Below are 60973 nucleotides of genomic sequence, written 5' to 3'. Positions count from 1 at the left end.
CATCCCTGGTATAGGTAGCGGAATGCGTACAGATAGTTAACGGCTAAATTTGAATACACGCCAAGAAAATTTTGAAAAGAAAATGAGCTATTCCGAGAAGAGTGAGGTTATCACCTTCCACGTACATATTTCAGTAGGAGAATACTTAAACCAATATACTCTTGGGTCTTCCAGTTGGAGGATAATAAGTTTTTCCAAGAAAACATTAATGCGCTAATGTGTCCTGAACTAACTCTGTGAGGTGCAACCTGACCAGAGATCCAAGATATGAGAGTAACTACCTGGGTAGAGCAGTTGTCTTTCCTGCAATGGTATGGAATGCTTCTCACAACATGTGTCTACGTAAAACATTCCTTATCATACATTATCGTACATTAAATTTACGAATTTTTAGGATATGCATTAATCAGTATTTATAGCGAAATTCTTTTATAAAACCTTTGTATTCAAAGGTTGGTAAGAGGTTATTAAAAATAGTTGCTGTAATTTTGGCTCACGACAAAGAACTGAGAGAATCATATTTTATTACATTACGAGGGCTTTTTTTCATAGAAGTTAAATCGAATATTCTATCGAATTTCACCGCAAATGTACATCTAGAATGTAGCTAACAAAATAACGTATTTTTTTAGATGTAAATCATTACAATATCGCTCCTACAAACTTGCTAGTGAGTTGTAATAATAACAATTAGACATCTAACCTTAGCGTCTCCAAAAATTGTTCTAGGTGATGATCAACTCCGTTAATATGAACGCTAGAATTCCGTTTAAAATTTGGAACCAATCAGCAGAACATACAGAATGTAATTCCTCGCATTGATTTTCAATAAATGCAACATGAACGTTTTTAGTTATTTTAACTTATAAACAAATAAGTGACCATGAGCACCTTCCTTGAGTGGGTCACTAAGTTCCGGGATGGGCCGAGATAATCCCCACGCGGACAATAGGAAAGGGTCGGACCTCTCGCCCGAGAGACCCTAATGGCGGTTGGGACCCACTTGGCATGCTTGACCGCGAAATCGTGAAAACACGGCCTTTGGCCTTTTGCTTCGAAAACGTCAAGCCGTGATAATCCGGCCTTCCTTCTTTAGCATCAGAAAATTCAGGCCGTGAAATCACGCCCTGCGTAAGGAAGAGGTTAAAATCCTCTCGCGGTGATTCATGTATCACATTCTTCTCTGTCAACGTCGCAGAAATATTTAAACCCTCACAATTTAAGCCTTAAAATCTTACTATATTTTTACCTATTGGCTTTGTGTGGTATTTGGGAAAAGTAGCGAAAATATGAAATTCTAAACTGGAAACCTCCAACTTCAGCAAATATAATTGATTAGAGGCGTAGTTCTCTATGAGAAGTTTCAAATCTGATTCTTTTTTTATAACATAGAGGTTTGTAAGTACGTAGGATCTGCTTTGGGATGTGACATCCAAGAATATGAAATGTAATTCGAGTTTGTTTTGAATGTTGATATCTGTTTCTCCGAACATTTGGCTTTAACCTCGACAGTTTTATGAGTGACATGTTTTAGGACGACTTAGTACTTAAGTCTGGGTATCATTCATTGAGATGTAAGATTTATATATTCGGTTTAATGTATCAAGATGCTTTATATGGAGAGCATTTGGGTTCCGTAGCGTATCCCGTTTAAAAGTATCTGCTGACTTCATATCAAATAACAAGCGAACAGAGATGACGTAATTGGTGAGGGCATAAGTTCGTTTATCAAATAAAATTTATGGCTGACTTGAATTTACGTTTCATGGATTAGGATGCCTGTTTATTCGTGGCAAATTATTAGGGAGTGTCTTTTCAATTTTCATCATTGAGTGCCTATTTACAATTGTTAATATTGCTTCTTTTAATGTTGAGTTTTCTGGTATCACCATGACATTTGCTTTTAAGCTGCCCATTATTATTTTGTGCTTGTGACTTTGCTTTTTCGAGTGGTGGTAGATGCTCTTTCTAATTCCCATCATGAAGTATCTATTCCCATTTGTTCATAATGCAGTATTAGTGTTGAGTATTGGATATACTAATGACATTTTCTTTTGGACTGTCTCATGATTGTGTTCTAGTGAACATGCTTTCGGACTGCTGATAGACGTTCCTTTTATTGCCATTATAGAGATACTATTTTCGTTTGATCTTAATATTTATTTTAGTGCTTATTTTTAGGGGATGCTCATGGCATTGCTTTAAACCTGCATGATCATTTTGTAAAATTGAACGTGCCTTATTAGTATTAATGGATACTCATTTTAAATGTCATCATAATATCAATGCTGTATTCGTTTTTATTGCTCTATTTAGTGCAAAGCTTATGAGGTTTCCAGTTACAATGGCTTCATAAACGAATTTTACAAAACAAGATCTTCTAATTTTGTCATTATCATATTATATTATCATTGCCATTATCATTAACAGTACTCTGCATTTTGTTAGTAAAGATAGGTTGAAGACATACATAACTCACTCACAGAATGCTTACAGTTTCTCCAGGTCATCAGAGGATTTCAGAGTGATTACTTGATCATTCTCCTTCTTCCTCATGAGTATTGTCCCATGCCTTAGCCATAAATATTTGTATCCCTTTTCTTTCTTCGCAAGACGCGCAGCAGCGAAGAGTCTCCTCCTACCTGGACTCAGGCTCTCGTTTATGTACACCGGAGTATCGGTCGCCAAGCCCAGGTGCCGTGTGGAGAAGGTCCTTTTCACTCGCCTCTTTTGAAGAATTTCTTCTTTTGTATACCTACGGACGAATTTGACTATGATACCTCTCGTTCCGCCTTCGTGTCCCTTCTTTCCCAATCGGTGGCATGTGTTCACCATATCGTCGGTTATTTTAACACCAAGGGCGTCCCCCACACTTTTCACGATTTCTAAGGTATTTTCATTTGGTTGCTGGGGAATGCCGTGTATTTCAAGGTCATTAACGCGAGAATATTGCTCTTGGTCGTCTAACCTCTTTTCTAATTCACTCACTCGAGATTTTAAGCCAACATTTTCTTGCCTAAGTAAGTCTATTGTCGCTAAATATTCAGCAATCTGCGTTGAGTTTTCTTGAAGCACTTTAGTATTTTCATCTAATCTATAGTGCACAAACTCAATAGCCTTGTTCAAGTCCAATTCCATGCGTTTCCTGTCCTCTTTAGCTTCTTCTAGAAGGTTTATAATATGAGAGATACTAGCAGTGTCCGTATCCGTCAGTGGAACTACTGACATGCTCTTACGTTTTTCCGCAGCACAGGTAGGACAACGCCAACTTTGCTTTTCAGCGCCAATATACTCGATATCCTCTTTGGACAAGTGAACACAAGTAGCGTGACACTGAGTTTGACATTCACTGCAGGTAATCCTTAGCTGGCGCTTAAGAACATTCACATTACATACACTGCAATTAGCCATTTTAAACTGCGGTTTCCACTTAATATTAGTAACTCGAGCTTCTAAATTGAGTAGGAAGTTATCCTCGTATTTGAATGCACTTATACTCTGGACGCAACTGAACACATCACTAAGGCACCTGCCTGTCTCGAGCGAAGCACCAGCCCACGTCTGTCTCGCGTGGAAGCTCAACCATGACTATCTTTACTAACAAAATGCAGAGTACTGTTAATGAGAATGGATTTAATGGTGGCAGGTTCCTTGTCTTGCATCAAAATATAAAAAGTCTAAGAGCTAATTTTGATAAATTTGTATTTCAACTAATTAATCTCGATATAAAACCCGCTGTAATTGTTTTGACAGAAATTTGGGTCAATGACACTGAAGTATCTATGTATCAAATAACTGGCTATCGGAGTTTTGATGTGTGTAACAATAACTATAGGGCTGGAGGAGTTATTGCATATGTAGCAGATACTTATGAGTGTTCTTCTATTGATCTGGGTGAATTAAAAACTGCTGATATGGTTAAAATATCAGTAGGGATAAATGATTCTTCTTGGATAAGCATTATTGGTGTATATAGACTTAATTTTAATCCTGTTGAACATTTTTTGAGTGAATTGGAGAATGTATTAACCATCTCTAGTGAGAGGAATTTAATTGTAATTGGTGATATTAATTTATGTATATTACAACCCAACGATATTTCCTTTGAATATCAAACCCTTATGGCTAGTCATGGACTGGACCAGCTTATTCGAGTACCAACTAGAATTAGCAAAACGGGCAGTACATGTATAGATCACATTTTTTGCAGAAGTAGAGATAACTATAAGTATGAGGGAAGAGCGGACGATTGGGGTTTAACAGACCATCATGCTGTATCATGTTCTTTAAATATTAATGTACCCATTAATATATACGAACGAGTTTATCGAAGCCATTGCCGTATAAACTTTAACCATCTAAATAATAGTTTGCTAAGATGTGACTGGAATGATATTTATTCACAACAAAATGTCAATGAAGCCTATGAAATATTTATAAATAAACTGAAATGCTGCATTGAAAATGCTGAATACGTGTCAGACAGTAACAGATCGGGAGGAATGAAGAGGCCATGGATGACTTACGCTTTGTGCGGGAGAATTTCTAGGCGAAATTTTCTGTATAAAAAAATGAGGAAACACCCTGAAAATGAAAAGCTAAATAGGTACTACGTATCGTACACGCAAAGATTAGAATATGATATTAAAAAGCGCAAAGAAAAGTATTACAGGGACCTATTTGATAGTAATGTCAATAATACCGCTGCTCAATGGCGCATTTTAGATTCACTCACGGGAGGAAAGCAAGGAAATGAGAATTGTGTAAAAATTAGAACTAGTAATGGTATCGTTGTCACTAAGTGCCAGGACATTGTAAACGAATTTAGTTCACATTATGGTAAAGTAATTCAAGAATTGACCCAGAACAATTATTTTGAAAGTAATACGGATAAATACAAAGAAATATTCCCAACCTCCAATTCAATTGACTCACTGTTTTTTGTTCCTACTGATGCGAAAGAAATTAGCAGCATTATTAAGGAATTAAAGTCTAAAAAATCTAAAGGTGTTGATAATATTTCCACACAAGTTATAAAAGAAGTAAATGCAAATATTTCGGAGGTCCTTGCCCATATTGCTAATCTAAGTATGTATACTGGAATATTTCCTAAACAATTAAAAACTGCAATAGTGATACCAATTTTTAAAAAAGGTGATAAAATGAACGTAAATAATTACAGACCAATATCCCTATTATCTGTATTTGCTAAAATAATAGAAAAAGTTGTTAAAGTCAGACTTCTTAAATTTCTAAATCAGCATAGTTTTTTCAATAAAAACCAATTTGGATTTATGAGTGGTAAGAGTACAGAGGATGCATTATTAAAATTCTGTTCAGAGCTGAACGACGGACTGAATAAGAACTGTAGAGTTGCTGGCTTATTTGTAGACATTACCTAAGCCTTTGACTCCATTAATCATAACATACTAATGAATCGATTATGGGAAGCGGGTATACGTGGAACCGCATATGATTGGTTTCAAAGTTATCTTTGTGATCGAGATCAATGTGTGCGTCTCAAAAATTGCTATAGTGAAAAGATTCGACTCACCTGTGGTGTCCCACAGGGTTCTGTGTTGGGACCCATACTGTTTTTAATATATGTAAACAATTTATGTGCTGGCAGGTTTAAAGGTCAATTAACGTCATTCGCAGATGACACTGCACTAAGTTACTCTGTTAATAGTGTTGATGATCTATATGAACACATACAAAGTGATCTATTAACACTCAATATGTGGTTTTCGGCTAATTATATGTTGTTAAGTGAAAAAACGAAATATATTATGTTTAGCATGAGTAAATCTACCTCAAACAAAAGTAAACTATACTATCAATGTGCAAATTGTATAAAAGATAATGTTACTTCCTGTGATAAATGTATTTTGATCGAACAGGTTAGTCACATAAAATATTTAGGTATATATTTTGACCAAAATTGTAAATGGAAGTCTCACATAAATAAATTAAAATCAGAAATGATTACTATTGTAAGAAAATTCTACTTCCTCAGATACATATGCCCTGAATCAGTGTTAAAAATGGTATATTATGCTCTCGTTAATTCAAGATTGCAATACGGAATAGCCTGCTGGGGTGGAGCATATTTTATCAACATTAAACCATTGATAGTGGCGCAAAAAAGGGTTATCACGGTTATAACACGATCGTATAGGAAAAGCCACTCATTTCCTCTATTCAAAAAATTAGATGTCCTCCCACTAAGGCATTTATTCATTTATAAAGTCCTTAGAATATTCTATAACCGTAGTGGTGAAAAGGCCCGACCACAAAACTATGACATTAGAGCTTGGAGAAACTTCCATATACCTAGGCCGACGACCGAAATTTATCGACAGTCATACAATTACTTAGGGCCTAAATTGTTTAGCATGTTGCCGAGTAATGTAGCAAACTCGGAAAAAAGATGGGGATTTAAATCCGCCGTTAAAAAATGGCTTATGATGTGTGAGGAAGTAGAGTTTCTACTAAGAAAGGTGGGTTAAAAAGTTTACAATAAAAGGTATATTGTATATTCTATGTATGTAATTATGCGTTTATATAAGAAAAATAAGAAAAATAGTTATCCTTGTCCAAATATTTGAAATACGTTTTGTAATAATGAATGCAATCGGCAATAGAACAAATAACTGAATACAAAGAAATTTTACTTCTCATGTGTGCTAGCACCAGACCTATGTAAAAATTTTATGATGGTAGCCCCAAAACTACTAAAAGGGGTACCTATATATTCCAAAATATTCAAGGATGTTCTAAAATGTAATATTTGATTGTAAATGGAATAAATTATATATTATTATTATTTAAACGAGTTTTCACCCACCATGCGTTTAAATGGGGTTACAAGTCTCCAATCACGTCGGTGACGAACTAATTGATGTAAGTGTCATGGGTAAATGAGGCGTAATGAGGGGTGTAACCAAAATTTGCATTCAGGATGATGTTATTTATCAAATTCATATATCTTCAATACTGTTCCTTGCATTTGCTATTTCCATTGAGCAAAATATTGGGAAAAATCGGATTGCTATGCAATCATCACAGCGGTCATTTTTGAAAGTGATCAATAGCCTTAATCACTATATTCTACTGTGGGTTAGAGTCATTAAATTAAATCCTATCTCCAATTTTTTACTCTGGACAAAAATATTTGACATTTTCAAATTTGACCATGACCAAGCATTCACCTGCTTTGCACTCTATTGTCGCGTTATATTTCTCTAATTTTTATCTCAAACTTTGAAGCCTGCTTGAGATTATTTTATCAATATCCCCAATCATTATATTCTACACTGGTATATAGTCAGTACATACCAGTAGCACAGCGAGGGGTTTTTAAGGGGATAACACCCCCCCAGAGCTCAGACAATTTTGGAAGTTTGATATATTTTATTTATTTGGATTAATATTACTTATAGAATAGTACAAGGATTAATAAAAAATCCCTCAGAGGCCTTAAAACTCACAATTTTTAACCTTTTATCTTAATTTTTCTGGCAGAGGGCCTTCGCATCTGCCTATAACCCTGTCAGGTATGCCATACACCCAGGCACCTCAGTAATAGTTGCGCCTGATACCCCCCAGCCGTTATTCCTGGCAGTGCCCCTGGTACATATTACAAATGGATGTCCATGTATCATGTTGAGAAACTTGTTAATGCAGTTCTCCACACTTACAAATTTTTTTCCACATGTGTATTCTCCTGTTCAGTCATAGTTAAGCCCTTGGATATAAATGACAAAAGTTTGTTGTCTGTTATCTTAGTAACCATAGTGATATAAAGGGTCAGAGATCGTTTTGAAATGAATATTCTTCTTTGTAGCTAAATATGAAATTATTAACAGATGAACTTCTGAAATGTGGCTGATTTTTCATTTGTTAGCCTAAACCCTGGGATTGTAGTCTCCATTTCTGAAAATGAGTGTTTGAATGCAGAAAACTCAAACAAATTAAAAATGGCATTTTTGGAAATTAAAAGGACTGAGACTTATTAATTGGATAATCCAAATGAATATGTCACGAATATTGAAGTGTTCAAAATTCACTTACAACTTATGTTTCTCAATGTTTTCACGGTGTTTTATAGAAGGAAGGTTTTAAACAGACAAAGTAATAGAGTTAAAGTTAATACATCAATACGGTTAAGAAACATGAATTGGGGAAAAAGTCAAATATTTTGTTGAATATGTTATAATATGAGGAGTCCTAACTTTAAAATAATTGTTGATATTAAGTTATTTTTAGTACTTTTAAAATTGACTTACCAACTGAAAATAATTCATTTTGTATAATGTCAGCAAGTACTAAAATGTAATGAAAGACACAACACCTTCTTGTTAGATCAAATGAAAAATGAACATATAATAAAAAGGGCGGCCCATCTTGATACTTTGAGGACGGTATATTGCTTTCTATCAAATAGCTTTAGTTATCAACTAAAGGGATTTTATAAATAAGACCAGTATAGCTTTCTTTTGTGATTAAAATATTAAAATTCTTTTCTATGGCTTCCAGGTGGTGAAAGGAAGTTTAGGGAAACATCTAAGTGGTGACTATTCCTTCCTCAGCCTCACTGACTGTCATTTAATCTACGAATGGAGCATCTCATGCAGGGGAATGAAGGAATGTGATTAATGAAGACTTGGAAAAATGTGGAGCTGTTCTTGCCGATAAGTCAACATCTTGCTGAATTCCATATGATGGACAAGCAGGCATCGAAAATCAGTGGAGGGAGAGTCAAAATGGGTGAGGTGAGGGGTGGAAATGGTTGTGATGCACCAATTATCCCTAATGCCCTCAAGATGATCAGAATTACTAGAAAGACGAGTTGCGCAGAGCCAGTCTTGGGGAACAAAGATGAGTTCAGTAATTGTGAGGCGAAAAATGCTGTAAAGGGACAAATGTCAAACGAAACTTCATATAATTGCTACCACTGCACAGGTGGATTCAGCACCAAAGGTGATCTTAAAAAACACATTGAAACTCATTTTGGTGCCAGCAATATAGCCGTGGATGATGAATCATCCATGGTGCTAGATATAACAGGGCCAAACAGTAAAAGACAAGGGCCGAGGCGAAAAGGAAATGGTTCTCTAAAGGAAGTATCCGGAGGGACTCTGGAGAAAGGAAACGATAGAAAAGGGAGACGGTTTGCTGTACGAGCTGACACATGTGTAGAAAGTGATTTCTTAAATTCCTCCTCTTGCACTAGAGACATCAAAAAGGGAAAGTGTTCAAGCGCAAGAGGGAGGCCTTATTCCTGTAGTGTGTGCTATAAGTGTTTCACTAAATCTTCTACTCTCAAGAATCACATGCGTGTACACACAGGAGAGAAGAATTATTCCTGTAGTGTCTGCAATAAGTCATTCTCTGTGAGGAGCAACCTCACCAAACACATGCGTACCCACACGGCAGAAAAACCTTATACATGCAGCATCTGCAATAAGTCTTTCTCTCTGAGTTGTAACCTCAACACCCATATCCGTACTCACACAGGAGAGAGGTCTTATTCATGTAAAATATGCTGTAAATCATTCAGTCGCAGTGATGTCCTTACCAAGCACATGCGTATACACACGGGGGATAAGCCTTATTCCTGTAGTGTCTGCATAAAGTCATTCTCTGTGAGGAGCAACCTCTGCACACACATGGGTACCCACACAGGAGAGAGGTCTTATTCATGTGAAATATGCTGTAAATCATTCAGTCGCAGTGATTCCCTTGCCGAGCACATCCGTATTCACACTGGGGATAAGCCTTATTCCTGTAGTGTCTGCAGTAGGTCTTTCTCTCAAAGGAGCAACCTCAACAAGCATATGGCTACACACACTGGGGATAAGCCTTATTCCTGTAGCGTCTGCAATAAGTCATTCTCTCAGAGGAGCAACCTCAGCACACACAAGCGTATACACACAGGGGAGAAGAATTATTCCTGTAGCGTCTGCAATAAGTCATTCTCTCTGAGTTGCAGCCTCAGCACACACATGCGTACCCACACGGCAGAGAAACCTTATACATGCAGCATCTGCAATAAGTCTTTCTCTCTGAGTTGTAACCTCAACACCCATATCCGTACTCACACAGGAGAGAGGTCTTATTCATGTAAAATATGCTGTAAATCATTCAGTCGCAGTGATGTCCTTACCAAGCACATGCGTATACACACGGGGGATAAGCCTTATTCCTGTAGTGTCTGCAATAAGTCATTCTCTGTGAGGAGCAACCTCAGCACACACATGCGTACCCACACAGGAGAGAGGTCTTATTCATGTGAAATATGCTGTAAATCATTCAGTCGCAGTGATTCCCTTGCCGAGCACATCCGTATTCACACTGGGGATAAGCCTTATTCCTGTAGTGTCTGCAATAAGTCTTTCCCTCAGAGGAGCAAACTCAACAAGCATATGGATACACACAAGAGTGGGGCCTGATTCATGTAAAAATGCTGTAAATCATTCAGTCGTAATGATCACCTCACCGAGCATATGCGTATACACCCAAGAAATAAACCTTATTCCTGCATTGTCTGCAGGAAATCCTTCACTCAGGGAAGCACCTTCTACAACCATATGTTTAAGCACACAGGAGAAAAAACTTTTTCATGTAGAATACACTGTAAATCATTCAGTCATATTTATAACCTTACCAAGCACATACGTATACACACACACACGGAAGAAACACTATTTCTGCAGTGTCTGCAGGAAGTCCTTCACGCATACTAGTCCCCTTAAAAGCCATATACATATGCACACAGGAGACTGACATTATTCATGTAACATTTCCTGCAAATATTTCTATCGCAGTAGCCAGCTAACCACACACAAACATACGCACACAGGAGACAAACCTTATGCATTTAGCATTTGCTTGAAATCCTTCTCTCTTAGAATCTCCATGCACCGTACATAAGCTCACGCGCACAGGAGTCAGACCTTGTTCATGCAATGCCTGCAGCAAGGCTTTTGCTCACAAGTCCACCCTCGACCATCACCCATATAGGAGGGGGACCCTATTCTTGCAGGGAATGTGGGAAAAGTTTCTCTGGGAAGAGCGACTTAGTGAGGCATTTCCATCCCCACATCTAAGAGGCATTATTGTTCTAGTTGAGGGCATGAAGGGTTTACTCAAATTGGTTACTGAAATGCACCTGGCATGCATACTCGCTGGAATGATACATCATTAAGATTGCATTTGTTGACATTTTTCCTTAAGCAAAAAGTTCAGGAGACACGTAATTCATTACGTTTACACAAGTAGTGTTTAATAATGATGAGCAAATACCCAATAGGGATTGTGAGATGTAGTAGTGACTGCATGAAGAAGTCATGGATTTTTTATTTCTATTTTGAAGGAGCTGGGTAGCAAAAAAGGGCAAGGCCACCCACTTAGCTCACTCTGCATTAAGATAATATGCCACTAACTTTCACTCGAATTTGTCTGCTCAAGGGCTAATATCTTTCGATATGGTCCTCTCATTCCTTGGTATGTCTCAATGTGAATTAATAATGAAATCAATGATATTTTCTGGGTTGAAATAGTACAAATTGTGCCATTAGCCTAAAAATATTGTTACACTTGTATCATGTTTGTTCTCATTTTACCGTTAACTAATCTATTCATAGGCGCATAATTCTTTGTCGTTTACACAAGTATTGTTAAAAATGATGAGGAAATACCCAGTTGGGAATGGTAGTAATGATAATTTTTCATTGGTAAAATATTGTCTTTTTATATTTTAAAATATTGTCATACAACTGTCACAACTCTTTCTTACTGAAAATGTTTCCTTTCGCATATCGTAGTTATTTTAATGTAATCAATCCTTTGTTAGTCTATTATTTGATTTTTGTGGACTGTATCTTAAGAATACATTTCTCTTTATAGATAAACTAGATGGTAAAGTAGGATGGACATGGAAAGCGTCTAACCTAAGGCATCTGACTTAGGGGTCTGTGTTATGGTTGCTGCTACCATGTGCTTCCCAATATCATCGTGATTGTTGTGTTTTAGGGCAACCTGTTTCTTACTGTAATTATGCACCTATATGTGTTAAACAAATGACAATAAACTGCATCTGTATACAAAACATTGCCGGCCAGTATTAGTACTTAACAGTGAATCCACTAAGAAATGTAGGGAATTTTATTTCCATTAGAATTACCAACAATTCCATGGTATCTATGTCTCATCGGTCCCTGGGGTATTTAAAAATTTGTTACTGCAGATTTTTTCTTATATATGGCTAGGACTATATCCAGGGATGATATTTTCTAGAGTATAATACTTTAAATATAATATGTCATCTATAAACACTCAATTGCAAATTATTAAAAGTCCCAGTTTCTATAAGTCATGATGGTATGGCTGCTACATAGGGTTTTTACAGATATTTAGGAATGGACTTTAGAAAAGTCTTTTAATAACCACTGTAAGTATATGAAATAAACAAAGAAATTTAGGATTTCCAATTTCACCCTTTTTAACCCAGAGCTTCCTCAGGGAATAATTATATTTTAGACTTTTTATTTAAAAAATTTTCTTATCATTCATAATTATTGTGGCAGCTATTTGTTTCACCCTTAAACTTAACAGTACAACATTAAGGGTAGTTTAAATTTTTTCTAAACTGAGCTGAAATGTTTGTTTTTTTTTATGTAATTTTTGTAGTTGTTATTCTGTTTTTGTATCCCAATGTGAAGCAACATCGGGTTACAGCGGGTTAAGATTGGAACCATAGCTCATCTTTTGGCATATTTACTACAATTTGTACGTCATAGGACCTTAAAATCCCAAATACCAATGGCTGAGGTAAAGGATGCTAGTAAGTCAACTATTGAGATAAAGTTTTGATTCGCCCATTATTCTTTCATAATGAAATGTTCACCTTCTTTACCCTTATCGAAGTAATACAAATCAAAGACAAGATTGATTGGTAATCAGGACGAAAAACTAGGAAGGATAACACGTTCGACCCAACACCACTGTTTCAATAATATGATCCCCTTTTGCCTTGTTTTAGCTGTAAAAATAAAATTTGTGATCCATTAATATATATTTCCTATGTTTTTTCTCACATTGTCCCGGAAAATATGGCATTAGCTGTAAATGTCTATATTTCACAGAAACTGTTTATGTGCCTAACCATTTTCTTGAAAAAGACATCGAAACTTTGATAATGCAACCAAAAAATATGGTGGTTTTCTTTAATTTTTTTATTGCCTGTATGGAAGGACTCCTGGAGTACGTATTTCACGCATGTTTTAGTTTTTTAAATGACAATTTGTATTTTTCGCCATTAAATGTAGGGGGAAAAATTTAAAGTGCGCGAAAACGCGACGGCTAACTATGAATGATGGGAAAACTCCGCGTGACGTCATTCTGGTTCCCGCTGTTGCCGTGTGAGGTGACCCTGGGGTGACAATATGTGCGCTGCTGATATGCAGGCTGCTAGCAGGTAGCGCTCGGCTTAAATAAGTATTATTAATACCCTATCAAACGAAGGAAACTTTCCGACCTTAGGCAGTTTTAATAGGTGATTGTCAAGACATGGTTCCCTGAGCTCTGTTCCTCATGAATGCATTCGTAATCTCAGACGACGTAAAACTCCTATCTACTCGTATGGGGTGAGGTCCAATGAATGATACTTTCGCTACAGACGGAAGTGCTCCGGAGCACTACGTTTGCTGCGAGAATTTCTTTTCGGACCGGTCAGAGGCGAAGTTAATGACGGAAATGAACGAGGGCGGGGAAACTGGGATTATGAAATCGAAGAGATGGTTTTAAATGCGAATTGAGGCGATTATGGTCAATGAATATTAATAAATAATTTCGAATATCATTAAGATGTATTTTATTTTTTAATAGCGAGGTTCCACAAAGTAAAGCAAGAAACTTTGGACCGTATTTCTCACACCTACCATCGCCTACCCCTTCTAATTGAAATTCATTACCCTAGTAAAGGAAAAATAGGTGCTCTACCGTTGTCTCAGTTTAAACATATTAACTTATTATGGCTAACGACTATTAAAAAACATTGATCCATTTCATGTATATCATATTTTTCTTCAGGTTTTAATTTTTGGCATGAGTTGATTTGTCGATATACGTTCTTACAATCCTTTCTTGTATTACATGCCCGTTTTAATAATTTTTTGTTGGCTTTTGAATGTAGAGGCTGCTTCCAGAGAAATTTGAGTTCATTTTGGGGGAAATACGAGAATGTTTGCGGATACATAGTATTTGCTTTATATTTATTTAAATCACAATTAAATTTACATCTATTTACTATGTGCGCCTACTACGTTACTTCGTAGTCACATTTATAGAAAGAGGGCGTCCACGTTCAGCGTCCAACAACTGCAACGTTAGTAAGCTCTCCACTGCCTCAGTGAATTCCCTTCGAATTTCCGCCAAAAAATGACTCGCTCCTCCGCGACCCAAGTTTTCAGGGAGAGTCTGGAGCGAGGCGTGAAACGGGTGTGTGACGTTTTCCGTGACGTCACACCTTAACCTGTATTGCTCCGTAGCAAATAACGGACCGCCTGGGAGCTCGTCGTGGCGCTAAGAAGCATTGGTTAACTACGGACCGCACCCTCTGAAACACCCTGTTGGAGTGGCATTACATGGAGCCAATCTGGCGTTTTTCAAATGCGGTTAAAATTGACCATTGCCATCGTCTGAACTGGGATTTATAAAATCAAATAATTTGTATATTGTGAATACAATAATGGTGGGCAACGAATCACTATCAATTCCTTTAGTTTTTCCTATGACGGAAACTACACTATTGTGTAACCATAGTCTTTTATTTCTACAATCAAAGCCCAAACACCTTCGAGTGTAACCTTATGTCATGTTCGGTCGAATGCATGAATAGGATAGTTCATCAAAGAAAACGAATGGCATAGAATGCGATTCGTTACTCACCATTTTTGTATTCATAATATACAAATTATTTGGTTTTAGAAATCCCAGTTTAGACGAATGGCAATGGTCAATTTTATCCAAATTTAAAATACGCCAGATTGCTGCCCATACGATGCCACTCCACGTGACGTCACAGGGACTTAGTTTCTATACGAATAGATAGGAGTTTTACATCATCTGAGATTACCAATGCATGAATGAGGCACAGAACTCAGGGAAACATGTCTTGATAATCACATAATGAAATTGCCTATGGTCAGAAAGTTTCCTTAGTTTGATAAAATATAATAATCCTCATTTAAGCCAAGCGCTACCTACTACCAGGGTACTCTGCTACCAGCTAGCAGCATGCATCTTAGCGGCGCTAATATTCTCACCCCAAGGTCACCTCACTCGCCGACAGCGGGAACCAAGATGACGTCACTTGGGTTTTTCCCATCATTCATACTTAACCGTCGCGTTTTCGCGAGCTTGAAATTTTTCACTTTTGATTTAATTACGAAAAATAGGTATCGTCATTTAAAAATCTAAAAGTGTGAAATACGCACTCCAGGAGTAATAATCTTTCGGTGTAGGATATAAAAAATAATAAGAAACCCCCATATTCTCGTATTATTATTCGTCGCATCAATTCTCCTTCCTGTTCATTTTTTAACCCTTTCACTGCTGTGAACGTGCCTGATGCATTCGCACGGAAACTGCTGTGAACGAAGTTTTTCTTCGTCCCTGCCATGCGGTCAGCACTTTCGCCGAAGCGCTCCAAAGGGACGCTAATCCGGGACCCTTTCCTCGACCAGCTCACCCTCGCTGGCTTCTCTCGTCGACCCTCCGAGCGGGGGAGCCTCCCTCCCGGAAAGTGACCGCTCCGACTGCAATTTGAAAATCTCTTTATCAATCACTGCGTTCGTCAAAAAATAATTGTTTGCGTCGCACTTCCGCTAAACAAGTACGTCTTTGAATCGTGTTTCCGCGATGAAAGGTGACGCTTTCGTTTACTTTGCAAAAATGGCCAAGTTAATAAAATTGTCATTTTTCATCGCAGAAACACGGTTCAAAGATGTACTTCATTTCGTCCACTAAAATCTCAAATTGCTGGAAATCGGCCGGATTCCCTTTGATAGCGCATCATGAGGATGTTCTCGAGGTTGGTAATTGATACAACTAGCCTACTAGTAATCCTACTGCTATAATATCACGGCTATGGTTGATCCGTTACGTTATACCTTCGGGAAGCTGCAGCGGATAAAATCGTCGAGGAGATTAGAGGCTTAAAAGATGATTTTGAAAAATTCTTGGAAAAAGCAGGAAAGGCAAAGCGCGCAACATCAAACGATTATATTGCCCTTTTGCATTTTCCGGTGGTCCGCAGGCTCGTTTTTGTCATAGAATCGTTACTTTTCATCGCAGAAACACGGTTCAAAGGCGTATTTGATTGCTTGATTGGCAGGAGTTCGAGGCAAACAATCATTTTTTGATGATCGGATCGATTGATTGCTAAAGATGTTCAAAATGCGGTCAATGCGGACACTTTTGGGGAGGGAGGCCCCTCGCTTGGATGGTCGAGGAGATGGACCAGCGAGGGTGAGCTCGGAGAATGATCATGTTGCACCCTTCCGAGGGTGTACCATGCCCATCCTGGTAGTACCTTCTCCATGGCTCTACGAAACGCATTTTAACCTTTTCGCCACATGAGAGGAGAACATTTTTGGAGATCGAACAGCAGTGAAAGGGTTAACCAGCACTGTGAATATGTCGCGTTACACATTCATACTGCTCCAATGCAAAAATTATGGTATGTTTTCAACTTCAGCCGACTCCCGATTATCCGGCTGCACCATATCCGTGTTGCTGATTATCCGAGTTGCGGATAATTCGTGCTCAGGATTATCCATGCATGATATACACTCTCGCTTACCATTTTTCGCGCTATTAAAAAAATGAAATTGTACGCAAATTCATCGGAATTACTTCATTAATGCTAGGACACATCGTGCTTATTATTTCCGTTAGAATCCATTTCGTAAAACAGAAGCGATATCACGTTACCTGCGTTCACGGAAGATCCGTGATCCTGTTTTTTAAGCCTCGCAGTGCGCGACCATGCTCTGTGATCACTGATACACGTCCCGCAGAAAGTGCAACCCGGGAAACTTGTGCGAGACGTGACTACACAGCGTGGTGCCTGACTGTGTGGTTTTCGACGACGAGCAGTGGTTTTGAAGCATTCGTGCAAACCACTTTTCTGTGTCCGTGAACACAGCCACTGATGTGTGGTTTTCGAAACCAGGCCTTGCATGGAGCATTGATAATACGAGTACAATCATGTTGTCGTCGCTTAAAAGATCACGAACTGGCGAAGAAAGCTGTCAATGAGTCCGGGAAGCAGTCTTAAATAAAAATAACGGCATACATGGTAACATCATATTTCCGTTTTTGGTAAATTATGAGCATTAAAAGACATTAAAGTGAAACTTTGGGTTATCCGTGTTTTCTCTCCCCCATCATTTGCCCAGATAATTGAGAGTGTACTGTAGTTCCATTTCTGTTCCTTCTTGGCCATCTCTTCACTTCAAACTAATATAAATACATTTCATATACATATAGTCATGACACTTTTTACCCACAACAGTTATTTACCCTCTCTTTACACCTCAAAATATTTGTTTTTGCATTTTGTTTTGCTATCTACCATAAACCGCTTACGTCAGCGATCACCTGTCTCATCTGATGACATTTTTGCGTATGTTCCTCTCTTTTCCGATGAAAGGGAGTGTCCAGGATATAAGTGGGGAGGGGGCAAGCCATGGTTGTTCAAGTAGTAAAGTTTAAGCATGAAACCAATATTTTAACAAAATAGAACAGTGCCTAAATAGTTTCAAAAAAGGAGGGGGCAGCTCTCGCCTCCTACTCCTTGCTGGGTACGCCCATGTTTGTCGGATCTCCCACTCGCCTTCTAGAACATTCCCAGGCCATCTTGTATATCCTTTAAACTCTCTTATATCTCCCCTACTGTCCCATCCCCCTGTGCTTGTTCTTCTCTCAGCTGCCTATCTCACCTCTCATGTTCTTCTGTGAATGTTTTAGTAGTACCTGTATTTCAATTTCTCTCCTCTGTTCAGTCTCAATCATAAATTCATGCATTTTTATATCGAGGCCTTCTTTCACCAGTTTCTATTAATTGGAAATTTACCCCTGAATCACTGATCCTCGTTCCCTCAGCATATTTTTCAAATCTAATCATTTGTTTTTCTCGTAAAATCTCTAGTCACACCTGCTATTATGAAAGTTCCACAATCTACGCAACTATAATTCAGCTTTCCAATGGCATTTGTCTGAAGGAGTAGTCGTACCCTACATGTTGTGGTGCCAATAGTAAACGTTTTAATTAATTACACAAATCAAATAAATAGAATGGATAAATTTTCTGGACGAATTATCTGGAGCGACAATGCATTTGACCTAACACCACAATTTCCATTCCTTGACTCCATTTTTGTTAATTTTGTAGTGGACAACAAGAATTGTAGTCAATGACATTTGACTCTTGTTTTTTTCTTCCGTTTGACAAGGAGAACTTTAACAATGTTCTTCTTCAATCAAAAACAACTTCAAAGATCATTGCATAAGTTGAAATGAAAGCATCGATTTCTAGAACTTTCTTTCAAATTTTCACGCAATGTGTCAATGACATTCTTTTCTCGTATTTATTAATTGAACTATTATGAATGATTTAAATAGACAGTCCTTCACTTAAGCCACCATTTACTGACCAGCTTCAATCTTGCTTCACTCAAATGTCTCTAATAATTCTATCATTGTGTGGTAGTTTAATATGTCGTACTATCAGCATGCAACAATTTGCTTGTCAATTGAATGTGCTCACTTGTTTTATATTCTTCTGTGTTGGCCACGGTCTCAGAAATAGAGTGGTATTGGTGCATGTGGTTTATTAGCTGCATGTATATATTGGGTCTCAAGGTGATGACACACAAGCAAAAGACAAAGAGAGAGCAGTGAGCTAATAACAAAGACATCTAATGCTAAAGGAGTTGACACCTTTTGACGTCTCACTAGCAGAGTAGGCAGCAGTTTTCAAGATACTACAGTTGAAGGAAGGCGTTTACTTTTCAGACCAAATTCGCCAACTCACCAGTGTGAAACCAAAAGTCATGGAAAACTACAAAATAAAATTTTTATAAATGAAATCACAATGAAAATTTATTGGAAAGCAAAAAACGTTCCTTCAAAAAGCACAGTGTTTAAATTCAAAATAAAAAATATCAATGAGAAAAATTTTGGCATGAAGAAGATCAGTAGGCGTACTGGGTGCACATCACAGTGTTGAGGGGTCAAATATGCCGTATGTGTGACATTTTAATTGAAAAAATAATTGAACAATCAAGTATGCATTTTCCAGCCATAAGTTGTTATCCTTATAATATGCAACACTCGTAAATTCGTAGGAAAGGCTTGAGTGCATAAGATTCAGGATATCCTTGATGTTTCATCAATGGTTTTTTGTTGTGTAGCACATCAGCGGTTTATTTTTACAGACATAACGATAAAAATGAAAAAATGCAACATAAAAATACAAAATACCGCTCCTATGACTTGGGGGTCAGAAAATCAAACTACGAATTACTGTGTAAATACCTTTTAAAATATAAAAAACATTTCTATGGAAACTAAAGAATCTTAAAAAAATATAACCTCCGTGGCAAGTTATGTATAGTTGGAAACATGAAGAAAACTATTATTACAAAAAAGAAGTATTCTTTGAATCATAATGTTACGGAAGTGTTATCAGAGCTACTCCAAAAATATTTTAAAGATGTATTTTTTAAATTTTAGAATGGGTAAATACCGAAACTCTGTACATATTTGAAATGCAAAATAAAATATACACTGTAAGTGCTAAGCTTAATAGGAAGGGCCAGGTTCGTAGAAGGCAGAATGAGATGACAAGTCAGACGTCTGATTCCGCATGTTTAATTCACAGAGCAAAGGTACAATCTCCCGTTCCAACATACAGCCACTAGTTGTCACCCTTATAATATGCAACACTCCTACATTCATAGGATAGGCTTGAGTGCATAAGATTCAGGATATGCTTGATGTTTTATCAAGGGTTTTTGTAATTTGTAGAACATCGGCTGTTTATTTTTTACAGGCATAACGAGAAAAATGCTACAAAAAATACAAATTACCGCTCCAAATGTATTCGAAATGAAAAATACCAAATACTTTAGACTTGGGGGTCAGCAAAACGAAGTATGAATTACTATTTAAATACCTTCAAAAAAACACAGATTTTGTTTAAATTCAAAATAAAAAATATCTCAATGAGAAAAATGTTTGCATGAAGAAGATCAGTAAGCGTACTGGGTACAAATCACAGCGTTGAGGGGTCAAATATGCCGTATGTGTAACATTTTGTTGAAAAAAATACATCTACAATCGGGCCTGCAATTTCCAGCCACGAGTGGTCATTCTTAAAATATGCAACACTGTTAAATTCGTAGGCCAGACTGAACTGCATAGCATTCAGGATATGCTAGGTATTTTGTCATGGGTTTTTGTAATGCGCAGAAAATCAGTGGTTTATTTTTTAGTCGCAATGAGAAAAATGTATGTACAGTCGAAAACATTGATAAATAGGAGGTCAAAGGATCGGCCTTATTTTCTCGCTTCTGGAGGTTTCTTTCTTACCCAGATTTTCACATAAAAAGGTTCTGGTGAGACACCTCTAATTTACAGAGGTACAAATAAGGGAGTAGGGGGTAAGAGCATGGAATCTGCACTTATTAACTTATTATGTAGGCAATCATATACACACTATAAATTATTCACAATGTTTACAAAGGAAGCTATATAAATAACATAAAATATAATCTATAAATATCTTTTAGATAGTCCTATGGCATTATTAATTAGTTCTTTCGATCCCATAAATCTCATTAATTTTTTTTCCTTTTTGAAACAACTCTACAACACATCTCGATTCACTGGATTCAAAGATGCAACAATTTTAACCTTTGAAATTTTCTTCTCATCCCAGCGGTGCCAAACCATTTTTCCTTAAGATCAAAACCGTGTAACTCCCTTCAGAATGGATGTAAGTTAATGATTGCTTCACTAAAAATAACTTTGCAGTCTTATGCTAATTGGAAACATCACCATTTACCCAGGTCTCCGTTGATGGGGATTCGAAGAAATGCATTTCAGTACACCATAATCATTCATGCTGAGTGGTGTTCTTTCAGGTTGTGATGTAATTCTCCTTGGGTGTACTCTCTGTGTGGGGTTATTTTTAGGCTTGGGGATCGCTATGATGACTTCAACAGGCACAAAAAGATTAGAATTATCAGGTGTCAACAAAATATTGAAGAATTAATTATTTGCAAGTTATTCTGATGAAAGTGCATCTTTGACAAGCAAGGATGTGTCACACAAGGGTGAGAGAAATCACAAGCATGATTTTAAGTACTCAACCACCAAAACCATTGCATTAGTCTGCACAACAGATTGTGAATGCAAGAGGAAAACTCACCTCATTCCCTTCCTTCTCAACTACCAGTTCACCATGCAAATGTATCTCAACTTTCTCAGATTCCAACGTATCCTCCTTCAAGGAATGCATCATGAATGAATCATTAGAAAAGAAAAAATTGGAACGATGTCAGAAGGAAACAGTGAAATTTGAATAATACTTTATCTCATTAGGGTACAAATACTTTTGGGTATATTCACTAAAGGGAGAATTTCCCTGCAGCATCCGAAATTCTCTGCAATAAAATCTTCTACCTTCTCATGGAATTTGAAATGTGTTCCTCCATATTCTGTCAAGCAAATAAAGTTACGCATTCCAAAGTTGTCTTTACCCTTTGCAGTCCACAGAAGAGGAACACACGACACTCACCTTACCACTGCACAATGAAACACTTGCACTCTTTCACAAACTTAATCACTTTTTCCTACATACATATTAGTCTCTTGCCAAAACCTAATTTTACTGACAGATCCATCACAGAATAGTCTTATATTGCTTTTGCTTGACCTGAAAGGAAGATTTGGTACCAGGATGATGGTAAAAAATATCCTACACTTCAGCAGATAAATCTTTCTAATTTAGAAGTTCACCATTGAGATATCCCATGCTTGACACATTCCACATTCCCTAAACATGATTATGGCTTCAAATGGACTGAATCTCAAGATAGCTAACTAACTATGCATTTGTTCCTGCAATATTCCTTCCTTAAATCAACTAAAGAAATAACCAAAACTCATTTCACCTGTTTCTAATCATGTTACCTAATTATTATTTACAGTGTTATATCTTATGTGAAATGTTTTAGAAAAACTTCTGTTAAGCTCTCAAATGTCCTGAAGGCAAACCCCACAAAGTGGCACTGCTGTAGCCTGTGTCGCCTCTTGTCAGAGACTGGATCACAAGATTATTTTGGTCGTCTCAAGAAAACTCTCCTATTGGGAAGTTAGGATTTAAATTCAACTACAGTTGCATCAAAATTCATTAGTTTTCTCTCTGTATTGTGTTTGCGCTCACATACTATCTTACTTATGAGGTAAAGATAGTAACTACTATGTACCATTCATTTAAAGTCAGTTTACCTACTATGTGCATTTCATGTGGCTCATCATGACGTACTTCCACATACATGTAGTGCTTCTCCTTATTATTTAATTTTCTCTTAATTATTTCATATCTTCCAGATTTTTTTCTTCTATGAATTGATGCCCAAACTTCATGCTCATTGTGTACTAAATGGTTTATTGATCCAACATTGCTTCAACTTCCTGTCCCATAGCTGTAGTGAGACATATCTCACCTCATATCCTGTAACCCTGTCTCAACGTGTGGCATGTTTACTTAGTGATCGTATTGGTCTCCTATCATGTGGAGGTTGTCATTTATCATTTGAGTCACAACAGTTATTTTTGAAATTTTCTGTGATGATTGCATTCCGCTAACTATCTATATCTCATTGCAACAAACTGTTGTCACTGATATATGATGCATGTGCATGTCATATGTCCATGGAATTGTAAACTTCAAGTGAATTCATTTCCAATATGTCATATTTTAATTGATATTATTTTACTTTTGTTTTCAGTTATCTTATAAATAAATGACCATGCACATAAAAGTAAGAGTTGCAAAGATTTCTCATGTTATTAACTACCAGAATGCCAATTAACTTAGGTAAAGCAAACTAAGGTAAGTAAATAACTTAGGTAAATACACTGAGTAAGTTTGTCATAAGACTACATTCATGAACATAGTTTCTTATGTTGGAGTAGCATTAGTGAGGATAAATTACACTGTGCGAAAGATCAATACTACTGATATCTTTATTCTAACTTCACAGCAGCACTATACCACAGAGTAGGGATATACAGAGATGACAAAATGGCTGAAGGCCATAATCAGCTCATTGTGCATTTCATCATGTTCTAAATAAGGAAACGTGGCTTGAGTTGCTATTTGGTTGCTATCGTTGCTATCATTCGCCAATACCAATTATGTGCGTGCGACAGTGTATGGCACGAAATTCAAAGCATTCAAGATTTTAGCTGTGGCATAATTAATCGAGATCTCGAATATGGAATACTTTCTAGCATTTGAGCATTTGCGGATACTGTTTGCACGTCTCTACAAAAAAGGTTTCTCTCGTAAGTGTTTTTGCGTGTGATTGGAGAGAGAAGAACTCGAAGTGAAAGACTTGCCGCAAATCTTGCATGTAAACGGTCTCTTGTCTGTGAGTGTACGCAAGTGTTGATGAGACTTTCTTTTCTATTGAAAGATTTAGTTATAACATGAAAAAGATTTCTATGCTGTGTGCGTATGCATGTGTCGGACGAGTTTGTCCTTTCTGGGGAAAGTCTTTGCGCAATAATTGCACGAAAAAGGCTTCTCCCCTGTGTGTAGACGCAAGTGTCGGATGAGGTTGTCCTTTTTAGTGAAAGTCTTTGCGCAATAATTGCAAGAAAAAGGCTTCTCTCCTGAGTGTACACGCGAGTGTTGGACGAGTTTGTCCTTTCTAGCAAAAGTCTTTGCGCAATAATTGCAAGAAAAAGGCTTTTCCCCTGAGTGTACACGCGAGTGTTGGATGAGTTTCGCCTTACTAGCGAAAGCCTTCGCGCAATAATTGCACGAAAAGGGCTTCTCCCCCGTATGTGTGCGCAAATGCATCTTGAGGTTGCATTTAAGAGAGAAAGACTTCATGCAATCACTACATGAAAAAGGCTTCTCTGCCGTGTGCCTGCGCATGTGTTGAGTAATGTTAGACTTCGAGGCAAAAGACTCGCTGCAAATCTCGCATGTAAACGGTCTCTTGCCTGTGTGAACAAGCGAGTGTTTAATGAGATTGTACTTTCCAGTGAAAGTCTTTGCGCAATAATTGCAAGAAAAAGGCTTCTCCCCTGTGTGTACACGTGAGTGTAGAATGAGATTCTCCTTTTTAGTGAAAGCTTTTGTGCAATAATTGCACGAAAAGGGCTTCTCCCCCGTGTGGGTGCGCAAATGCCTCATGAGGTTGCCTTTAAAAGAGAAAGACTTCATGCAATCACTACACGAAAAAGGCTTCTCATCCGTATGTGTGCGCAAGTGTTTAGTTATGCGAGACTTCGAAGCGAAAGACTTGCTGCAGATCGTACACGGATAACGTTTTCTTTCTTTGTGCGAACGCATGTGATTGCTAAGACCACTCCTCAGCGGGAACGACTTGTTGCAGACGCTGCAATTGAAAGGTCCTCCTTTTGCGCCTCCTAGCATGTCATTTCTGAGGTTTCTCGCGCAAGGGGTGGTGGACTCTGAGGACATATTCTGCGTGTATGGTTTCCCATCCCCATCAGAACTTCCCACTCGTTCCGCAGTTTTCCTCTCTCCAATTCCACCACAGATTTCTAACACGGGCGCATTTACTTTTTGCATCGCCCCTCGTCTTTTCCTTTTCAATCCCGTCGATGTCTCAGAGGTGGACGACTCACGAGAATCATTACTTTCTTCTCTTGATGCGGGGACTGTGAAAGACTCATCTTTTCCCATGGATGATTCATCATTAGGATCCAAATTGCTGGTACCAGAATGAATTCCCATGTGTTTGATCAGATCGTCATTGGTTTTGAACCCATATCTGCAGTGGGAGCAATAATATAACTTTTCGTTTGAATTTTTACCATTTCTAGGATTTTTGATGAAGCAATAACTCATCTCTTTCTTGTTTTCCATTTCTGCCTCAATGCCACTTCTTCTGTTTTCACCGACTCTGATCAACCTAAGGCTACCTGTGATATTTGGTGCATCCCTTCTATCCCCAACAACAGTCATTGTGGCTCCATTTCCACTGTTTCTAGATGCTGGAATGTGTTTCATATAACTGTGTCCATCATCAGGAATTGAGTTAGGCAGTACCTTGTCAGCATGATGAGCAATGTCTTCTTTCAAATCTTTATCCATCACATTCGTTCCATCCCCACATGGGGATGCCACAGTCTTGGATTGAATGTGTGTCACTGAGGCTGATGAACCAATACAATCATCGTTAAGGTCAATCCATACATTTCTTTCTGCCAGCAGGTGTGAAGTTGGTGTTGTTTCTACCAGCACTTGGTCAGGAGTTGACAGCCCTAGAAAAGAAAATCATATTACAATCTAGGACTCACAGATCTAATTTTTAAAAACTATTTGATAGATTGAAACCTATTCCCTTTAATTAATATTTTCGCTGGTTGCTAAACACAAATAAGGTATCATTCTCTTTTGGCAATTTCAATATTGGTTCAATTATGTCTGAAAAGGGAAGGCAGGCATCCATAATAATCACTATATTGAAATTGTTGATAAAAATGAAATCATCCCCTATAAAAATTTGTTCATTCAAAAGAAAAATGTGTGCTCAGTAATTTTGTATTATGTAAATAGTAATGTTGTTGAAGCTGATATTTTAAATGAAAAATAATTTTTCATTTAGGAATACTTAAGGAGAGAATAATGTTTTCCTTTCATTCCTTTGCAAGTAGATCAGAAGTAAGTCTTTTTTGGTAATTTCAATAAACTACAATTTTGTCCAAAAAGAGAAGTCAGGCATCAAGAATTATCTCATATCAAGCTTGAAATTGCTGAAGAAAAATGAAATCATGCCCTTTTAAAAAATATCCATTTAAAAGACAAAAACATGTGTTCAGTGGTTATGGATTATACACATCGTAATGTTCCTTAAGTTAATATTTAAAATGGCATAGATTTTTCTTTTGAGAATACTTGAGGAGAAAATAATGCTGTCCTAATCCTTCTACGTGAGAGAACAACAATTATCAAAATATTTAAGGAATATAATTCCTTTAATGTTAAATTGCTCCAGATTTTAAATATGAGTTTACTTTTAGCAGCTACATATTACTTTTCACACCAATAAGTAAACATTTTTCATAAAGTACTTAGCAATGGAAATCACGTGTGCCATAGAAGAGGCCACAGTTCATGCATTTCTATTTAAAAATTCACACCACTTTTTTCTCAAAAAAAGGAATGCATCAACCATGAATCAAGCGTAGTTAACAATCAGAGGTAAATTTGATTAAAAAAATAAAATTTCTTAAAAATAAAATAATTTCCCCCTTTTGTCCGCTTAAGGATAACAGTTAAAAAGTCATAAAGGGAGCAATTACATTTTTACAGGTTAAATATGATATCCATCTAAATCATTTCCTGATCAACCTCCTGATGAGATCCACATAAGTATATTGAAATATTAGGGATTATCATTTTTTTAATCAATAGCAGCAAACTGTAACACACAAGTTATTAAAATTGAGTTGTGCTGCAACTTAGCAGTATTGATTTGTCTTCTGGTATTTATTTCTGAAATCCGTAATATATCTACTTACTTTCTGTTACAAAGTATTTTCTGACATGATTCACTGTTACACCTAACCAAGCAGTTTTCATGCCTACAAAAATAATTGAATAAGACTGTGCATTACAAACTTCAAGCTAATTTTATAAATTCAACATGCTAATACCACTTCGGGACTTACAATCTCAGTGCCTTGTGTTCACTAATTTGGCTGTAATTAATGCTAGACATCCATTTTAACTTAAAAAATTCCTATATAATGTTAGTATTTCTTTTGGAAGAATAAATTTTTGAAAATCAGTTGCAATATTTTGTAAAAAAAATGCACTAGCAATGCAATGAGTTGGATGTGGATTCGTGCTAAGAAAGGGTTCTACGGTCCACTCCAGTGGTTGGAGTAAGGGACCGGCTGGGTCCCAAATAACAAGGAAAAGGATACCAGGGTAACTCAACCCCAAAAAAAAGAACTCCATGCGAAGAGGTTTCAAATATTATCATGCTACCCATAGCACAGAAAACGTTTTCCTTCCATAGACACAGGCCAGAAAGAATTCAGAATGACATTTGAGTGTCAAAACTAGGCAAAAAGTAGGCGGTGGAGTAGTGCATAAATGGGTAGAAAGTACTACCGGTGTTATGTATTTCAACATGGATGTATCGCATTTCTGCCAAAAGAAGTCGGAAACAATTTCATTCAGTCATTTCACTGAATTCCACCCACATGTTTTTATGCAAATAACACCCTTATTTGTACGGGCACTGGTTTATCATGCTAAGCACTCGTAATGGATCATTAATAATTAGAAATTTTTGTCTATAACACCAGTCATAAAGAACTCATTTGTTGAAGCTCATTGACTGGACTAGAGTGCAGATCTCATACGAATCTTTCACTGCCATAAATGCAATATGTCACTAAAATATGAAATTTTACAAGCCAATGGTCGCACAAGTTAAATATCGATAGACTTCAGCAGAATAAAATATTTTACATTAAAAGGACTTCTACTGTACATAAATGTTAAAGGAAATTGTGATAATTCATTACATTAAATACATTACATTTACAAATATAATACATTACATTTCATATTATTAGAAATCCAGACCACACAAATGTAACGATAAACATTCTCTCATATTTAAGTGACATGTAAACTAAATAAAACAAAAGTTACACATGGATGACTAACTTAGGGTCTTCATGCTTCAAAAAAGTTACAACACCCTCTCCACGCACATATATTTGCAAGACCTAGAGTTTACTCACCTATAGCCTCAGTCATAGAGTCATTGGTCATTTCAGAATTACCAATCACTTTTTCGTCCTCTGTAAACATATGCTAAAAGTAGGAATCAACACATTAATCAATGAACATAAGAATCAATATTCTTTTATTACACCATTCTTTTACAATATAGAACTATCATCCACACATATACAGCAATGAACACTTTGTAATTTCTTTGAACAATGAGACAGTCTTTGAATAATGTTCATTCTAAATTGAATAACAGTGCCTTAAATACTGTACCATTCCTGTAATCATTTATACAATTTTTATCGTTGACTTCATTTTCTCATGATTCATACCGAATGTAGAGCTACTTTTATAGCAGATAGTAATTCCATTACCCAATGGAAAACTAGCCACTGTCCATGGAAGCGATATACATTAATAACATTACCAACCCTACAAAGGTTATAATTCCTGATTCTTCATTACTTCTGTGGGTACACATCAGACTCCATTGAGAAAGCGACCAGAATCGGTCGGTTATGTTGGGCCATCCCAGTAATTGATGCGGTGACATAGCCCAAAAGTTTTTATTCAACAGTAATAATTCCTGTGCTGCAAAGAATAAAGGCTATATTTTGGTACATCGCAATCCTTTTGTAAAGTAAATATCTGTGTAAACGAAACGACAATTCTTCTGTTTTGGTCCATTATACAACTAGGAGATTCCATATTTATTTAAGAAAATCATTCACTTAATTGTTCACCCAACTGCGGTCCTAACCATGGTCAGTAACACCATCACCTAAACAGGAATAGGGTGGTTTCCTATTACAGTAAAACCTCAATGTAGTGAACCTCTTTACATCGTAAACCTCCATACTTCGTACCAACCCTCTGGTCCCATCAGATTTACATGTAAATTTATAGGCAAACCTCTATATAGTGAACCTCTTTATCTCATAAAACGTCCATGTATCATACCAACGAGACACCCCCAAGACCGCCTAACTACCTCCGCAAATCGTACCGAGACAACTTGAGACCATTAATGCAGCCGCGATTATGTAAATGGAATGACATTTTCAGCAATTAATTTTTCAGGCTTATTTTTTTATACACCTTAAATAATTACATTAACCATTAGTTAGGGCAATTTTGTTCCATATGAGAGCATAACTGGCAGTAAATAAGAAAAAGGCATCCAGCTATCGTAATCAAATTAAGTGACAGTAAATGAAGACGGAACACATCGTTTTCTCTCGAATCATGGACAAAATCGCGCAATAGCACTTGCTTTCTTTTACTTATGGCTTTATTTTCTTGCAAATGCCTACATACTATGTTCAGTTAATAAAAGAGGCCACCAGCGCACCCTGAATCACTTGCTGGCGGAAATATTTCAACTATCTTCACTCCCATCCATGGAGACTGAATTAATCGACTGCATAGCTACTTCCGCTTCTAAAATGAAAATATTTCACGAATTCACCGCGACTTGAAATAAACAAATACAGTTTTGCAGTTATTTTATTCCCATATTTCCCGGTGTAGCACTTTCTTACTACCGCCTTGGTAATTTTTTCGAAGCTTTCTTGAACGATGGTAGTTTACAATTTATTGCACTTAACAACAGTCATACGTCTTGCCTGCGTATTTATGCCGCAAAATCTGACTCTTCCATCAGGTGTCCGGGTATCGGAATTGGTTCCAGCATTACTGAATGAACATCACTCAATGCGCAACAACGTTAGGTGAAGGAGACAGCTAATTAGCAGATACGCGGTAGGGCAATGAAATTTTTTACCGTCCCCGCCACATCCTGAAGTAGTTCGCCCAGCATTCTCACAAAGAAATCACTTCCTTACGCAGAACTAGCGTTTCTGTGAGCCCTCAACTGAGTTTTTCTTTATGTGCATTGTATTTTGGAGAGAGGGAATTCAACGAAATTTTGAAAATTACGCTCAATTTCTTGTCTATTTTTTGCAGTAGTCACATGTTTATTAATTTTTTTATAATCTTTAACAAGTCACATGTTATAAGAATGATAAATCAATTTTCTAAAAGATATTATAAGGAGTATTTTCAATTATTTGCCATAACACATGAAAATTACATAATTCATCTTAGGCTGATGATGGATTCGAGAAATAAAATGCGACTGCTTGACATTACCACATAATTAGAAATTTTCCTAGCCATCAAAGAGGGCAGGCAGAAGAAAGACATAGCAGTGACCTTTGGAATGCCATCGTTCACCCTGAAATCTATTTTAAACAACCGAGGAGAAACAGAAGAAACTGTATATCTAGGCTGCACAAATAAAAATAACTCAGGCAGTGACATACGAGGATGAAGAAATTATGTTTAGAAATATAAAACTAATGCACTTTCCTCCGAATACTTAGTTAATTACAACCCTTAGACCAGGGAATTATTTCTTAGGTCAAAAGGCATCAACGAAAACAGCTAGTGATTTATCTATAGTGAAAATGACATTAAAAAGTGCTCATGGAATTGAAAACATCATTTCCAAAGAGTTTGAATTTTTTTTAAGCAAACTCAACAACTAATTTTATTTTCTAAGAAGGCCTCTTGAACAAGTTACTTTTACCTTTGTTTAATCATTAAATTGTAAATATATGTTTACCTATGCATGCATACATGTATATATTATATATATATATATATATATATATATATATATATATATATATATATATATATATATAAATAATTTAAGTTAATGTCAATACACACAGAGACACAAAAAAGAAACACTCACATTGGATAAATAAACTTGAAGCTATCGAAGCACTTCCGGCTTCTTCGTCAGCTGAAGAATGAATGGTGAGGAAAGGAGAGGGTTGGAAAAAGGAAAAAGAGGGGTAAGGGGAGAGGTGTATGGGGAGGGGGGAGTTAGGAATAGGGGTTAGGATGCAACGTTCAAACCCGGGAAACTATTGGCTTGAAAGTGCCAAATGCACGCCAATTCGAGGGTGTGGAGGTTGAGGGCGGAGTCGGTGGGAGGGAGGGAGGCAATAATGGATACTTTGTAGCATTGATTGAAAATGGAATCATGTGAAAGACAATGTGTGGGAACTGGTAGAGAGGAGTGGGGGGAAGATGGACAACAGGAGGCGCGATGATTGTTAATTCTGAGATTGAGAGGGGTAGTGCATAGGCCTATATAAAAAGCGGGGCAGAAGTTGCATTGAAGGAGGTATATGATGTTGGTGGAGGTACAGGTGGTGGAAGGAGATATCGGGAGGAATTTTAGTTTGGAGAGGAAAGAGGCTGGGGGTGGAGAGAGAATTTTACAGGTTTTACATCTAGGACGGTTGCACGGTGAGGGTGGGGTAGTGGGGGCTGAATTCAATTTTTGAAGGGGGCGGGTGGCTTTGAAGATGGTGCTGAGGTTAGGTGGTCTCTTATACGTGATCCGTGGAAGAGAGGGGAAAATTTGTGAGGTGGATTTGTGGTTGGAGAGAATGGGGTACAAGTCCTTCAGGATGTCCTGTAAGGCATGAGCACCGGGGAAGTAAGTGGTGAGAAGAGATGGAGAGCAATTCTTTTCCGCACGGGGTTTATCGGACCTGTAGGGTTTTTTTCTAATTTTGTTGATTAACAGTTTATCGGGATACCCGCGGCGTAGAAGAGAAGTGTGTAGATTGGAAAGGAACTTCTCGAGGTCTTCGGGGTTGTTGCAGATTTTGTGGCCACGGACGGAGAGAGAAAAAGGGATTGAACGTTTGGTATGTGGTGGGTGGCAACTGTCATAGTGGAGGTATTGCTGTCTGTTGGTGGCTTTGATGTGGACAGATGTCTTGAATTTGTTATTTTCGGAAAGGAGAATGTCCACATCTAGGAAAGTGATGTTAGTGTTAGAGATGGAAGAAGTGAAAGAAACTGAGGCGGAAGAGTTAAGCGAAGAGACAAAGGTGTTAAGGGAATTGATGTCATGCGGCCAGAGAATAAATATGTCGTCAATGTATCTGAGCCAAAGGAGGGGTTTTAGAGGGTAATTTGATAGGAAATTTTCTTCGAACAGGCCGAGGAAGAGATTTGCATAGGAAGGGCTAAACCTACTTCCCATAGCACAGCCGGAGATTTGCAGATAGTGGTTGTTATTAAAAGAGAAGGCATTGTGGGTGAGAATGAAATGGGAAAGATCAAGAAGAAATTCAGTGCTAGGGTTTTGAGGAGTGGGTCGTAATGAAAGATAGTGGCGGAGAGCAGCGAGTCCCTCAGAATGAGGGATTGAAGTGTAAAGTGAGGTTACATCAATAGTGGCCATGATAATGGGCTGATTTGGGGGGAGGGAAATGGAATTGAGTCTAGAAAGGAAGTCATGGGAATCTTTGATGTATGATGGAAGGGACTGAACGAAGGGTTGGAGATAGAAATCAACGAAAGCCGAAATGCGCTCCGTGGGAGAGTTTTGAGAGGAAACTATGGGGCGGCCTGGGTTATTCGCTTTATGAATTTTTGGAAGGATGTAGAAAGATGGCGAAGTGGGGTGATCTGGTAAGAGAAGGGAAATGTCTGACTGGCTTAGGCCCTCGGAGGGAGCTTTTGTTTTTAGTAGGGCGTTCAATTCTGTGTGAAAATCAGAGGTAGGATCTGATGAGAGAGGGGAGTAGGACAATCATATACCTCCTTCAATGCAACTTCTGCCCCGCTTTTTATATAGGCCTATGCACTACCCCTCTCAATCTCAGAATTAACAATCATCGCGCCTCCTGTTGTCCATCTTCCCCCCACTCCTCTCTACCAGTTCCCACACATTGTCTTTCACATGATTCCATTTTCAATCAATGCTACAAAGTATCCATTATTGCCTCCCTCCCTCCCACCGACTCCGCCCTCAACCTCCACACCCTCGAATTGGCGTGCATTTGGCACTTTCAAGCCAATAGTTTCCCGGGTTTGAACGTTGCATCCTAACCCCTATTCCTAACTCCCCCCTCCCCATACACCTCTCCCCTTACCCCTCTTTTTCCTTTTTCCAACCCTCTCCTTTCCTCACCATTCATTCTTCAGCTGACGAAGAAGCCGGAAGTGCTTCGATAGCTTCAAGTTTATTTATCCAATGTGAGTGTTTCTTTTTTGTGTCTCTGTGTGTATTGACATTAACTTAAATTATTTATATTACGTGCCACGTGCATTTCGGATTTTCCAATACATTGTATATATATATATATATATATAATAGCTTAGAAGACTGTAGCACCTTTCATTTCCCAAGGATATGAAAAAATGGCACCTACCACTGACACCTCTCCTTAGTGAACCTGCATACATCAAATTGCCCAAATTTTGGTCCCCTCCATTACGATGTAGAAAGGTTTTACTGATTTTTTTATTGCCTAAATCCAAAGTTTATTACCTGTGGAGTACGCATTTAACACTTGGATTTTTAAATGACAATATCTATTTTTCGCGATTAAATGAAGTGAAAATTTTCAAGCGCACGAAAATGTGACAGCCAAGTATGATTGATGGGAAAAGCCCATGTGACTTCATTCTGGTTTCCGCTGCCATCGTGTGAGGCGACCTTGTGTCGAAGATATGTAAGCCACTGTGATGCAGGCTGCTAGCAGGTAGCAGAGTACCCTCCTAGCAGGTAGCGCTTGGCTTAAACAAGGATTATTATTCCCCTGTCAAACAAAGGAAAGTTTCCGAACTTAGGCAATTTTAATAGGTGATTATTATGAGATGTTTCCCTGAGCTCTGTGCCTCATGCATGCATTGCTTATCTCAGACGACGTAAAACTCCTATCTACTCATATAGAAACTAGGTCCCTATGATGTCACGTGGAGTGGCATCACATGGGCTCCAATCTGGCCTTTTTCAAATCAGGTAAAAATGGACCATTGCCATACTGGGATTTCTAAAACGAAAGAATTTGTATATTATGTATTCACTAATGGTGGGTAATGAATCGCACCAATGCCTTTCATTTTCTATGATGAAGGAAACTACCCGATTGGTTACCTATACATATTACTGTTAAGATTTCAATGAAATGCATAATTTTGTATATTTGCGAACAATGCCGTATTTTTATTAACTGAAAAAGTATCTAAGTACTTTTTTATAGTCAAGGGTTTGTTGTTTTACTTTGTTGTGAGTCTTTTAACAAATGGATGAGAATAAAATCTCGAAGTAGATATTGGATCCTGATTTTTCCAGGCTAACTGCCAAAGCTTGCATTGTTGCATGAAGACTTCTTCCACGGGTTACCGAAATAATATTTTTTTATCAATTACAGTATTTTTTAATGCTACCACCAGGCTATGGTAAGCAATGTAAAGCAAAAGTGTTAATAGCTAGAGGTATGAAGAGAAGAATGAAATTATCACTTTGAAACAATAGGAGTGATAATGCACACCAACGAAGCTTCAGCAGAAAAAAAGGAGATTTTGAAGGAGGAGAAGTTAAATTATGGGTAAAGTTATGCCATTTTCCCTTGGGATTGAATGGTCACTCGAGTGCAACCACTGCTTCAAAACTATATTCTGTTCACATCTGTCCTAGTCAGGTCTTGGTACTGTGAATGCAAAGGATGCATGTCCCTTCAAGTGCCAACCATGCAAAGTTTTCACAGACCCAGCCCCATGAGTTAAGTGGGACTTACTCAGATTAACTCCTACGTCCCACTCTTTTCTCCCCGGATAAACATTATTCAAATCCAAACGCAGAATTTAAAAGTCAGAGCAAACACTAGTTTGATATATATGACATTTTTATTGGCATATAAATGCATTTTACTGCTTTTTCAGGAGCAAAAGTCAAACATGAAGGTAATGGACAAAAGGGACAGATTACGTTACCATGTGAGACAAAAAATGAGTGTTTCTACTGAATGATGTCAGGAAAGATCCAGAGAGGAATGAATCCTTGAGACAGAAAAACTTAACATGGTAAAAGTGCACTTACTTCGTCATCAACTTCCAGGGGGTCTACAGCATCACTTGAGGTGCCAACTGCATTCGGTGAGATAAATGCAGGATGATTCTCCTCATTGAGGAGCTCTTCGTTTTCCTCTTCCTCATTTAACTAAAAGGGAATGTTGAGTGTCACTCAATAAAAGCTATATAAGTAATAACTTAACTATAACATCTCTAATCCATAATAATAGAACCATGCTCTACTCCAGAGGCCACTCAAGCTGGTCAAAACCGTGTATGCCTGAGATTCTTATGACCAACCTTAACCCTTTTACTGCCGGCCCATTTCATGTGGGATGTACCAAGACTGCCAAGGCTATTTTCTGAAATTAGCATCATTTCAGATTTAAAAATTTTTCAGTTAATCATTTTTTTTATACATCTAGATTTTTTTCCCAATTCTTAAGATATATTTACATCTTATAACCATAGATAGATTATGGGGGTTTATATAAATTACAGCCATTGAAAAGGCCACAATCATGAAAAAAGTGAAGTAATTAGCGCCAATAAATTAGCCCCTGGCATTTTTCGCTCAACCAGCGAGGGCCGATATATCGGCCAGGTGGCAGTGAAAGGGTTAATACACTAGCTGACTCAGAAACAGCTAGCAAACATCGTGGCCTGGCAACCCAGGGGTTGTATATTTTTTCTTCCAGCTTCACCAACTTAGATGTTTCAACATTCTTAATGTATGTGAAAGACGCTAGTGGTCTTGACACCAATTCTCTTTTTGCTCTTTCATTTCTTTCCACTATTCCTGGAAAATTGTCATGCATTTCCTAAAAATGGAAACATTGAGACAATTCACATGCATCCTGAAAATCTACAGAGCTAAAGTGCAGAGTTTAACCCTCATATGGATTTACAAATTTAGTTATGTCTCAGGATTTATGGTTCCGCAGAGATGGTGTCTCATTTTTTGTTAATTTCTTTCAAAGTTAGCATTTATTTACAAGTTTTCTACTGATAATGCTAAATATGTGCATCTATTTTCTTCATTTTTCACAGTGTTTTGCCACATTTAACCCATTATTGTGGAAGTTATAACAAAAAAACTTGAACGCTGCATTCTTTTCCATTTGTTGCCGTAATGCTCTCTATTTCTGTTCCCTATGTCTGCTATTTTCAAATGAAATTTTTAATTTTTTGTGCAATGGTATTTTATATATTTTTTCTGATATGCAATGCAGGACAAAATCCGCTTTTTTATGTTTATATTGCTTATGTTTTTATGTATCTAAATACTAAAAATTAGGACCTAATAAAATTCGTTTACGCCCATGTGATATTATTTTGCTTCACTGCATCCACCCATATGTTATATCATTGCAGTGTATATAGAAATGTAAGTTATTAAACGTTAATAATCGGACTGGTGTAGGTGAAGTGAGAAGAGAGGAGTGTTACTTTTGTGATTTTTACAGGATTCTGGCAATCAAGTCAAATCTTATGAATATTATGGGAGCTAACATCCTGCAATTTAAAAAAAATAAGTCTTATGGGTTTTGAAATATAAAGAATATGGGATAATAAGCAACGTGTCAAAGAACCCAATGCCGCTTTGGATGTCGAGCTAGAAGAGCCGGTGTTTTATTTCATACCGCGGTGCCACATTCCCTCACTGAGGACGTTTCTTTAGTGATGGACGCGTAAATGTGATTTGTGGGAGTGCACCAGATGAGGTTTTACTCCTGGATTGGCGGGAAATCCTAAAAAAATAACTTCTTAGAAATATGGGTTATATGTGGTAGGGGAGAAGGAACAGGTGCCTACTCTCTGCTCACTGAATTGCAGCTTGGTGTAATTCTGAACATAGTAACCACAGGATTTTCCCAAAGGTGGCTATCACCAAGGCAGGTAAGTAGATGCGAAGCGGAAAAGCTGCCCAAGCAAAACTAAGTTGGATGCCAAGGAAAAAACAACTTTGGCTAGCCATGAGTTTCTATTGATAATTCATGTGAAAAGATTAAGTTCTTTCAATGAACATTATAACAAGGCGAACCTTATGATTCTTAGGCAAAAGAGAAAGCAAAATTTGTATTGTAATATTTTCCTTTTGTTAAACAATTCCGTTTAGTATATAAGGTTAAAAAATTAAATAATATGATTTTAATATACTATACCTTTTCCTACGAAACATAATTGCTTTGACATTAACATTGAGAGTGCAGTTTCTGATGTACCAACGATGAAATTCTCGGTGCTGCCTCGGTGCCTTAAATCCAATGACGTAACTTTCTCCTTAGAAGCGAATAAAATGCAAACTTTCAACACTATGCAAACAAAATTAAATATCTAGATGAAGAATAAAAAAAACTACTGTACATTTCAAAATGATCCATTGGAATGGACAATTTTTATACAACTTGTAAAACCTCGAGCACTGCTAAGGTGCAGCGAATCCATATGAAGGTGAAAGACCTCTCGTAACTACTTCCACATGCCTCAGGAGTGTGGAGATTGGTGAAACTGGAAGAACTATTGATACCAAGATATCAGAGCACAAACGTTGCATAAGACTTAGATACCCTGATGGATCTACAGTAGCCAACCACTGTATCGCATGCAATTTTGCCATTCTGATTAATGAAGCCATATTTTTCATCAATGCAGATGGATATTGGGATTGGCTTAACAAAGAGGTGATTGGAAGAATAGGATTAATAGAGATGCAAGGTTTCAACCCGAGCAAAACGTAATTAAAGGAATGGGAAGCACCACCTTTCTTTGAGAAAATTAGCAGGATTGTACAACAAGGATCTAATTAGGTGAAAAAAAGATTCGTGTTTAGGCTTTCTGACATAGCAAATACTTTTACCTTGAAAGTAGACAAAATAAAGTTCACCACTGGCCTACTCAATGGAATGAAACACTTTTCCGTCAGAAGAATAGTTATGTTGTATAAAAAAGATTGACTTACATGAAAATAGATAAAGATCTCAATGGTTTGCGATATATTGTACAACTGGAAAAGTTTGACAACAGAAACTCGCGCATTTGAGGGTAACTTCCCACACAAATGCATACCCAGTCAGCACAAAAGATAATTTAGACGGAAATTTTTCTGGTAATTTGGGGCGAATTTACCCCAGTAAGCTTTACCCCTTCTTTACCACGTGATTACTCGCGTGAAGAACTGCCAACAGCGAAGTGTAAAAAATATGAAGTGAGTAATTTATTTCATTGTATGAGGTTGAGAAAAGTTTAAAGAAGAAAAGTAAAGTTCAATATAACCACAGCGACGCTGTAGTGATATTTTGCAAACTATTTTCGATTTATTTTCGCAAATAGTTTCACTTCATATACCTATACACGCTATCGATGAAAGGCTATGGTCATTAACAAAAATTCAATCACTTAAAAATTACCTGATTATTTTCGTAAATAAATAGTGGAGAGTACTAATTTTCACCGGATAATTATTTTCGTTTAAATTTTATGGAAGGTCGAGTTCAAATCTTGACATTTGGCTATTCTGGATCCTCTGCGATTTGCGACTGGTGGACTGTAACGTACGAGTGAACAAGTAAACAATGAAGGAGGAACATGAACGTGACTACAAGTGCCGATGTAACGTGCCTGGTAATTATAATTTCTATCTATTACTGGAGCATGAAGTAAACTAAACTAAGTTACCTGATGCAATGCTGAAAATAGTTTAATATAATTCAGTTGAAAAGAGTTGCATCACTTTTTGTTGTGACGCCATGGTGAGGCAATATACTTTTTAATAACCAATATAACTGAAATTTGGCTCCCTCAACCTCTGCTAAAGTATAGAGCTCTTTATTTACAGTGATTTCATTGAAAATTTCAGGTGAAAAACTTTGGAAAAGCAGTTTTTAGGATTCTCGTTTGGGTGAATTGTTTCCTCGTAAGCATGCCATTAGGAGTTTGGTGTGGAAGCTGTTGTCACCAAGTGCTTAACGGAAGGAAATTAGTTCTAAGTTTAACATTGTTTCTATTTTAAAAGAAATCAAATTGGCAATTCCTCTTTAAACGTAACTGTTATTTATTTCAGTCATCTCTCTTTCTTCGAGTACGTATGTCCTCATGAATGTGGGTTTTATTTTTGTTATTATTTCTCTTTCACCAAGTGGTTATTTCCTAATATATGTCGTGTTTGTATATGTAGTTACTTTTCGTCATTCAATAAACAGTTATTTTTCAATATCAATGTCGATTTCGTTCATTTATCGTGCATATGAATGTCTATAGCGAATTGCAATTAGGTACTGTTAGTTCACAATAGCACCGATAGAGGGAGTGTCGTCATGTTTACTTTGAAGCTCCACAGATGGCTCTGATGTCGCACCGGGAAGTTTTACCCGGAAAAAGTACGAATTTTACCCGTGTTTTACCATGAAATTACCCGAATTTTACCACTTAAATTTACAGATATTTTACCCGTTACCATGCAGGTTACCCGTCTTTTACCACAATTTTACCCGTGTAAAATTTGGGTAATAATGGGGTAAAATATCTTTTGTGCTGACTGGGTACATACACTCAACGCAACCCTAATTTTGTCATACAACTAAGAATTTTACTCAAATAAAGGCCATGCTGCTCCTAGATGAGAATAAAACTTACAACAATATTGGCTCTGGGTAACTGGCAGTCTTGCACAGGAATGTATATTTCAGTCATTTGAACGGAGCATGCAAACTGTGAAGTTTCTTCAATCGCATCTCGAATACATTCTTTTGTGCCAGCAAATGATCCCACATTGTCATTGGCTGCCTTCTCTTCTTTGATGATCTGTGCAGGAAGAAAAGTGATAAACAAGTCACCTACATCAAAATTAACAAATAAGTCATTCTCATCAGGCAAGGCTGTAGACAGGGCAGGGATCAAGGAGGTTTGATCCCCCCAAAATGAAACAAATTAAATAGATACTTTATGCTCACTTGGTGCTCACACTACGATTTTATATAGCTGCGCAGGGACATCTAGTAGTCCAATACAACTTAAGTCAATAATTATCTAAGCGTACTTGTAGGTTCAATGTGCGTAGTTGTAGTGCAGTGTGCGAAATAATAGTGCTGTGAATTAGAAGAGAGGTAGATGACTTATGGGCCTCCTGAGGGACTGCAGAATTGACATCGACACCAAGGAGTTAATTCATTTGGTCGCTGCAAAAAAAAAGCTAGAAGGCTAGATTCAACTTTATAATAATATTTTTATATTTTCCTTTAAGGGTTTACAATAAATATGTATATTTTATGTTTGTCTACTATTCCATAAACCCCCCATAAATATTTTCTGGCTACGGCCTTGTCATCAGGTGAGCTGTTCAGCCAGAGTAAACATTTCAATGGCTAACTCTGCCATCGTCCTCAGGGCATTGAGTGATGGACCAACAATTCATCTGCATGGTCAACAAAAGAGTGACATCATGATGAGCTTTGATGCTCTGTACCTATCTCTACAAAGGATTTCCATTTGGAGACATGCTTCAGCTCCTGAGTATGCCTTTCTAAATCAATATCGTAGAACTATTTCTTCCGGTATTGATAACAACATACTTCACGAAAGATAGAAAATTCTTTGAGTGGCTGGAAGGCATCCACATTGGATAGTGTCTAAACATCACCGCAGCCATGGCACATTTTTAATGGAGGATTTTGAGAAGACAACCCAGTGAACCACAACAGCCTAAATACTGAAACCGCTACATGAATGACACATTCATTGTTTGGTCAGATGGGCAGAAGGCCCACAGTTAACCTTCATAACATGAATAGAAAATACCACAAATTCAAGTTCATGATGGAGCACAAGAAAAATGGATGTCTGCTGGTCCCTGAAATTCTAATGCATCAAGAAGATGGCTGATGACTGGACCGCCGGGTTTACCGTAAGCCCAATCATATAGATCTCTTATTGAATGGGCAGAGTCATCACCATCCCATCCAATGGGATGCTGAAAATTTAATTCAGCGCGCCTTAACCATAGCCAATGAAGAGAGCTTACCCAGTGTTTTGAAACACCTTCAAAAATTGTTCAGGCAGAATGGATACAGTGAAAGGGACATCCATCCTGCTCTTAAGAAACCCTATGATGAAAAAATGTCAATCGTTAATAGAACAAAAAACAAAAAAAAGGAAACCAGTCATGAGGGCTTGCCTCCCATTCATCTACACTACATCCAGTAATTTATCAAGAATCCTAGGAATAAATCGAATTGACGAAACCAATAAGCCACTAATGATGTCTAAGAAAAAAGACAATGACAAACATGAAATAGGGAATACTTAAACAGCAACTTCAAGTACTGTACTTAAGCATAGAAGATGGGCTCACATTAGTTACGAAAAACTGGAAATATTAGATAAGGTTGTTAATGGGTTAAGCAGTGATGAAAAGGATAAAGATATTTGTGGCATGTATCTGGAAGGAAAGCAAACAAAACTGCTACACAACACTTCAAGGATGCTGTACATCGTCCATGGCAAATTGCTTATAGTGATTTAATGGAGCCTATTTTACCCATATAACAGTGTTAATATTGAGGGTTAGAAAAGCCCAAATATGTTGTTTAAGTGGTCTCCCCTTGTGAGTAAAATTCCAAGGATTCTTCAATAGGGTAGTTCCCTTCATCAAAGAAAATGTAAGGCATTGATTGTGATTCTTTACCCACTATTATCGTATTCATGATATGTATAAAAATTATTTGGTTTTAAAAATCCCTGTTTAGACAAATGTTCACGGTCATTTTTAACCTTATTTGGAAAAGGCCAGATTGGCGTCCATGCAATGCCACTCCACATGATGTCACAGGGACCTAGATGCTATTTGAGTAGATAGGAATTTTACATTGTCTGAGATTACCAATGCATATTTGGTTTTAAAACTCCCTGTTTATACAAATGTTCACGGCCAATTTTCACCTCATTTGAAACGCATGCATGTGGCACAGAGCTCAGGGAAACCTCCCTTACTAATCACCTATTAAAATTGCCTATGGTCGGAAAGTTTCCTTCATTTGATTGGGTATTAATAATCTTTAATCAAGCCATGTGCCACCTACTAGCAGCCTGCATCGTCACACTGCTCATAGCCTCGCACAAAGATGGCCTCACTTGGTGGCAGCCAGAACCAAAATGATGTCATACGGGCTTTTCCCAGCAATCATACTTATCCATCACGTTTTAATGCGCTTGAAAATTTCCACTTTTCATTTAAGCCATTAAAGCCCAGAAGATTTTTTCAAAATATTTTACTTTTGCTGTTTAAATTATGATAAGACATTATATCTAATGGAGGAAAAAATGTTTTAGAAAATCTCTAACATTTGCATTGTACTTAATCCTATGCATATCTTAGCCTGCAGATATTCACAACCTCCTCATTAAAAAGGATTTAAATGTTTCATTCATCTTTGAGCGTGTCAAGAGGTGTGCCTACGTGTCTGGATTACCAGAAATTGTGCGATGTGATGTAACAAAGGGTAATGAGATAACGACTCAAAAGATGTGTCAAGACGCAACCAAAAGTTGCACTAGAGGGCTCGGACACATGCTATGCACCTTTCTGTCTGCTTTGGTTGCAATCCATGCAGCCATAAGGGAACGCAAAAGGGGACATACAAATGATGGGAAGAGACGGCAAGAATAATCGGAGAACACAAATAACCCAAACTTTCACTTCAATGTATTGTTATTTTCATAATTTACATAAAACACAAAATACATTATTATTAATGACATAATTCCGCTATTTTAAAGTGCTTCCCTGACACAATTACAGCTTTCTTCGCCAGTTCGCAATCTTTTTAGCAGTGATAACATGGATGTACTCGTTTTATTAATGCTCCATATAATGCCTGGTTGTGAAAACCATACATCCGTGGCTGTGTGATCAAGGATACAGAAAAGTGGTTTGAACTAATGCTTCAAAACAACTGCTCAATGTCTGAAATTACACTGTCAGACACCACGCCACGTAGTCGCCTATCACACAAGTTTCCCTGCTTGCAATTGCAGCGGGACTTGTATCCATGATTACAGAGCACGGTGGTGCGCTGCAAGGCTTGGAAAAAAGGGACACGGAACTCCCGTGAATGCAGCTAGCTCGCTATTGCTTCCATTTCGAAAGGGATTCTAACAGAAGTAATATGCTTGTTGTATCCTAGTATTAATGAAGTTATTGCGATGATTTTGCATCCAATTTTATTTTTTTAAAAAGGTCGCTAAAAATATTGAGCAAGAGTAAAAATCACGCACGGATAATCCACAACACATACTGCAGCCGGATAATCGGGCATCTGTTATATTTACAATCTCCTTGTACGCATTCCTTTTTCTGTCCCTCGGCATGCCCCTATTCCCTCCCTGTAATCATCTACAGAACTGTCTGTCTGCCAAAGAAAAAGTTTGGACGCTAATAGCAACTGTAACACCATGCTTTTAATCAGGGATGGACGGATTTAGGATTTTTTTCTGATCCGGATTTGGATCGGATCCTTGATTCTCGGAGCCGGATCTTTCGGATCGGATATTTTCGGATCCAAATGCATTTTATTTCATTAAATATTGAGTGGGAGTGAAAATCATACTTGGATAATCCGCAGCCGGATAATCGCTGCTCTGCTGTACTTAGTCTACTATAAAAACTGTGTCGATCAGGGAGTATCCCAAACTTACCACCTTGGTTCCGGCATCACTGTTTCTGCATTCATCCCCTTCATCCGAATCGCTCTCCAGCTTTGGACAGAAGCTCTCCTCCTCATCGTCTTCCTCAGATTGCTGCTTCTCAGGAAGATCGCCTTCAGGCCCATCTGCCTCTGCACGACCTTTGAGGGCCTGTCAATGCACAAGGTATTCCGTATCTATTAAAGTTCAACGAGTTCAAAAACCACACCAAAGGTTTTTGGGATTGCCTCACGGGTGAACCGGAGTTGGAACCCCTTATTCGACCATTGGTGGATTGGCAGTGTTTTCTACAACTATTTTCTGGATAGGTTTCCTCTCTGTGATTGACTAATTTTAAAGCTTCATATCCTCCACGTCATAGTTACCTCATTTTTTTCAACAAATCCTGGATTTTTTATTAAAAAAACATTTATAAAATGTTCGAGCATGGTTTTGATAGAATCTGTGGATTATAAGTAGAATTTGGATGAATATTTTTTGAAAGAGGTGAAATATTCTAGTGGATATTTTGCATTGTTGCTTGTATACGGTCAAAAGTATGCGTTACGTTGGGGGATGAAAGGTTTCATTGTCCAAAATCAAAGTCAAATTCATTGTTTTTTTCCATAAAATTAAAAATTTCTTATTAATTATTTCTTTTTCGTGTAAGTTAAAATAAAATTATGTTTTAAAATTGTATTTTTGCAGCAATTTTACAAATTTTTCAAAAGGTTAATCGTGAGCCGACCAGGGGGTCCAACTATAGTCGTGCCTGCCTCACAAAGGAAGCTACAAAGAAATAAATCTGGAGGGAAATAACTCCAAATTAGATTCTGAATACTCCATCAGCAACACCTCAAATTATCATCTCACCTGCCTCACATTAAAAATATTTTTTCTGCTAACCTGCCATATGGGTAAAAAAGATTTGTTTGGAAAATAAATATTCATTCAACCTTCAACCATTTCCAGATAGTGGAGTTTTTGCCATAGCATTACTGCTACACTTAGCCCAAAGAGGCTCTTCAGTCCCCTTCATACAGAGCTTTTTTTGCAGCTAATTCGTTAAGAAGGGTCGTTTGAGTGGAGTCACAGAGCAGTGAAACCGGATTAGTGGAACTTATATCATTATTGCGTCATTCCATGTCAGTTCATCCAGGCATGACACCCACCGACTCGTATTTTGATGACACTTGAAAATTTTCACCCTTCCATGTAGGAATAAAACATTGTAAAATATTTCTAGTCTATCTTTTATAGTTCTTTTGGGACTATTTGAAGTTTGGGTGAAACTGCAGTTTTTCAATGAATGCGGTCTCCAGAGGCACTTGTACCTCCAGAGGGAAATAATTTGTCTCAGCCAGATTTTTCATCAGATTACCTATGAAAATTTACAGGTTTACTATAGAAGTCATGAGGATTCCAAAAACTAATTGAAAAATATCCTAAGAATGAAGAAACCTAAATGTAAAGTGATATTCTGCATGGAATAGGATAAAAACTGCATACTGTGAGAGACACAATATACTCTAGAGCCAATGAAACAACCATGCAGTCATAACAATGGCACAAGAGGACTTGGTAGAGGAGAAAGACAACACTATGATAGTTGGATGATTAAATAAAAGATCTAGACAATAATGACCTTGCAGCATATGCCCTAACAACTGTAGACTAAAAGTAGCATTGATAAGTAAGTCCAAAGCCATGGTTTTGTTCCGCCATAGTGTGATAAATGTTTGTTTGTCAACATTAAGGAAGCTAATGTGATTAATATTCTACTTTTCAATTTGCTCGATTTGTAGCACGACTTTTGCAAATGATAGTACCTACACAGGGAAATAATTTGTCTCAGCCATATTTTTCATCTGATTCACTATGAACATTTACAGGTTTACTATAGAAGTCATGAGGATTCCAAAAACCAATTGAAAATATCCTAAGGGATAAAGGAAATTCTCTAAACTCATGTTTCATAAGATTTTAGAAAATTTTGCCGAAAAAATATGGTTCTAGTTTGACCTGAGGCAATATTTGAATAGAGCTATATTATTTTTCTAATATTCCTTAATGTATGACCCACCACCTATAAAAATGAAATTCATGGCTTTATGCTTGTTTTGTTGTTAAAAAATTTTTTAAAAATAAATCCATTTTCACGACTCTGGCAGTCAGTGTTGGGTTCTACTTCAGGTGTGATGAAATGCTTGTGTTAACTGTTTTCTTTATCTAAGGAAATATTTATGACATGAATCTTGTACATAATAAGTTCCAACATTAAACCATTTTTTATATGCAGGTTGTTTTTCTCCCAATGAGAAAAATATACTTTTGAAACAGGATGTTTTAAGGAATTCATAGCACCCATCATTGCTGGGGATAACTTTATCGTTGCTTTATAGAACACATCAAAATACTGGATACATGTCAGTACAAGTTAACTTTCTCCATTTTGTATTGACAAAAACTTCACGAATATGTTTTACTTTATGAATGTAGTGCAACTTATAAGAATAATGTGAGAAGATACATTGTCTAACCTTGACAAGCCTTTAATGAGGATTAGACATTAACTTGTTGCTGTATCTTCTTTGAAGAAATGATACTTTTTAACTTCATAGTGGAGCTGAGAAAAAGATCAGATTACATTGGAATATGGCAACAATGTAAGCACATATTTTAGACCTGAACAGGGTTCATTGAACAGAAAGCAAAAATGAGCTGAGTAAGCCCTGCCACATTCACCATTCGTACAATGTAGTTTTTCTCTCAGGATGCAGCTATTGTTTGCCCTTTGTCTTCCCCAGTTGCCCTCCAACTTTGGCATTGTGATCATCAAGTTTTTTTTCCAACAAGTTCTGTAGTTAATATTTGTGTCCATCTCTAGAAACCAGGTATGTAAGCCTTATGGAAAATATTTTGACAAAATTTGTTTTTTCTATCTCAGTAAACAATAATTTTTCACTCTCATATATTGATTTATCATTCAGACTGATTTCTTTATAATGGCCCATTATCAAGAGCCTGGTAACTGTAGTTAAGGAGAACTTACAATTAGTGGTACAGAGTACCATAAACTAGCTACACTAAGTGAATCTCCTAAAATTTGAAGAAATAAGTACACTGGAAAGAGAAATGATTGAACAAAGGCATGGAATAAGTTCTGGACTTCTTTTGAGTAATTGTGAGCATCAAAAAACCTACTTCTTAGAAAAATATAAAACGTATCAAATAATTTGCTGTGATCCATTTAAATGTCATAGAAAAAAAAAGAGTAAATCACTACAAACAGTAACACCAGCATTTTCATTCACGATAAACAGCATACTAGAAACTGTTAAAAGAAATTCTGGGACAAAAGATACGTGATTCATGTAGAGAAAAAGTGGATAAATACATACACCATATATATTGAAGAAAACTGTGGCATTTAAGAGCTAATCCCAATTGCTGGCAGTGATGAGAGTATTGTAGATTTCGACAAAGGTTGATTGAAAGAAAAGTATTGGAGGAAATAAATTCATCGTTCAAGGAAATGGATGTGTCTCCTTTGAAACTCCATGCAGTTGTATCTCACAGCAAATCAATGTCTCATTAAAGGTAACAGAAAGTTGCAACTTCTACTCTGAACAAAAAGGCTAGCAAACTATTGGATAAAGACTTCCTTCCAGAGCATGATTCAAAAGTCGTTGATAAAGCAAGTGATATGGATGTGCTTGTGGGGTTACTAAAAGAAAAACTGGTGACAGCAGGCAGTCGGCGAGAGATAATTCAGATACTTACACTAGCTACCACTATGTGGAGAATGAAAAAAGTAGCCACCTGATTTAATGTTAGTGAATATGGAATGCTATACCAGATCCAAGGAGGGGCAAAAACATAGAACAAACTACTGTGGACTCAGTTCAGTCATTTTACCAAAATGATGGGTATTCCTGCCTTATGCCAGGAATGAAAGATAAGATGAGTGTGTCCAAAAATGTCTAATGAATATCTAACAATAAGGAAAATATTAAATTAATAGTGGAAGGGGCTCAAGACTATGAACAACAGTAGCAGAAAATTGAGTAAAGGTATATAAAAATTAGTTCATGTCACTAACTTTTGATGTCTTTTGGTAATCCATTTGAATTGTAAAACGTACAACACCCCATACAAAAGTGGTAAAGAAGGACAAATCCCTAGACCTTGTTATAAACTCCCATTCACTTTCATCAAAATATCCAAATCTGATCTGATTCCTGTGAATATCAATCTCTCATAAGGAACGAGCTATGTTGTTAGACCGGGCTAGCAGCTGCATCATGATGTCATGGTCATGCTATTAAACTGTTCCAGACTCAACAGTACTCCGCTTAACTCTCAATTCCTAACCACCCATCTACTCTGTCATGAACAGAAGTGAAAACTGTGTTATATTATCAAAAGAACAATAACTGCTCACCAATGTGAAGACAGTGTGCTCACTTGCTTAGTAAACAACTTTGAAGTGTCACTTTAGCAAAAAAAAAGTTCATTATTACGAATAATTAATTTTAAATGACTCACTCATGAAATCTATTCTGTAGTTGGTCATTATTGATCAGGTGAGGGAGAATTCTTTACGTTTCTGCTGAGAGGTGTTGGGAATATTCCACAAAGGATTGATATTGTGCAGTAGAAAATAGACCTGTACAAGGCACAAGTAAACTCACCAATTCATCAGCGGCTAATGGATCTGACACATCAGTTGAAATTCCTGCTGGATCTGATGGGTACAGCACAGGATAATTCACTTCACTAAGGTCACCTTCATCCTCGTCTTTCACATGAAACTAGGAGAGAATAATGGGCTTCACTCAATAAAAGGAAAACAATAACAGCCTAATTTGATAATAAAAAATCCTCTTTTGCTTGAGACCACTCCAGCTGGCCAATGTAATCATGAGATTCTTGCCACTCACAGATCAAACTCCAGAATATCAACGTTCATCTAGGGAGGGGGAGTTAAATCACAAAGGGCATGCGGTTAGAATGAGAGTTTTGGTCACTTAGAGCAGAGGTAAAACAGCTGGAATGATAGATCGAGGTTCCACTGTACACTGAATTGTCTTTATCCTTTCTTACTCAGGCTTATAAAGAGGTGCCACAACAGTTATCGCTGGACCCTTCATTGAAATTAAGAAGGAAGGTGGCTTAAAACAAAGCGAGGACAATAATGAGACACAGCCCAGTCATAGCAAAGACAAATGGCTTGAGCAGACATTTCACACAGTTATCAACAAAACTACTCCATCAGATACAAGAAATTTCTATCAGAGGATTTCCAGTGTTGTACAAGTGATATTGACAGGAAAATATTAGTGTGGTTCAGCTTTCTGACTCATACATTAAAACCGGAAAATACCTCAACTGACAATGGCATTACTGTGAGTAACTTCCCATAAATATCCTCATTTTTATAACAGGCATACTCTTTTTCTTATTGAAACTGAGAAATTTATGTAACTGAAGGTGGTTCAAATCAGGTTTCACTGTGTACTAGAACATAACTTACCAACTCATTGTCCCTTGGCAGTACCAAGTCTGGCACAGGAAGGTATATTTCAGTGGTTTGGGATGAGCAAGTGAGCTGTGAATTGTTTTCAATCACATCTTGAATGCAGCCCTTAGTCTCCACAGAAGGCCCCGAATTGTCATCACCTGCCCCTCGTTCCTCAAAACTCTGCAGAAAAAGTAATAGAAAAAACAATCATCTCCTTAAAAATACATATATGGGATGCTCTAAAGCAATATGAAGAAGGATGTTCAACATACTGCCCATGCTTTCATATAAAAATAGAGTGGTGTCTGCATGCCTGTTAATCAATAACTGAAAATCTATCTTTCTGAATGAAACAAATTCTCGCAGGTAGATCCCTAATATTCTGAGTTACTGCAGTGCCTTTTTAAAATTTATTTGGGACCATAGTAGCTGGTCCTTCACTGCAAAATATACGATAGAGAATGGGGATCATCCAGTGGTATTATTTTCAGTTTTTTTTTTCAAATTACACTAAATCAAAGTAGAAAATGAGGATTTAAAATTTTTGCCGTTCAGAAAATAAAATGACAGAGTTTCTGATTCTCATACTTCTGATTCTTTCTTCTGAAGTCATAATTTTTGTATAAGTGGCTTCCAAAAGGCTGAAATGTCCATTTATTCTTTTCTTGAAAGAGAAGTAGAGGAAAAAACATAGTGAACATAATGTCAATGTATTTATTACGTTCTAGACCTTCTGCTAACATTTAAGTATTAACTCTGGAAGAGATTACTCGTTGCAATACTGGGTTATGTAGAAAGAAAAGAAACCTCAAAATCATCTTCTCTTACAAAACCATTTCATGAAACTGCCTTTAAATAACCCTGATATTATTATCCTTAAAAATTTGCAAAAACAATCATGCAACAATTATGTATTACCCTCTAAACAAAGTTCCTGCTGTTAGTTAATAGATGGATATAGTACTGACAGATGGTCGATTTTGAAATATTAGTAGCATCATTACTCAAACCTAGACATTTGGAAAACAAGCAGCTCGACAACCATGATGAATTTCTCTTGGCAAAGGATACTTAGTGCTGTGAGAAAATTTCTGGGTTTGAGCCAATTAACCATCATTTGCATGAGCAGTTAATTTCCTTCTGTCATTTAAATAAAATGGGATAAAGTGCATCAAGAGCCCTATAAATTTAACCGCAATGCTGATCTAGGAGAGACAATGTGACATGATTGGTATCACTGCTTCAACGACGGTCATTTCAATGACGACAACTGTCCATGTGAAGGAAGACCAAATACCTTCAAAGAAACAGAATGGGAGACATTGCTTGAGGAAGATTAATGCGTAACTCAAGAAGAGTTTGCTTTGTAGTTGGAGTTACCCACCAAGCCATTTCCTAGCGATTGCATGAGTTGGGAATTTAATATTAAGCAAGAAACTTGGGTTCCAAATGATTCAGCAGTGATTCCACAGCATAAAATGCTTGACCGAATGCCACAAAACCTAGAACATTTAACATTAAAACCTATTAGGAAACACTGTAAAACAAAGGCTGAACGCACCAGCCAAATTCCCCAGACATTGTACCAACTGATTATTATTTTTTCCGTTCCATACACCACCTTGAAATTGGTAGCCCCCAAAAAATTAAGAATGCAATAACATTGCCAGGCATGCATTGCATATATGCATGCATGCAAAGGTTTTCCCATTCTATAATATTGTGTAAGGTTACTCAGGAATTCCACTGGGTCAGTTTCTCCAACTCCATCTAACAATCAGCCAAAGTTTCGGTGAACAAGTTGTCCATCGTCATCAGGGCACCTGGTACATAAAAAATTGACCTGAGACAGAGTTGAAGAGTCTGACCCAGTGTAATCCTGGGTAACCTTCTGCACACCATATCCTTAGCCAAGATTTTTAAGGCTGTTATGTAGGATAAGCATCTCTGTACCTAAAAAATGTATTTCCCAACAATGGTAACAACAAAGGTACAGGTAACTTATTAATACTAAGGTCATATTTAAGCTTAAACCACAGTATAATTTAATATAATATATAAAATAAGCTTGTTAACCACAATAGTAATACAATACTTCCAAAGGTATTAATGCATTTTTGAAAACAGAATAGTGTTCATCTATAAAATTATTTAAAGAAACAAATAATTTCATAAAAGGCACGAACAGGAATGATTTTAGATATTTTGTGATCTAGTCAATCAAAATTGATGTAAATATTAAAATTATACTCAAATATTGGAAAATAGTATTTACAAATTAACACAACAGCTACAGAAAAGATATATCACATCAAAATTCCTGATTTCTACCTGATTTTACATTTTTAATGAAAATATTTTCATAGATAATTTTTTCGCACTAAAAATAATTTCTAATACTTCGCCAATCTTGCCTTTGTGGCGCAATATCTGCCACAACATGCAGTAGAGAAAATCGGGAATAATCCAGGAACGCCCAAAGCAGCATTCCGCGTTCGCCATTATATATAAGCAAGCGATATCCGCCAACAATCATTTAGTCAGTGAGTCTGTACCAGGGAGTAAGAATAATCGCTTCATAATAGAAATTACACAAGTGCATCATTTAGCGCATGAAAGTATTATTCAGCATAGTAAATCGCTACACCTTCATTGTACCCACATATAAGAAGCCTTCAAAATAAACAACCAATTTCTGAAATTTTGCTTAGATATTTTTAGTTGTACTTAACCTTAGCCTCACAAGATCATAGTTAAACCCAAAGCAGAGGTCACCAAAAAGAAATATAATATGTTTGCATGCACTCGGTACTATATTTAACAACCGATCCACAAACTATTTTCAAGTTTTCTCACCTTTCATTATTTAGCAGCATATGGTCAGAGAATTCTTTGTTCTTAAAAAAAAAAAAGGAGTATGGTTGAGGAGTTATTCCATGTCAAATCAACCAATATTTTGACCAAATGACACCCAATGACTCAGATTTTCCAGATATTTTCCATGGTCATACATCCTGGAATAATTAGAAATTGTGCACAATATTTGCCTCCAATTTTCAACTGTTAATGAAATATGAGCAATTGAAATTTGGGCGGGACCCCTTGAGTGCCGCAACGTGCAACACATGGTGATTTTTATTTTCATCTATACTTACCTCCATTCCTGGGAGATGACAAGACATTTTTTTTCTAAAGCTAAGTGGTCCATAATGATCCCACGATAATCGTTAAATATTCACTGCATGAAGTCATTCATGCAGTGAATATGTCACCAACAATAGACACCTGGAGGCTAAAATTGTACACAATTTCTAATTATATCAACCAGAATGTATGGCCATGGCAAGTTTCATGAAAATCCGAATCGGTGGGGGTCATGGCCTGGTAGATTTGGAATGGAATGACCCAGAGCCAAGTGTGTGGATTGCCTTTCTACGTTGATAAATGGTAAATTTAAACCCCATTCTTCCCGAATATTATTGTATAGTAAACACTAAGTTTTGCCAGAACACGATATGTCTTAAGTCTTTGACACTGAAAAACCAACTGCAACATAAATAGCATCCTGCCAAGGGCTCACATATAGGGAGAAACCGTTTATGGGATGTTGGACTTATGACACTTTTCCGTGTACCATGGACGAGGGCCTTTCATGTAACCTTTTCCTGTAGATTAACAAAATGTATGCTAAATTATCTTTCGACCGTTAATCGAAGTACTTTTTTAGTTAGTGTTCGATTAAATGGCCACCGGTAGTTCTACAACATTATATTTCTCCAATTGTGCCACCAAGAAGTTAATCGATTACAATATAGAGTTTATCCTCAAAACTTCATACCATAACTATTTCAGTCCGCAAAATTTATCTTTCTACATTCCTACTGTAGTCAACAAATACCGAAGAGTGTCACCTCTAACTCTGCCATACCTATACTACGCCAGCCATCAAAGAAGAAAAAAGGATAAGTACTCACCCTACAACAATTACTCTGCAAACTTTTTCTAAGAACTGCGTCTGATTCTAAACAAATCTTTTTGAAGACGCTGAATTCCGTAAGTTTCTTCAAACACAGAGGACACATGGTAGTGGGCAGGCCATCTCCCACAGCAATCTGAGACATTAATAAACAAATTATACGTCAACAGAAGTCGTAATTATCTTGGAAAAAACAAAATGAAGTAAGCACCAAAGAAGATCGATTGCATTTGATATGCCACTCACACGTAAGCCGACTAAATCATGTATGGCATCCTTTACAGCTATATTGCATGCCACATTCGAAGTGAATATGTTATAATAATATTCATGATTTTTCATACAAAGTCTGCAATTCCTTCCTGAAGATTCCGTGAAAATCCCGCTGGTGCGACTCATGTTTTCACCTCAAAATCTCATTCACTGTTTAAATCAGTTATATCGCCAAAGACATCATCTACTCACTGACAAAGATCTCAAAATCTCACAAGGAAACTACATTCACTACGTTGATGTTTGAAATTGAAAATGCATATGATTATTATGCTCAACGAAAGGACCAACGACGCCAACAACAAACAACAAACGCCTGAGAGACATGTCACCACTCAATAGCATGGGCTGAGAATATTTTCAACAATTTCTGACATGATTATAAATCTTACGAATACAACATGCACGACAAAGATCGATCCGCAACGTTTATTTGTTAATACAAGAACATGCATTCAAGCCTCAACATAGAATCGATGATACCTAGTTGCTATTTTATCCGCATACAGCACACCTATAGAACAGGCCTGACATCCGCGTTTCAAGACAATTTTCTTTCCATTTGAAAAAAATAAAAGGACATTTAATTTATATTCGTCAATTTTCTTTCAATTAATGGTAATATTATAGTTTATATTTCATTATTGGTCAATGCTTTGGCTAGAAACTGAATTTAAGGCCGACTTCAGCTTCCACACGGTCACAGTTCATTTGCGGTCTTTACGTATGATAAAGGGTACAAAATATCTTGAAAGTTGTATTATAAAAATTACTAAAACATTTATGTCTAAAACAATGCTATAAAGCTCAATAATTGATCACTCATCGTTGCAAATACCTCATCTATCGATTGTAGGCCTACTGCGTACGTTGTCCTCTAGCGCTAAAATATGCAACTTAAGTTCGGTATCTAACCTAAATCCTGCTTATTTGGTTTATTATAATGTAGTGCGTCAATAAACATGGAATTCGTTGAAATATTTGCTGATTACTCTGTTGCGATGTGATTTCATTTGAGGTCATATTTAATTGTGAGCTGAACACGCCCTTTTTCTTAACAATTCCAATGTTTTTGCATTGGTGTACGTAATGGAAATGATCGCAATTTATTAGGAATTTAGTAATCACTGAGTGCTGCGTGGATGCTTTGCTTGAGGAGTGAATTCGTTTAGAGACTGAATTAGTTATTGCTGTGAAACCATGAGTGCTACCACTGGGAATTACTCCGAGTCTCTGTACAGGAATTCCGAGGGCACCCCGTGCAGACTTTGCATGAAGAAAAATGATTATTACTATAACATATTCACTTCTATTGTAGCAAGCCAGACAACTGTAGAGGATGCCTTATATGATTTAGTCGACTTAAAAGTAAGTGGCGGGTTGCATGTTATCGATTTCCTTGCCTCTTGTTTTATACCGTTCCATGAACATATTTTCCACGGTACGTCTGAAATCTCTTGCAAATGTTTTCATTCCTTTCTTAGGTTGCTGTGGGAGATGGCCTGCCTGCAACTTTATGTCCACTGTGCTTAAAAAAGCTCATCAAATTCTACGATTTCAGGAATATTTGTCATGAATCGGACGCAGAACTGAGAAAATTTTCGTCCAGAAATAACTTCAGGGTGAGTGCTTCTTATTTTTTTTTTCATTGGAAGCCTCGTGTAACATCCACATGATGTTAAATCATTCTCGCAAACTGATATTAACTTGTTCGTGATTATGTACCGTGCTGCCCGGTATTAGTAGTTTTAAGTTTATATCAACGGGAATGAAAAATATAGCAAAATGTTTGTATTTGTTGGTAGAACTGGTTATAACAGTAACTTGAAAAAGTAGCTTCATTGTGTATTTGATGAATCACTGGCCACGACGGGCAAAGTATAATCCTTTATGACTGTAACAAACTGGTACGTGCAACGTTTGTTAAAAATCGCTTTGATTAGGCCTCAAAAGTTAATGGGGTATTAAATTTGTTAATGAACAACATTAGATGGTACTAAAGGCCCTTGGGCTTGATCGGCTGAGCAGTGAAAAGAGTCCAATGTCCCACATAGTGTTTCCGAATTAGTTAATCCTGATGAGGCATTAGTTAACTCGCTGTTGGTTACTCAATGGTGACGAGTGAAGTCGTTTTTTTCTTTTTGTAGAACTAAGTGTTAGCAATTCAATCATAGACAAAAAAGTGAATCATTTGAGTTCATCAGTGACCAATTAAAAAAGTATATCAATGAACATGAAAGTTTTTGTGGAATGTTTTCGATGCATTTCTTTTGCTTTTTACCTCCAATTTGGTTTTAAATTCCAACACTTACAGTCAAGGTAATTCATAGAATCGTACTTGCGGACTTTAGGAAGTTTATTTACCATTTATAAGTTGTAATACACGAAAATATATCCAATGGAATATTTCAACAAATCGATCGAAAATGTTCAGAACAGGTTAAGAAAATTTAATTTACATACCTGGCTATTTAGTGTACTTGTTCGTTACAATGTTACAGTATTAAGTATATGCATTTTTTTATTTGTAATATATCTGATCGATTTGATAACAATATTATTTGCTAAAATTATCTATGTCAGTTTTTTATCTAATGTTTTATGTCTTTGCTTATATAAACCGTTAATTCAAACAATTCTTCAAAAATAATATTTTGTGTACATACATGATTTTGGTGCTATCAAAAATCATGTACCCAAAAGTGTGTTTTTTATTTATTGTGAGTGTGGTTTTTATTTTTTTGAGAGTGTAGTTTTTAGTTATTACACTGTAATCATGGGCACACATACATTAGGTCATTCCATGTCAACTCAACCAATTTTTGGGGGTCCCACGCTCACCATCTCAGATTTTGATAATTATTTCCCCGTTGTTAGTTTCAACCTTAGTTAAGAAAAATCTAAAATATTAAAGACCCATTGCAAGTATTTTCCAAGATATGAGGGTTTGAAGTCAAAGAGGCAAACACAAAAATTCTGCGCACCGGTCAAATTATTCAAAACTACCATATTTGTGCCCCTGTAAAACCTAAACTAAACGAGTGAAGCTAGTAAAACTTTTAGATGTTTTTTGTGTGTGCCTCATTGACTTCAAACACTCATATCTTGGAAAGTACTTGCAATGGGTCTTTAATATTTTAGATTTTTCTTAACTGAGGTTGAAACTAACAACGGAAAAAATTATCAAAATCTGAGATGGTGGGCGTGGGACCCTGGTTGAGTTGACATGGAATGACCCTATTGTTATCCTAATTTTAAGAGATGTTTCTCGTTGTGAAATTTTTTTTTATGTATTGAGAAGTTGCCCCATGTAGGAATCGTCATAATATTGGCTGGGGATTTTAAACTCTAAATTGCTTTTTTAATCGGTAGGGGTTGATGCATTACGATTCATGGTTAAAGGTCTGTTTACTCCATGAATTTACCTGTGCTAATTATTGTCTAAAATAAATGAATCCAGAAATGTACACAAGAATGTGTTTTGTAACACACACAACTCTTGTGATTGCATGAATAGAAAATAGAACCTGTGTTATTTGGTCCTTGCATTCATCTTTCATGCATTCACATATCAACTTGCATATGTTATTGTGTGGTGTATACAGGCCGTAAAAATATGAAGTGGTAATTTTGATTCTCATGATATATTTTTTTAGTCAACTTTTTTGAAAATGCTTATTATATGTACCGATAATTTTTTTGTTATTAGCTTCATGGCGTAGGGAATGGGATGTATTTCATTTTATAGATCTATTTTGTTTAATGAATTTGAACCCTGATAAAAATAAACTCCACCATGGTGGGTTAAGGAAGGGTAGTAGCCTTCATGGTGGGTAGTTACCCTTGCACAACCCACGCCCTACCCACCATTAAGGTTAAGGGAAGGATAGAAAAATCCTTCGTCTACCCTTCCTTGGAACTCCTTCCCTTACCATCTGTGCACCCTTCCTCTACCCACCATTGCCACCATTGAGGGCAAGGGAAGGATAGAAAAATCCTTCCCATACCATCCATGTACCCTTCCTCTACCCACCATTAAGGGTAAGGGAAGGATAGAAAAATCCTCCGTCTACCCTTCATTTGGACTTAGCATTTATAACTGAGGAAAATATATCCTGAAAGTGTCTCCTCAGCTACTTTCACTTGCTAATGAGCATTGAGTTCTGTAGAAGAACGTAAGCAGTCTTTGAATCGTACCTTCGCCCCCTGCAATATAAATCATTTTCCTTCATAAAAGAAAACAAAATATTGAAAAATAATGAATTTAAAAAAAAATTCTTTAACTATTGAAGTTTTTTCGATAAAGAAAAGTTTTTGAATTAGTTGAAAACCCATTACTTAGTATCCTGTTTTTCAAAAATTATCCCACCCGGTTTTGGACCCTTCCCGGAATGAAATTCCTGGCGACGCCACTGTACACAATAGATTTTATAGTTGTGTGAAAAAAATTCATTTTGAAGGTCTTTCATTCACATTTTAAGGATGTAACCTATTTGTGTGGCTGACAATGAGACATGACGAGAGTGGTGTTCGACATTTGTGTGCCGATCTTATTTTCTGAAACGAAATAGGTGTGGTAGAAAAAAGTCACAGATTTCTTCCACATAGACTCGGGTGCGAATCTCATCGTAAGATTTTGTAACATACGTTTTGTTAAGAAGCATTACCTCAGCAGTACCTCGATAGCCGAGGTTGTCAAGGCACTAGTTCATTATCCTCCTATGTGTAGGATATGTAGGTTTAGGCTTCAAGACCATGTGAAGGCCAATTTTTTTGTCTTATAATTTTAAAAACCACTGTTAGAACTCATCCCCATTAGTTTCATTTAGTTGATTAGCGATTTTTTTAATTTTTTATGTTAATTTATGGATTTTTAGTTTTTATATTAGTCCTACCCTTACTGTACCCTTCATTGAGGCTGGCAGAACCCTTCCCTTACACTCCAGGAAGGAGAGGGCCTACCCACCAATGTTCTAAAATACCCTTCGTGTACCCTTGCTGAAGGATAAAGGAAGGGTACACCTATCCTTCCCTTACCCTAAATGGAGGGTAGACCTCTCCTCAATGGAGGAGTTTATTTTTATCAGGGAAGTGCATGGAAAAACTTTTGGAGTAGAGATTGGAATGAACTACTTGAATGGGATGGTCTTCTTTTCTTGCATATTTTTGGGATATCTTGCATTTTAGTTTTCATGGCTGTCTTTCCAAAATCATCACCAGGTTATGACACACACAATAAAAAATTTAGAAAGCAACTTTCCTGAGGCCATAATATCATACTGTGTTGTGTATGAGTGTGTGACTTTGCTTTGTGCAATATTTCTTCTGCAGATGCTCGCTTGCTGACACGTATTTTGTTATTTTGCATTGCACAATTTGGTGTCTCTTCTTGAAAGATGCAACCCATGAAGCACTGGCTTAGTATTTAAATCCTGGAGATATGTGCTGAAATCACCCTGAAATAGCCTATTCTTGTAAAGTCATCTGCATCATCACCAGTTCATTCCTGTTCCTGGCTTCCACAAAGCGATCATATACCCATCTGTCGATCATTTCAAGATTGTCAATTTTCATTCTCCCTGTTCTTGTATCTTTCTCCCTCACGGAACCTGAGTAACCCTTCAGAGACAGTATGTTTATAATCTTTGGCTCTGAAAATAAGTTCCCTTCATTTTGATGCCAGCACCACAGTTTAACCATTCCTGCTTGGATGAATCTTGGCGATATTAGTGTCAATATAGGGCTTATTCCCAAGAAGCAGTCAAGTAAAAAAAATGTGAAACATCTGAAGAAGATGGAACAGATGACGAAAAATGGAGGTGGCTGACTGGAAAAAATTTACTCTCTCTGAGTCTCAAACCCTGGTCCTTCAAAATGAAAGTGCGGTCCGCTACCACTAGGCCAAACTGGCATTGAAACAATAAGCCAAATTATTTTATTAAATTCAATTCGAACGTATTTCTAAATTTTAAATGCTTTTTCCCTCAAACCCGGGCATATATGGATAAAACCCTTCAACAGTATTCATATCTAATTGCCTACATTCAAATAGAAAATGTTTTATCTTCTTTCTTGACATCACTTGCACAAAGCCTCCATGGGACTGTAAGAGATACTTCATGGTGATATCAGGTTGCCTCAGGGATCCCATTTTTTATTTGAATTCAATTATCTATGCTTTCATTAAACGGCCATAGTTGACATTAACATAAAATAATTTTTACAAATTTTCTTTCCTCAAATTGTAATCTGCATTGTTATCTCCTATTTATCTCAATGGATTTTAATGATTAACTTCAGTTTTATATTGTTAGAAGAAGTGATTTACCTTCAATGGAGCAAAGTGTATTTGAGTACTGTAAAGGAACTCTTACTTGATTCATTTCATTAGAGAAATCTAAGGAAACATAATGCTGTATTCATATATGGATATGTTAGTAATGATTTTTTAAATGAATTAAATGCTCTCATGAGTAGTTAGATCTGTGTATGAAACTAGGAACTGGTTTATGGTCTCTATCCAAATCATTGTTTTTTGGTAGTTTCAATTTTCAAGGAAGGAGTTATTGTTATTTATTATCAATTTTCTTTGCTTTGAAAAGCTTTTTTATAATGGAATTTACCCTAGATCAATATTATGTTGTCAAGTTCCTATGTTTTACAATGTCAGTACAATTTTTTTTCAAAATTTGAGTTTTTTAATATTTCTTTACTTTAACCATCGTTTGAGACAGGTGAGTTTCGAAAAAGTGATATGGATGCGATGTGCACAAATAAATGCGAGATAGATGCGGTGACTGAAATTTTATTACATTTTTATGCAAATTTGCCTTTTAGACTGGAAAATTCATACATTATGTACCAAGCGCAGTTTGAATGTTCTGCCAACACTCACTGCTTAAAACATGTGAGCCACTTTCCAGTTGCTAGTTTGCTGGGTTTCTGCATGGCCGCGAACTAGAAGTGGGCATGGGCAAGCTACACCTCCACCACTATATGTCTTGTTCCTTAATTTATTATTATTTTACAACATAATTATTTAAAATATTCTGTATTTTGTCATATAACTGTTTTTCACTACATTTTATCGTTATAAAACTCATTATGAAAATAAATAATAGACACTACAAAATGCGATAAACTGTTATTGAAAGTGCAATAAAATAAAAATGACAGTGCCATTTTCACGCGATGTCAGTTTTAAGTATAATAATAGCATAATGACTATTTGAAGAATATCCTGTTTTTAAAATAGTTTAGGAGATGATTTTTTTTGCTTTCAAATTGTATTAATTTGGTCATTGGTAAATGAAATAAATAGAGTTTAGAACATATGGTGAACTGACCTAGAAAAGTAGTACTCTTAAGTAGTAGGTAATATTTTAGATGCTGCATAAAATCTAGCAAAATCATTATTTATGAATTTATTTTACATGTAAACAAAAAATTGTAGTAATTGGTTGCACAAAAGTAGTTTTACCAAACTTTTTACCAGTCGAGTTCATCAAAATTGAAGCAAATATAAAACACGTTATTA

At 36.8% G+C, this 60973-nt stretch overlaps 2 protein-coding genes across 2 annotated transcripts; one reads left to right on the top strand and one right to left on the bottom strand.

Moving 5' to 3' along the window:
• Positions 1-8535: 8535 nt before the first annotated feature.
• LOC124170328 (zinc finger protein 2 homolog) lies at positions 8536-12114 on the top strand. The gene has a single exon (XM_046549050.1). The coding sequence runs from the start codon at positions 8658-8660 to the stop codon at positions 10452-10454; it is 1797 nt and encodes a 598-aa protein (XP_046405006.1). The 5' UTR covers positions 8536-8657; the 3' UTR covers positions 10455-12114.
• Positions 12115-15722: 3608 nt separating this feature from the next.
• On the bottom strand, positions 15723-43957 carry LOC124170371 (zinc finger protein 37-like). The gene is made up of 7 exons (XM_046549093.1): positions 43676-43957; positions 39620-39787; positions 35013-35132; positions 28102-28174; positions 24032-25602; positions 21503-21577; positions 15723-15821 (listed from the first exon to the last, which is right to left on the bottom strand). The coding sequence occupies exons 2-7, from the start codon at positions 39674-39676 to the stop codon at positions 15723-15725; spliced, it is 1995 nt and encodes a 664-aa protein (XP_046405049.1). The 5' UTR covers positions 39677-39787; positions 43676-43957.
• Positions 43958-60973: the final 17016 nt, after the last annotated feature.

This window comes from Ischnura elegans, chromosome 13 (genome assembly GCF_921293095.1).
Source record: "Ischnura elegans chromosome 13, ioIscEleg1.1, whole genome shotgun sequence".
Taxonomy (NCBI): Eukaryota; Metazoa; Arthropoda; class Insecta; order Odonata; family Coenagrionidae; genus Ischnura; species Ischnura elegans.
This window is presented reverse-complemented; position numbering and strand designations above follow the sequence as displayed.

Bases quoted from the DNA above. Each gene is read 5' to 3' on its own strand.
- LOC124170328 (XM_046549050.1), top strand. From the start codon at position 8,658: ATGAAGACTTGGAAAAATGTGGAGCTGTTCTTGCCGATAAGTCAACAT.
- LOC124170371 (XM_046549093.1), bottom strand. From the start codon at position 39,676: ATGACTGAAATATACATTCCTGTGCAAGACTGCCAGTTACCCAGAGCC. The intron at 28,175-35,012 runs GTAAGTGCACTT...TCCTACTTTTAG, and splicing joins CCCTGGAAGTTGATGACGAA to CATATGTTTACAGAGGACGA. The intron at 15,822-21,502 runs GTGAGTTTTCCT...TTCAAATTGCAG, and splicing joins TTGAGAAGGAAGGGAATGAG to TCGGAGCGGTCACTTTCCGG.